Source organism: Arachis stenosperma, chromosome 2, assembly GCF_014773155.1.
Source record: "Arachis stenosperma cultivar V10309 chromosome 2, arast.V10309.gnm1.PFL2, whole genome shotgun sequence".
NCBI classification, from domain to species: domain Eukaryota; kingdom Viridiplantae; phylum Streptophyta; class Magnoliopsida; order Fabales; family Fabaceae; genus Arachis; species Arachis stenosperma.
In genome coordinates this window covers 119455187-119527275 of record NC_080378.1, presented here as the reverse complement: position 1 = coordinate 119527275, position 72089 = coordinate 119455187, and the positions used below count along the sequence as shown (strand labels likewise).

At 32.0% G+C, this 72089-nt stretch overlaps 7 protein-coding genes and 1 pseudogene across 9 annotated transcripts; 5 read left to right on the top strand and 3 right to left on the bottom strand.

The window, feature by feature from the left end:
* The window catches only part of LOC130961938 (uncharacterized), a 1216-nt pseudogene extending 628 nt beyond the window's left edge, over nt 1-588 (top strand).
* A 1336-nt stretch (nt 589-1924) lies between these two features.
* On the top strand, nt 1925-3541 carry LOC130963621 (aspartic proteinase nepenthesin-2-like). Its single transcript, XM_057889724.1, has one exon. The coding sequence runs from the start codon at nt 1925-1927 to the stop codon at nt 3386-3388; it is 1464 nt and encodes a 487-aa protein (XP_057745707.1). The 3' UTR covers nt 3389-3541.
* Nucleotides 3542-8200: 4659 nt separating this feature from the next.
* On the top strand, nt 8201-15710 carry LOC130960186 (protein TRANSPARENT TESTA 9-like). Of its 3 annotated transcripts, none has more exons than XM_057885510.1 (20): nt 8201-8430; nt 9300-9351; nt 9440-9516; nt 9607-9740; nt 10045-10141; nt 10322-10379; nt 10733-10841; nt 10923-11043; nt 11131-11320; nt 11915-12249; nt 12372-12460; nt 12553-12608; nt 13192-13254; nt 13424-13564; nt 13746-13851; nt 14162-14236; nt 14325-14374; nt 14698-14845; nt 14925-15091; nt 15145-15710. In XM_057885510.1, exons 1-20 carry the CDS (start codon nt 8378-8380, stop codon nt 15448-15450), a joined length of 2427 nt encoding a protein of 808 aa, XP_057741493.1. In that variant the 5' UTR covers nt 8201-8377; the 3' UTR covers nt 15451-15710. The 3 variants fall into 3 exon arrangements, with proteins under 3 accessions (XP_057741493.1, XP_057741494.1, XP_057741495.1); XM_057885511.1 differs by having other exon boundaries at nt 15172-15708; XM_057885512.1 differs by lacking the exons at nt 8201-8430; nt 9300-9351 and having other exon boundaries at nt 9469-9516; nt 9607-9952.
* Nucleotides 15711-22714: 7004 nt separating this feature from the next.
* On the top strand, nt 22715-27268 carry LOC130958786 (protein SMAX1-LIKE 3). Its single transcript, XM_057885242.1, has 3 exons — nt 22715-24118; nt 24928-25213; nt 25775-27268. The coding sequence occupies exons 1-3, from the start codon at nt 22914-22916 to the stop codon at nt 27008-27010; spliced, it is 2727 nt and encodes a 908-aa protein (XP_057741225.1). The 5' UTR covers nt 22715-22913; the 3' UTR covers nt 27011-27268.
* A 14305-nt stretch (nt 27269-41573) lies between these two features.
* LOC130959916 (uncharacterized) lies at nt 41574-42647 on the top strand. The gene is made up of 2 exons (XM_057885342.1): nt 41574-41937; nt 42255-42647. The coding sequence occupies exons 1-2, from the start codon at nt 41707-41709 to the stop codon at nt 42540-42542; spliced, it is 519 nt and encodes a 172-aa protein (XP_057741325.1). The 5' UTR covers nt 41574-41706; the 3' UTR covers nt 42543-42647.
* A 21971-nt stretch (nt 42648-64618) lies between these two features.
* On the bottom strand, nt 64619-65676 carry LOC130961545 (NDR1/HIN1-like protein 3). Its single transcript, XM_057887484.1, has one exon. It carries the CDS (start codon nt 65588-65590, stop codon nt 64823-64825), a length of 768 nt encoding a protein of 255 aa, XP_057743467.1. The 5' UTR covers nt 65591-65676; the 3' UTR covers nt 64619-64822.
* A 2499-nt stretch (nt 65677-68175) lies between these two features.
* On the bottom strand, nt 68176-69068 carry LOC130962146 (NDR1/HIN1-like protein 3). The gene has a single exon (XM_057888247.1). It carries the CDS (start codon nt 68909-68911, stop codon nt 68234-68236), a length of 678 nt encoding a protein of 225 aa, XP_057744230.1. The 5' UTR covers nt 68912-69068; the 3' UTR covers nt 68176-68233.
* Nucleotides 69069-70439: 1371 nt separating this feature from the next.
* LOC130963624 (NDR1/HIN1-like protein 10) lies at nt 70440-71352 on the bottom strand. The gene has a single exon (XM_057889727.1). It carries the CDS (start codon nt 71302-71304, stop codon nt 70606-70608), a length of 699 nt encoding a protein of 232 aa, XP_057745710.1. The 5' UTR covers nt 71305-71352; the 3' UTR covers nt 70440-70605.
* Nucleotides 71353-72089: the final 737 nt, after the last annotated feature.

The window sequence follows — 72089 nt, the reverse complement described above, 5'->3', positions numbered from 1 at the left end:
CAACCTTCCTAAAGATGGTGCAGAATGGGTTGACTTTTTTCGTAAGAGGACTGATGGTTGCTACTAGTGTTGATGATGCTAGAGCTCGAGCTGCTAGAATGTTAGAAGCGCTGGAGAAATCAATAAGTTCCCGTGTAAGTGCTGAAGCAACAAAGGTTGAGTAGAAGAATTTGTTGCTAAAGGAGCAAATTCAGGTCCTGACTAAGGAAAGGAATTCTTTCAAAAGTGCATTTAGAATCCAACATGAGCGATTTTCTGATTATGACAAAAAGAACCGAGAGTTGCAACAGTTGAAGCTGTTAGTATCTCAATACCAGGAACAGATGAGAACTCTTGAGGTGAACAACTATGCTTTGGCAATGCATTTGAAGCAAGCTCAACAGAGCAACCCCTTTCCAGGGCATTTCCCTCCTGATGTCTTCTAATTGCACAATGTAAATATTAGGAATGTGTAATAATAATATTAGGAATCTTTTCGTTGGGTCTAAAGTTCTGTCATTATTAGTTTTTGATGGGGAAGGTAGCAATTGCATTCCATATGCTGTCAATCAGACTTAGAATTTGATCTTGTAGGATTTTTCAATTAATTCAATTATCGCAATTTCATTAAAAAAATTTTAATAAACTTAACATTTGAGTTTAAATTGATTCGATTCATCCGTTCTTTATCGATACACCATTGTATGAAATGATATTGAACTTCGCTGTCAGTATTGAATTGAATATGTTTCTTTATACAAGTGTTTGATAATAATATGAATTTAATTTTAATCTGTAATTTTACGAACGTTCAATTATACAAATATAAATAGTAATTTAAATAAATAAATATAATTTTATAATTGTATAAAATATTTTATGTCGTGAGTACATCAAAATTAAACTCAACAATAATGGCCAGCATTTTATTTCGATAAAACTTAGATGTTTACCTTCAATCTATCAATTTATACATTAAGGCAAATTGCAAATGATAATCTGTTACTAATAATCTTTTTTCATAAAAAAAGAATGCAAGCCTTTTGGACAAATAATTATTGATGCCAAATCAAACCACCAAAGATACATCCAAACTACTTTCACATTTAGGCAAAAAGAAAAGCAACTGCCACATGTGAATATTTTATTTGATGCTTATATACCAATTGAGAGGAGAACATTAACTTTAGTCGTTAGCCATGCACAAGATAATTATATACTCACCAATAAATGGTATATATTGGACTATTGGTTTATGCATAAACTTACATTTATTTTCAATCCTATGGTTATGAACGTTAGTCAAATTAAACAAAGTTGAGTAGGTATATATCTACACACTGCTATATATGTCACCCTTAATTGGCAATTTAGCATTGATTCCTAAAACTACCGTTTGATGTGTGACACGCTTTGTAAAATTCTCTCCTTCTTCATCTGAATTATTATACGAGGAATGTTAGGACCAGCAACTTTTAAGATTTATAGCTATCAAATAGCTTTAATGAGACTTTTAATGGTGTGAGATTAGTGTGAGATTTTATCCAATGATTCACTTTTTTTTGCTGGTTACACTGGTCATAATTCGATAAAGTTGCTATTCCCTATACTTTTCCTTATTATATATATTACTGCTTAAGTGGACCATGATTATTCTCTTCTCAATCATAGCTACCCTTTTCTTAAGAATATAAGTATAATATTTAGACATATGGTAAAAGCTAATAAGATTATTAGTGTTAAGTAAATGTAAGAAAGCTAATTAATAAAATCCAACTTTATTATAGATATGCTTAAAGTATTGAATAATTGATATAGTTATGGAAGAATCTTCTTATTTTTACAACTTTTTTCGCTACACAACCTTCTTTTTTAATTTATAAATAAACAACCCTAGAAAACCCAAACTTTGTCATTGCCAATTTTTCCTTACACATTGTCCAAAATGGCTTTTTCTCCATACAAAATTCTCTCTCTCATTTCTATCATCTTCACCATCTTCACTTCAATGGTATCATCATTGATAACCGCACCAAACAATAACAACACCAGTACTATAACCATTCCTCTATCTCCATTATTATTCACAAACAACAAGCACAATAATAACAACCCCCCTAATTCTTCATTAGATCAATACCAATCCCTCAAACTCCATGCTTATGCTTCCATAACAAGAGCCCACCACCTCAAACACCATAAATCCAAAAAGGGCTCATCTCCCTCCATCATCAAAACCCAAGTTCACCCTAAAAGCTATGGAGGGTACTCCATAGACCTTAAATTTGGAACACCACCACAAACATTCTCTTTTGTTTTGGACACAGGAAGCAGCCTTGTATGGCTACCATGTTCATCTCATTACCTATGTTCCAAATGTAACATAGACACTAACAAGATTTCAACATTCATTCCCAAGAAATCCTCCACTTCCAAGCTCATAGGATGCAAAAGCCCTAAATGTGCATGGATTTTCGGGCCCAATGTAGAATGTCAAAATTGCCAAGAAAGAAAACAAAATAATTGCTCGCAGATTTGTCCAGCCTATACAGTTCAGTATGGACTGGGCACAACTGCAGGTTTTCTCCTCTCGGAGAATTTAAATCTCCCTAAAAAAATTGTACCTAATTTTCTTGTAGGATGTTCTGTTCTTTCCATGTACCAACCCGCTGGTATAGTCGGATTAGGACGTGGACCAGAGTCATTGCCACGTCAGATGGACCTCAAGAAATTTTCTTATTGTTTACTCTCTCACCGCTTCGACGACTCCCGAGAGGCCTCCGACCTCGTCTTGCATGGCGGTAGAACTGCCGGAAAAACCGCCGGCGTTAGTTACACGCCGTTCGACAAAAATCCGGCAGGGGAAAACACCGCATTTGCGACCTACTATTACATTCCAATCCGGAAGGTAATTGTTGGTGGGAAACATGTTAAGATTCCGGCGAATCTTCTAGAACCGGATTCCGCCGGAAACGGCGGTTCCATAGTGGATTCTGGTACCACGTTCACGTTCATGGACAAGCCAATTTTCGATGCGGTGGCACGTGAGTTCGAGAACCAAGTGAATCTCACAAGGAATAGGGTGGTTGAGAAGCGTTCAGGGCTGAGTCCATGTTTCACCGTCGCCGCCAACAACAAAACGACGTCGTTTCCGGCTCTAACATTGCAATTCAGAGGCGGCGCCAAGATGATTCTCCCGCCAGAAAATTATTTTTCTTTTGTTGGAGCAAAGTCTGACGTGGCGTGTTTTACAATTGTTTCCGATGAAGGATTTGCGGCGACACCGTCGGCGGCGCGTGGACCTGCGGTGATTTTGGGAAACTATCAGCAACAGAATTTCTACGTGGAATATGATTTGGAGAATGAGAAGTTTGGATTTCGGCGTCAAAATTGTAAACGCAGTGGTTAGTGATAGTATTAGTATTATATATTAGCGCCACCGTGTAATGTTAGAATGTGCGGCGGAGACAATGGCCGTGGGTGGCGGTTGTAGTTTTAACTATGAAGTGCATGGCTGTAGTAACATATATGCTACTCTTTTTAATTATTTGTCTATTTTTTATTAAAGCTTAATGATTTTATCATCTTAAGGTTATTAATAAGAAATATAATGTACTGCAATTTGGATAATATAATCTATCATTGGCACTCTTTTGTTCAAATAATTAGGGAAAAATTCAGGTACAGCGAAGTTAATTTTACGGAAACTTGATAATTAAAAATCGTTAAATAAAAATTTAGTCGATTTATTTAATTATTTTTAACTATTAATTTTATGTGAAATTACTTAAATATTTATCTAAAAAATTTAGATATGGAAGTAGTAAGAGTAATATACCATATGATAATTTTTGGTATTTTTTAAAGCTGTGGAAAGTACATAAATCGAGCGGTCCGATTTGTGTTTAAAAAATTAAAAAATTTTAGGTTACACAAATCGAACTGTTCAATTTATGTGCTTCAAATTTTTTAATTTTTTAACACAAATCGGATGGTCCGATTTTTGTACTTCTAACAAATCAGACGATTCAATTTCTACTTTTCTAATTAAACGGTTCTATATTTGAGTCCAACAGTTCACATTTCAAAAAAACACCGTTACGATCCCAATATCAAAAACAAAAAAGGGACAATATTTTCACCTTTTATGTAAGATAAAAAGAAAAGAAAAAGGGCGATGCATTATTATTTGAATCTTGTCAAAAGATAATGAGTGCCCATAACTCATATAATTTGAAATAGTGGTCGCTACTCATTTGGGTGTTAATCTTGATAATGATTTTTTTGGGGGTGGTTATGTGACCAATATTCTAAACATTAATATGGACATCTTTAGCATTGTGATGAGCTAAAGTGATTCTCATCGGAAAATATTTGTGGTGACGATCATCATGAATGTATGTTGTTTTGAGTGTTGTTATTTTCATACCATCATAATTCCGTCCATTTTTCAAAGAATGTAATTTTCATGACATATAAAAGAATTTTCCTGATATATAACACACACAAAAGGAGTGGCACACATCATAAGGTGATTATAGTGACCTATATATCCATGCAAAAAAGTGAAAAAGCTACAAATTGTTAATTGTTTCAGCTATTGACTTTTGAAATTTGATCCTTGGAGTGCTTTATTTGTTTTCTTCCGATAGAAGCAATTATATATGCATTCAATTGTCATTATATATATATTCCTTAGCCTCTCACTTCGTTCTTCCTTGCTTAAGAGATTTATGTTTTAAAAAATGATATGCTCTCCAAAAAGGGTCATTTTTTTTTCTTTCATGTTCTTTCGGAAAGTTTTCTTTCAATATGGGGACTACTTAATAAAGGGTTTTTGTTATCTTTGATTTATTCTTTGCTCCCTTCTTATGCACTATTTTCCATCTTGTTTTTTGTCCTCTCTTACACAAGAATGGCACTACTTATTTGTTGCATGCATGCATGTATATATAAATTAAAAAAGGTTATATATATGTTTAATACATTTATAATATCTTTATAAAAAAAATTTACTATCTGTAATAGAACTTCTGTTAGGAAAAGTTATAACTTTATTATCAATAAAAATTTTGTAATTGTAATGGTAATTTTTCCTAATAATATATATATACTCCAAAGACAAATGTGAGAAAAAGTATGAATGTAAAACCTAAAATTAAGATGAAAATTTAGATGCAATTGACTTTATATGAAGTTGATAATCAAAAGTCGTTCGACGAAAATTTAGTCAAATAAGTTAAATTATTTAACGGTTTTCAATTATTAACTTCACGTGAAGTAATTTAACTTGACTGCATCTGAATTTCTACAAAATTAAAGAATTATGTGAAGTCGACTGCATTTAAATTTTCACAAAATTAAAGGGCGTCGTGCGTGGCTTTCAATTGAATTGCATACCTCTACTCCACTAAAAAGATAGAGTAGTTAGTGTACGTAGCAGCCAATAGGGTTCGTTCATCTACTAAATAAACCATTTCTTTTATTTATTATATTAATGCATGCATATGGGATTTTAGATTGTTGAATTGCTTAAAGCACAAGTTATTGAACAGTGTTGATGGTCTCCTTTTTCTTATGCATAGTTCAATATAATTAGGCATTCTATAATTAATTAGTATAATGTCATACGGTTTTATTTCATGCTCTTCTCATATACGTGAACCCTAGCTAATAATGTTAATTCAAATACCATGCATGCAACTAGACAGTCTAATATGGTCATTGGTCAACCCATATGAATGATAAATTTATAACATAAGAGAGTAAATATTTAAATTAGATCTTAAAAAATTTTAAATTATATATTTTAGTTTTTAATAAATTTTTATTATTTTAAAATATTTTTGAGAATTACTTGTATCAAATGAAATAATTCTTTTATCGTTATTGAAGGAGATTCATTTAAACTCGTGAACTACTAAATAATTCAAATGAAATAATTCCTCGTACTTACTTAAATAAATTAGTGAATTAACTACTAGATTAACTCAAATTAATTTCTACTTTGCACATACATGCGTTTCCTATCAGTTAGCTGCTATAATAATATGCTATGATTGTTACAGCAACAATAAGGCCCCGATGGAAGGTAAGAATCATCAAGAGTGAATGATGATGGAGTAGTTTCTAATTCTTTCTTTGTCCAACAAAAAGGGGCAGAACGTTTACAATTTTGTCAACTTAACTACTAAATATCTTAACCGTTAATTATAGGGACAATATAAAAAAGGTTTAATTAGTTTTTCGTTTTCTATAATTTTATTAAATTTATAATTAAATATTTAAATTTTTTTAATTAAATTTTTATACATGTTTTTAGACCTTTAATGGCATATATTTTAAGAAAAACATTCTTTTAATTTTAATAATTTTTATATAAAAAAGATTAATTACAAAATTAAAAATAGTATAAGAATCAAATTGAAAAAAAGTATAAAAATCTAATTAAAAATATAATAAAATTATAAAAAATAACAGAATAAATAAATCTTAATAAAATTGTTAGTATAATTAGGATCAATGAGATCGATTAGCATTATTTAAGATATAACTTAATCAACTCAACTTCGTAAGCAAAAAGGGATACATACGCATATTTATACTAGTAGGGGATGGAGAACTTTCATAACTCAAGTAAAGTGAGACTAACTCATAACACAATATAATAATATATGCTAAACTATACTACTTTAATTAATGACACAAATATAAAAATATACGCTTCTATATTATTTTCCCTAGTTGGAGAGAGCTTCTACATTATTCTCACTAGATTGAAAAAGGCTCATCTTGTATTGGTGAAAGATTTTATTAGTGAGTACATTTGGTCTTGAAAAATGTGAAAAGGCATAACTCAACTTGATTCTTTTAACTATCTACACGTTATAATGGAAGTTAATATGATCTTCTTGCCATTTTTAACAAAGGAGTATATATTTTTGAAACCATCATGAATAGCTCGAAAATCATATTGCCAAAGATGTCCTAACAGTAAATGACATGCATCTATTGGAATGAAATCACACTACACTTTGTCTTTGTATTTGCTTCCTATAGAAAATTGGACACAACATCGCTTTGTTACTTTAACTTCATTTTCCTTTGTTAACCAATGTAACTTATAAGGATGAGGATGTAATTCGATTGGAAGCTTCAGTTTGTTTATTATATAATTTAAAATAATATTTTCACAACTTTCGCCATCTATGATGACCTTGCAAACCTTCTACTTAACAGTGCATCTTGTGTGAAAGAGTTGTAGCGTCGCTAACTCTCATCTTCTGTTACTCTTGCAGTATTCAAGTTTTGACGAACTACTAAAGCTTTTCCACAATCGGCTGAAACTTCTCCAATAGCATAGTCAACCTCACCTCGTCTTCTTGCTCCTGAAATAATACAAATTAATCTAATTTATCTTAATTATACTCTAACAAAAATAATAAATAATAACCTTAAATAAAAGTAATAAACAAATAATTCATCCTCCTTGCTTTTTTTTGTCTTTTTCAATTGGACCTAAAAAGGGCCCAGTCCATCATATTGGGTATTCAAGGGTTTTTTTGGGTCTTGATATTGGGTATTCAAGTTTGACCCTACACAAAGATATTCAAACAATTAACCAACCTTGGTTAATGAACACAAGGTTTCGCGACCAAAAAAAAAAAAAAAAAATGAACACAAGGTTTTGGATTAAGGTCAGATGCAATTTATCAGGCTTCGGCCCATATAAATACAAATATGTTAATGATACTATGCCTGATTTAATCATTTAACCTAAAATTAAAAAATAACAAATAAAAATAGAAACTTGAAGTAACTTAAATGTATTACAATAATAAATACTAAAAAAAACCAAAAAAAAGAAAGAAAACTTAAGGGTACTAAGAGAAAAAATATACAAGTAAAATAATAAAAATAAGTAGTAGAGTTGATAATTATATAATATTAAGTCACAAGTTCAACTATTTTAAGAAAAAAGTTATTTAAAATTAATAAATTAATAATTAAACATTACGCATTTAGATGCTGAACCCTTATATCATCCATCCTTTTTCTTCAGAAGACGCAGCTCAGCAGAGTTAGTTAATTAGAAACTTAGTTAGTTACAGCAATCAGGGTTTTAAAATCGAGACGTTGAAAGGTAGTTGAGTTAGTTGCTTCATCAAACTCCATATTTTAATACCAAACGGCCAAACTACTCTGCATTGCACCATTTTTTTTTTCGTTTTTTCTTTTTTCTTTTTTCTTTTTTACTTTCACTTTCATTTTTTTCCCTCTCTGCAATGCGAAGAAACGTCAACACTATTTCTTCCACTCTTTGCTCTTTCTTCGTCGTCACATTTTCGAAAACTGCATCGGTCTCAACGATCTCTTCGATCTCCTCGCTTTCTTCGCCATGATGCGCTCTTTCTGGCGATCTGTTGATCGCTTCTCCGTTCTACACTTCAGGTAAACAACTTCGAAATTTGCGACTTCTCGTTGTTTTTTATTTTTTTTTACTGCTTCTGACTTCGGTATGGTTCGATTTTGAGATTTTGACGAATTTTTCACGTGGTGAATTATAGTTGTTCGTGAATTCTGGTGTGGAAGTTGCATTTTGCTTTTTTTGGAGCTCGAACTTGTTGATTATAAATGATATTGTATGGATTTGGCTTTGTTTGGCTTCATTCTGAGATTTTGATGATCCTTTTAGTTAGCGCACTATTTGTTTGTGAGTTTTGATGTGGAAGTTGAGTTTATGAGGATTTTTATTTTATTTTATTTAAATCTGCGGAGCTCGAACTTATTTCTTATCGATGATATTGTTATGGATTTGCTAAGGTTCGTTTTGATATTTTGCTGATCCTTTAGTAGTGTAGTTGTGACTTGGTTGTTCACTTGTGCGTTTTAGAGTGAAAATTGAGTTTCTGTTGTGCATTACAGGGCTTTAGTTGTTTCCACTTTCCAGAGCTTGAACTTGTTTCTTATATATTACATTGTCCTGGATTTGCTTTGATAAGATTTGATATGAGATTCTGATGGTCTTCTTAGGTAGTGACTTGATTATTCATGAATTTGGTTGTATAAATTGAGTTTCTGTGGTGCTTTATGGGACTCTTGTTACCGGAATTAGAACTTGTTTTTATTAATGCTATTATACAGGATTAAAAAGTCTGTTTTGAGATTTTTGATGATCTTTCTTTTTGGTAGTGACCTGATCTTTTCGTGAAGTTTGCTGTGGAAATTAAGTTTCTGTAGTGCCTTATGAGGCTTTTGTTGTTTACGGAACTTTAACTTGTTTATTATAAATATTGCTGTTGATGATTTTCTGGTTACAGATCCGTAATTGATGAACTGAAGCAGATCAAAGTTGTGAACATGCGTAACAGGGTAACACAAGTCAATTTTATTCTCATTGTGGTATTTTGTTTTCATTGAACAAAAAGCATATTGTGATTATGCATACTGTTTTATGCAGGAATTAGTGCTGGATTTATTGCAGTCTGTTGTGGAGATAATTACTTATGGTGATAAACATGATCCATCCATTCTTGAGTAAGATCTTGTTGGGAAAATCTCGTTGCTTCTGATCTTGTTAGTATTATCTTGAAAATTTTGAATTTTGTATTTGATTAAATGGTTCAGATGTTTCATGGATCGCCAAGTGGTTGCGGAATTCGTTCGAATGCTTGATATCGGTGAAAATTCAAGAATTGAGGCACCGTTACTTCAGTATCTCAGCATAATGATTCAAAACATGGATAATGAACATGCAATTTGTAAGACTGTTAGTATTTCTTGATGTTTCAGGCTAAGGTCATTAGACTTTAGAGTTTTACCTATTGTTCATACATTGTTAGGCATGAAATAGTTGTTTGAGTTGAAAACTTTAATTTTTTAATTGAAGATCTTTAGACCCATCAATAGTGTGATGCACGAGATCTTATGCTATGCGGAAATGTTGTCAAATATGGCACACAGAATCCAGATGGTCTGTTGGTACTTTTATATTATCGACTCGTATGTCTTAGGCTTCATACTGGTACTTAATCGAATGTATTGTGCTGACTTTGCATCTTGCAGACTATTGTTTCAGCAATGGTTATATTAATAGCATCATTTTGCATCCGTATGAACTTGATGGGGGAGACTTGGCTCCATACTATGTGTCTTTTCTAAGGTTGTGTTGCAAGTTTTATGTTCTAAATTTTCTCTCCTCTTTCTTTTATTAGTGAATCACATAAGGGTGTAAATTTTCTGATTCTGATATTTTTTTTTTCACATGGTTTTATGTTTGTTGTTATCTTTTAATATTTATTCTAAAAGGAGAAACTAACTTTTGGTTCATTTCTTCATTCAGGGCCGTTAGTGGTAAAATAAACAGAGACACACTTTGCCTTCTTGTGAATGTACATGGGGTAGGTCAAAACTTGTAAATATGATGGTTTGTTGCTGTATATTGAGCTAAAATAATTGTCTTCTCACTTTTGAATAGGACAAGTGAATAATGAATTCATCCTTTGTTTTGTTGAATTTACTATGCTAGAGTAGTTTTGAATTACACACGTTTAGAAAGCTAATGTAATATCATTTTTGTTGAGAAAGATATCGGTTAAAAATATATGCAGTTCCTATCTTGTATTAGTTATTTGTTGAAACCAAAGCATGAGAAAGCAATCATTACCATAAATTCGTGGTGGAAGTGGAAAATTTGCTTGTTTTCTCTGGCAAAATTCAGCATGATCTTCTTTGATGCATTATTCAACTGCAGGATGCTGTAGTTTCCTTTCCCTTGTACACTGAGGCTCTAAGGTTTGCTCATCATGAGGAAAAGATGATTCAGACAGCAGTACGTACAATAGTTCTCAACATCTACAATGGTATACTGCTCTCGATCTGCTTCTAAGTCATAAGCATGCCTTAGTGCTATGTTTACAGTATTTTGGGTCTTGGTTTGACAGTTAGTGATGAGATGATCTATAAATTTATAATGACGCCACCAGTTTCAGACTACTTCTCTGTCATGGTTGGCAGATTACGAGAAATGTGTATTCTCTTAGATGCTTTTCTCCATGAAAAAGGGTATAATCATTTGTTAGATATTTTTCATTAATTTATATATGCTTGAGTGATTCCGATTTCTAATGATACTGCCCTTTATTCAAACAGGGATATGGACACTCAAAAAAGAAGAAATGGATTGATTCTTGAATCTGATAAAATTATTGATGAACTATACTACTTGAAAGACATTCTTAGTGTTGATGAGCCTCGATTGAATCAATTGGTTACTGAGAATCTCCTGAATGGGCTTGTGTTTCCTGTACTATTCTCATTACCAGCTTCAATGAATAATAATGTGAGATCTGAGAACTTCCTGCTAATTAGTTTACTCTAATTACTGTTTCCCTCTGGTGTGGTATATCATTGCTATATCAACTCTAGTGTTAAAAGTTGTTAATACTTGATATGAATTGACGATAATTGATAAAACAATTCTCTAACTTGTGAATGTTTGAATATATATCATGATATACTGGGAATTTCCCACTTGGTAATGGTATGCAGTATTGATTTTCTTAGAATCTGCTTGCATAGAGAGGATAAAAATAATGTCTTCAGATTAAGAACAGAATCCCTTCATACTCTTAAGGAGCTACTACTTTCAATATTGCAGTACTAAAATATAGTCACTCACTTTTTTAGTTTAGTTGAGAGAATTCTTTACAATCATAATCCTCCCCTCTCCCCCCACCACAAAAAAAAAAAAAAAGAAGCTTAGTTGTCTGGCTCTTTTAGTGTGTTCAAAGGTGAAGTGGACAAAGGACTTTGTAATAAAAGGGAAGGAAATCTGCCTGCTTCAGCTGATCTTGCTAGTTGCTATACTTGAATTTATATCCATGATTTATTTCCACATGATGCGCTGATTCAAACAATATGTTCTTTTACCCAGGGCTCAGATTTATCTGCTATCACTTCACTATATATCTTATCACGTCTTCTTCAAGTCGTTGGGGGAAGAAGCATGATTAACAACGTGGCTGGTGTTATCCTGTATCATTTTTTGAACTTAAATGCGAGAACTCTGAGCGAAGGGAACGCTTCTGATAGCTCTAATGAAGTTAAACCATTTTCTAAGTGCCTGAATGAAGTGGCAAAGATTATTTCTTATGCTCCTGAGTCAAAAGGAGATGGAAACATCAATGGGAACTATCTGGATTCTCTTTTGGAAGATTTCAGGACCAGAGTCAATATTAGTTGCTTGAATGGTGATATATGTCCCAAAAGGTTGTTTCTTTTTTCTTTTTTCAAAGTTGAAGGTGGAAGCATCCCCTGAGGCAGTTTGTTTATGCAACATCTAGTGCATCTTCTTGATAACTATAACTATAATGAAGTAACAACTCTTGCAGGCAAGGAATACTTGCATTTGTGTTTTCTGAGGATCAATGCCTACTGTTAGCTTCTACATTTCTCTTACTTATTCTGGCTGAAAGTAAAGGTAGTCTTATTTTATTTATGTATATACCCTAGAAGTTGTCTTTCACTAAGCGATTATGTTATTTGATGTTGCTTTTCATGCAAGTTTTGCAGATCTTGATAGTCTATTAGCTCCAATGATTCGGCTGTATCAGACTCAGGATGCGATGGTTAGTATAATTACATTGATTTGAATTTGATCAGGAGCACCCACAATCAAAATGGCGAATACTTATACTGTTTTGCATCTATTACAATAGTATATCCAGGATTCTCTATATTTGAAAGCTGAAGCCAAGGTTTTTCCTTTTTCCTTTTCCCCACTAAGGGTTTTTTTTTTTTCTGTGTGTTGTCGGTTTTTTTTTTTTTTTTTGGGGGGGGGGGGGGGGGGGGGCGCTGCAGTTGGCCGTTACATATATTGGTATATGTTGATGGACTTGGGTTAACATTTTTTATTGCTTTTAAAGGTAGCAAAATATTTCTTGGTAAATATATCTCTAGTTCAGGAACATGTAAGTACTTAAATCATTAATTAAGAAAATATGGTTAGTCGTTAGCACCAATTTGAATATGTCAACCAGTTATGTAGTTAATTGTTCCCAGACTGAAAATGTTTTTACTTGGTTTTTGTTTCATGTGATTTTCTTTCATCATTTAACGGAAACCTGCCGTGCATTGTACAAAATACATTATATAATTGATCAACTATCAACTATATGATATAGTTTTCATTCTTACCTCTATTCAATGCAGACAAATGAGACATCGACTTCAAAGTCCTTGGATGCAAGTATCTTCGGTGGATTTATGCCTGAGGTATATGTTTCCTTATTATGGTCAACAATTTAATCTGGTTATCCTTTGAGTTTTACTGTCATCGTCATCGTCATCGTCATCACCTTGAGTGTGCTTTTAGATTTGTCAAAGATGGTTCATAGCATTTAAAATGATAACAAACTTATCATGCCCTTTTTAAATTTGACAGATTTTAAATGCCTTGCTTAAGGTTTTAGCCTTCCAGGAATCCCACTCCACAGAGATGCTGTGGCATGCAGGGTGGTGCTTGCAAAAGCTTCTTAACTTTTGTAGAGAAGGACTTGATGATGATAATCTCCTCCTATTCAATGTAAGATTTCTAAACTGTTACTTCTGTTCACAGTATTGGTAGTAGATAACTAGATATATTTTTCCTATCAAAAGTATGTCCAAGTGAAATTGATGTTTTGCATCAAAGATGCATTCGCTTTGGAATTGCTGTATACATTTAAACTTTCTAAAGTTTTATAGTTTCTAGTTTCCATGAGCAGACTGCATATGATCACTCACATGTACATTTTCTGAAAGAACTTGATGGAGTTTGGTTTGATCATATTCCGGATATTGTAAGAAATGAATGGTCAAGCTGTACAAAAGGTATTTGTTACGCTTCTTACTGAGGTTGATCCTGATCCATCTTTGTTGGGTAATTTGTCTTTTGGATTAGTTCAATAATTCTAGTATATGTTTAACAAAACTGAAAAAGAGTGTATGCATATTTCCTAATTAAAAAAGGACAAAAGAAAGGTAAAATTCACATTGAACCAATGAAATTTTCATTTTTAGTAGAGTGCAATAGCATCACTTAATCTAGGTAACTAACCCTATTTATCCGGACTAGGCTTTTGTTGTTGTTTAATAACTAAAAATAAATCTAACGCACATCCTTCATACATATTGTATGCAGTTTTGGAGCAATCTTCCCAATATAAAGATCCAATATTTATGTTGGAACTTGTTCTTCCCCAACAATCCACCAATGGTATATTACTTCTTTATGTTCCCCTCGTTATATTGAATTGTCCTGAGCACTGATTTCATAATGTGTAAATGAATTGTTTTTTTCACAGGTCAAACATCTTCCTGTTTTGCATGGCAAAAGACAGTTGATGCAGTGAAGGTGTTCTAATTTATTCTTTTAAATTGTCTTTTATGGATGATTTCTCTTAAATTACCTAATGCTCAGAGATGGGTGTCTCTTTCCAATATGTTTTATTTTCCAAACCTTGCTCTTGAGTTTTGTCTTGTTTTTTTGAGAGTATCCTTTACTGCAAATGTTTATTTTCTTGTTTTCATGGCAGTTTATGAGCTTTCCTGTTTTATTAAATATCTTTTACTTAGTATTTGGGTTGGTGCTGTTAAATATGTAAATTTGTAATGCTTTTTATTGGTTGTTCTTTGAAAACTCTTGAATGGTAATTCTGATACCAATTATTTTTCTAGGCTTTTATTCTCCACTTTCAGCTGAAGACATTTATTTTCGAACGTGAGTTGGCAGAGAATCCATTGATTGCCATTTCTAGCAATGATTCTGGAGTAATCTGTTCTTCACATGTTTCTTCTGCTAGCTTTGGGTCTAATGTTTCTTTGGGTAGGCATCGTTCTGTTTCAACTTGTTTGTGCCTCTGGCGTCATGTCTCTTTTTCATTCTCTAATGCTGACTACTGCAGAATCTGGAATACCTTGTACAATTGCATTTTCAAATGCCGAAATTAGAGATGTATATGTAGTACCAATGGTGCATAAGAATACCGGAAAATTGCTTCTCACAGAGAAACACCCATTTCGAAGCCGGCATGGGGTAGTGATAGCAATTGCTCCATTGGCAGGGTTATGTGTAAGTCAATATCTTGATCAAGTCATCATGTTTTGATTTATTTGTTTTTTCAGTCATTTGCCTCTTTATCTGTTTCACAGCCAACAATAGATAAGGATCACCCCTCATGGTTGCATCTTCGAGTAAGAGAGTTCAACCCCAAGTTGTATGCAACTAAAGCCAAAGGAGATCATTTTAGCATGCCTGATCATTTTGTGGATGGGAGATGGACCCTTGGTTTCCCAGATGCAAAAGCTTGTAAGGATGCTCATTTAGCCATTCTTCGCGAAATTACCAAGCAGAGATCAGCTGTGGAGGCCACTCTTGCTCCATTACTTAATTATGATCTTGGATTAGCTGAAGAAAACAGAGAAAAATAAAGTTGTGATGATGAGTGATTGTAGGTTAGTTTACATTCCTCCCTTGTCTTATTACTTCTTTTTATAAATTTTCTTTATATTTTGGCTTTAAATGTATTAGTCTATAACTGCACATGTTATTAATGCACATAATTTTGTAGTGCTTAGTATGTCTTAGGTTCACAGACCAGTACATGTAAATCTGATTTCATATAGCGATGTCTTTGTTTTGAAAATGAAAACATGTTTGGTGTATATAAATTGAGTAAGTTAGCATAGAGTTTTAGAAATATGTCTCGGCAATCGAATTGAGAGTTATTGTTTAGGTATAAAACTTCTAAATCATTAGTCAAGAATGACATGATTAGAAAATGGCCTTTTGCCACGGTTTAATATAAGCTTTTCTAGAATATGTGAAGATGAAGTGAGTGGGGCCTCTCTTAGCAATTAGATCGGCGAAATCAATAATTACACAGGGGCTACTCTCTATGCAATTATGCATGATATTTCCCGTTCCCTAAAGTGTTTACTCTTTTAGAGATTTTTAAACTTTTCCTTGTGTTTGTGTGTGGTGAGGTACACAATTCATTTTGACAAAAATAATGAACTCGTATTGATGAAATTGCTGATAATTGCCAATTGGCGTTTATTGATTATTATGTCTTCAAAGCCAGATAAAATTAGGTTCTGAATTTATACCTTATAGCATACTAAACCACTAATATTTCACAAGAAAAATACTAAATGATATATATATATATATATATATATAACGACATCCTCTGCTTTTGAATGTTAATGAAATAGATGGTTTTGTTGAAGAATATTAATCCTACATTTGATGTAGGGAAAATTCATTTAAATTAATACTTAAGAACTCAACTAGCTAAAACTTTTCTAAAGATTCGAATTTAAAATTGTCCAACATTAAAATTACAGACAATACCGAATGTTTTGGGTATACAAGGCTGTCATATTGAACACTTTTAGATTCACCCACCACAAACCCATTATAAATATAGTACTAGTCTATACCCTGGCATGAAATGCCTAGATTTGCTTCTTCTTCTCTGCGGTTGTGCGCAGATAACACGAGGAAGAGTAATCATTTGTATTCCTAATGATGCTGGCCTTTTAAATTCTTAATGGAGCACAAGTTTGTTTAGTGCAGTGCAGATATATATGAAGCATAAAATAACGAGAAACCTTTTGGAGAAAAAGAGTGAGTGTATGGTACGTAATTCCCAACACCTTTACATTAACAAGGCTGTCATGTCAAAATTAGGGCAACTTTTTCCTCCCCATTCTAGCCTTTAAAGCTGCCCACCCTGCCCAATATATAATATAACTATTAACTAATCTTTTCCCCTTTTCCCTCTCTTCATTCCCTTGGATATTGCTTTCAGCCACATGGCCACGTAGAAGGCCAAAGATGCTTATTTGAAGGCTTAAAAGCATAAAAATGAGCGACCCTTTTGAGTAGATAATGCCATATTTTGCTTTTAATATTGCTTTATGGTATTAGAGCGCTTTACTTTAGCCAAAAGTTGATGATGAGAGTATATTAATTAAAATTGTTTAAGGAAAACTCAAATGAAATTGTGTTTCAAGAGGGGTCTTTGATGGTGAAAGCAGAGAAAAGCTAGTCCTATAGCTTTCGCTTTGCCTCAAATCTCATGGTTTTCCAAACACAAAGATTTAGCATCAATATTTATTAGGATGCCTTTTTTGCAAGACAATTATCCTTTCCATTAAAAAACAATTAACCAAATGAGAATACTAATTAGTATAAGGAAAAATTGAATCCTATAATAAAGTGTAATAGCAATATCTAAAATTAAGTTAAAAAAAAGGCATTTCTGTAAAAGAATAGAAGTAAACCGTTATTGGATTTGGTGGGGGAGAGAGAGAGAAGTTATGAGCTGTGTTTCAAACTCCTAAGTAAGTGTATATATTCCTCTCTCTCTCTCTTGGTTCAAACACTCCTTTTCTAGCTACCATAGCCGAGTGCTTTGCGTTCAAATAATTTGGTATCCTTTGTAAGTCTTTTTAGGCCAACAAAGTTACAAGAGACTTTTTGACTACAAGCCTTGGCTAGTTAGTAGTTACCTATCTACAGTAAAAATTCTTCTGCTGCATGCATCACTGATCAAGCTAATGTAGCTTATTATAACAGATTCATTTTGGATTTGGATTTGGATTTGGAACCTATTTAATTCTAATCACACACTCATTGTTGTGCTAGTCACGTGCAATGTAAATAGTGATTAGTGACCATGCACTAAGGGCTGCGTGCTAGCTGCAATAACAGGATATTCTCAGGCATTTATTATTTCTAGAATAATGAATTTCAACCCAGTTATATTTCCATCTGAGACATGTAATAGTAAGATTTTTCTGGGATAACAATACTTTTAATAAAAATGGAATTTCAAAATTATTATCAGTTTTTACAATTATTTACTTTGCAGAAACTGTTTTTTCTTAAACCAATAATAGGCAATTCATATGATGAGTAAGTTTATCTGATTTCCGTTGCCTTGAATTCAATTTTTCGTAATAAAAAAAGAAATTTATTTAAGGATAGAATTCAAACTTTAAATTCTAAACATTATAATTTTTCGAGTTGACTACCTTGATAATTAGGTTCAGATATATATGGTGACTGAAAAAAACTAGTGTATATATATAATTTTGTGCAAAGTTTATTTAATATTGCCGTCACTGATTTATCGATCCCCAAAAGTGACGTTATGTATTTTGGTCCTGTCAAAATATGTATCATGTGAAAATGCTGATGTATATGATGCTGCATTCATACCTTCTGAGTTTCCCATTAAGAAAAAAAAAAAAACAAAAAAGAAAAAGAATTTAGACGGTTTTGTTTCTTTTCTTCTCTTTCATGTAATGTTATTAGTGACTCAAATATATATTAACTCTTCACTGATGCACACACATTATTGATATTTGATACGTCATGGGACATTGTATAAAACAAATAAAAGGTAGAAGAGTTGGATAATTGAGGAGTGAAAGATAGATGTATATGTGTTGTGTTGTTTCGAAAAATATGCTCTCTACTAGGAGTATTTCTTTATGAAATTTCTATGATTTCTTTTTCGTGAACACCAAGATAAATAGATAGATAGAAGGGATCGAGAGCACTCGGTGGATGCTATATGTATTTTGCATGCCCTTCTCTACTTTCTATGCAAGAATTGAAAAAAATTAAGACCTCCGGAATTTAATTTAATTAATGGACACAACTATCTAAGAAATCTACATACTAATAAGCCCTCACAACTGTAAGTGGATCGTGAACATTTAAATATATTATAGACACGTTTTGAAAGTAAGATTAATTTTGGGGTATGATGATGATCATTCCTAAAAAAAGAAAAAATAATAAAATAAAAGACCGACTATTTGATACTGAGAAATTAAAGTATAAGCTAATTGAATATACAATAATATAATTTTACATACATATTAGTATTTGTGTGACTTCTTGCTTTAATTAGTAGTTTTCTTTTTCATGCATATGTTATTACTATGCATGCAAATAAATAAGGAGCAATTCACTGAATTGAGTTTTTTATATAATGTTGTATGTGGTCCTTATATTATTCCGAAATTGTGTATATATGTGCATAAGTCAATGTCTCCAATAATAAATAAATAATAAAATTTCTGTACATTAACGAAGTTCAGAAAATTGAAGTCAATCATGTCAGGATCATTATAGTATTAAGCTTGGATTGGATAGATATAGTTGTGAACTCGCCGCACGTGTAAAATTTTCTGGTTTTTATTTTTGTTTGATTATTGTTACTGATCCCAATTCAATATGACAATATGTCGATTTAAATAATTTAATACAATATTGGATGTATGAAATATGAATACACTTTTTGTCGCACTATTTATTTCAAAATTTAATTTATAAATATAAGTACATACATATACCACATTTTCACTTTTATTTTCCATTGAAAACTAACCCTAGGTAATATTTTATTTTGAATTTAACTATTGAGAATATGAATAAATAAATATTAAAACAACAAAAGAGAAAAATTAATTGGATCCAATGAATCTACCTACACAAATACCATTGACAGAGGAAAAAGAAATTCCCTTTATTATAACATTTGTGGTGCTTCTTGGCCATAGTCTAGCTAGTTCTGTATATATATTTTTCTCTCTGATCTCTCTCTATATATTCTTTTATAGTATTTGAAAATGATGAATTATCATGAGCCAAAAAAGAACATAACTTTTTGAAATAAATGGAGAGTGTGTCGAGGGGACACCCAACGAAAAGAGAATGCAAGGTCATAATAATAATAATAATAATAATAATAATAATAATAATATCATGTATGTATGTTCATATTTATATTTAGCTATATAGTACTTACAAAAATTAAACTTTAAATTTCATTTAGATAATTTAATGGAGTATCAATGCTAAATGCAACTAGTAATAATAACATAATGAAGTGTATGTATGTAACAAAAATCCTAATGTTGGTCTTAATCACCATGCAACATACATGACATGATCCATTATATATAGTTTAATTAGAATTTGGATATTTAATAAAATCCAAAGTAAAGAAGGGACCCAAACAAGAACACTTTATTCCCTTGCTTGTCTTTGGGTCCGGAAGGAAGAAAATAGTACACAGTTCCCGATTCCTTCACCAACATATAAGATTATAAGACCATAGAGAATTAGAGACCCCTCTCCTCTTTTCAGGTCCTCGGTTTTTGGCAGACTCCCATGAAAAAGATGTTTCCTTTCTTCTCTTTCTCTCTCTAATAGGAATATATGGTAGCTACAAGGAGCGCCATACTTTATTAACTTTAGGTTTTATTTTTACTATTATTATTATAGTTTATGAATATTTTCTCTTTAAGCTGTTTTGGATCCACTTCCACTTGTTGAGTAGTGCTTCATAATTAATTTGATTATTGTAATATAGTATTACTTATTAATTAGTGAAAAAATTGAAATCCTATAAAAAAAAAAAAGAGGGGGGGGGGGGGGAGAATACTAAATATAACATTTGAAAGATAGTTTTGTTGAAAAATAAATTACTAGCAATAAAAAGATAATTATTTGTTTGACATAAATTAAAGATTATTTTTCATTAAATTGTCGATTATACTTTATTATGAAATTATTTATCACATCCTTAACTGTAATACACAAGCTATTTTGTAAAAAAAAAAATACAGAAATTATTTAACAAAAGAAAAATGTTTGGTAACCAAAGAAAATTAGTCAAAAACAGCGATAACTTGCTTTATTTAGTATTCATTAATTATCATTAATTATTGTGACAATTAATTAATGCTAAATAAGATAAATTTTGGCTTTCTTTTGTCTCTCTAACATTATTGTTAACAAAAAATTCATAGATAAAAATATTATTGGAAATTTATCGATCAATTTATTGATGAACACAAATTCATAAGTAAAAAACAAAAAATTCGTCTATAAATTTGTTGGTAATGTATTTTTTAATTGGGTTAATTGATAATAAAGAGAAGTAATATTTTAAATATGTTGGACAAATTAAATATCCAATAATTGTCGTAAATTATTTTGTTAGTGATGAAGAGATCTTCAAAGACTATTTTATCACTTCATAAAAAGTTTGCATTCATATTGAGTTACACTCAACAATTATTATTATTATTGGTTTGAAGATTACTTAACACCTACCTAATGACCAAAAAAGAATAAAAAGATTATTTTCTTTTGGGTCAATGAAGAAGAGTAGATTACTTAATCGTTAGTGCACCTTGCATGACTTAACTTCCTTCCCACACATATGATGAAAATAAACAAATAAATATTTATTTGTTAACACTTAACACAACTATGCATAAAAGAGAAAGTGCCCCCACTTACACATACCAAAACTTTTTTACGAAATTTGGTGAATGAGTGTGCATGAAAGAGAAAGAAAGAAAGAAGAGTGAGTGAGTGAGCAAAGCTGAGTTTGCCTTTGATACTGATGCATATTAGTCTCTGCTTGTCAGCACATGCAATCCACTTTCTACAACAAGATCCACTTTGGACCCCCATTTTACCTCCCCAACAAGAAAAGCACATCCACACACCACTCTTCTCCTCAATTTTAGTGTTCCATTATTTCAATTTTTCTTTATTCACACCCTCATCACTTATTGAAAAATAACTTAAACAAATACTAAAAAAATATTATTTACATACTTAAATTAGTGTCACATTTTCGGATATATATATATATATATATATATATATATATATATATATATATATATATGTATATTGGATAACTTTGACTACAATATACTTTTATTTATCATACACATTATTTATTATTAAATAGTTTAATTACTCTATTGGTTCTTATAGTTTCGCAAAATTTTTAATTAGGTCGTTATTTTTTTTTTCCTTTTAATTGGGTCCTTACACTAATTTTTTTTATTAGGTTCCTCTTAGTAATAATTGGTTTAATTGTATAGGAACCCAACTAAAAAAAATTAGTGCAAAGACTCAAATAAAAGGAAAAAAAAAAGTAAGGACTCAATTGAAAAAAAATTTAGTGCAAGAACCAAATTAAAAAAAATATAGAGATCTAATTAAAAATTTTGTGAAACTATAGAGATTAACAAAATAATTAAACCTTATTAAATTTAAATTAATATTTTAATATTTATTTTTATAATATCTCTCAATTTAATAAATTAAATTTATCATAAAATTAGTCTCAGTTATTATATACAAGGTAAAATTTAAATTTTTTAATATTTATTTAAATAGGCGAATAATTTGACAATTTGATTAATCCAACTCAATGAGTTAATTTTTTAATATATAATAACTTAAATATGTAAATACTATCCTCTATAAATTTCACACCTCTTTTTTCATCTTCTCCTTTTCTCTTTCTCTCGTTGGTAGTTGTTATCTCTCTTTCTTAGTCTTTTAGACCAAACCATCATCTTTGTTCATTCATATATTCTAGAGACAAGGTACAAAACAAAAACAAGGCTTCTTCGTGGAAGGAATAATTATTGAATTATACTCATCCACCATTTATAATATTATTATTATTATAATTATTAGAGACTATATAGCCATAGGGATATATAGAGAAACCTCAAAAAAAAAAAAAAGACCTAGCTTCCGAAGTTCCCAACTATAGATATCGGATACCAACCAACACTTTCATTCTTCAATATAAAGTTCCCCATACTCCTACACTCTTCTTCCTTTTTCCTTATATATCTTCGTTTTCCCAATCAAAATTAACACCACCACCTCAAACTAAATAATAAACTCTTTACTATTACACTATTTTTCTTATCCATCACCAAATTCGAAACCACCATAGTTAGTTTGATCGATCTCTCTTGGTCTTAAGATCCTCCTTTTAGTTTATGAAAACGTTTTTCATTTCTAAATAGATAGATTCTTTTTGGAGATGAGAACAGGAAGTTGTTCTGTGCAACAAGGTCTAACCCCAGAAGCTGCAAGCATAGTGAAGCAGGCCGTGACGCTTGCAAAGCGTCGCGGCCATGCTCAAGTGACGCCACTTCACGTGGCGAACACTATGCTTTCAGATTCTAATGGTTTATTAAGAACAGCTTGTCTCCAGTCTCATTCGCACCCTCTTCAGTGCAAGGCGTTGGAGCTCTGCTTCAACGTTGCACTGAATAGGTTGCCGGCTTCAACCTCAAGCCCCATGTTGGGTAACCATCACCACCCCCACCACTCTCAGTGTCCTTCGATTTCAAACGCCATGGTAGCTGCTTTCAAGCGCGCACAAGCTCACCAGCGACGCGGATCCATTGAGAACCAACAACAACCGTTGTTGGCCGTGAAGATTGAGCTTGAACAACTCATAATCTCAATCTTGGATGACCCTAGTGTTAGTAGGGTTATGAAAGAAGCAGGGTTTTCTAGCACACAAGTCAAGAGCAATGTAGAACAAGCTGTTTCTTTAGAAATATGCTCTCAAAACAACAACACCAACAACAAGAATAACAACAAGTCAAAGGATCATAAAAGTGATGGAGATGACAACAACAACAACAACAACAACAAGGTAGTGTTGGATCCGGTAAGAGATGAAGATGTTTCAAGTGTGATAGATAATTTGGTGAGTCAAAGAAGAAGAACAACCGTGATTGTTGGTGAGTGTGTGAAAACTCTTGAAAGTGTAGTTAGAAGGGTGATGGAGAAGTTTGAGAAAGGACAAGTTAGTGAATCCCTTAGAGGTATCAAGTTTCTACCTCTTTCTCTTTCTTCCTTCTCAAATCTTTCAAGATTAGAGGTTGAACAAAAGATTGAAGAGCTTAATAGGAGTCTTGTTAATAACAATAACAATGATAGCAATAAAGGGTGTGTTTTGTATCTTGGAGATCTCAAATGGGTTTTTGATTATTATAGAGACCAAGGAATGAGTAGTAGGGTTTGTTATAGCCCTGTGGATCACATGATAATGGAGATTGCAAAGATGGTGAGTAATAATAATAATAATAATGGAAGGTTTTGGTTGATGGGTATTGCAACTTTCCAAGCTTATATGAGATGCAAAAATGGACATCCATCAATGGAGAATCTTTGGGGTCTTCACCCCATTACAGTCCCTGCTGGAAGCTTGAGTTTGAGCCTCATCACTGACAGGTAATAATGATGTTTGGTAAAGTTAGATATTATTAAGTTTTATCTTTTTCTTTTACATCGTTATAGTAGAAACTCAGTTGCAGTCAACTTTACGTAAAGTTGATACTTGAGAGTTGTTAAATGATTTGACTGATTTAACTAAATTTTTATTTAACGGTTTTCAAATATTAACTTCACACGTGAGTTTTAACCATATATTATATATATAGTTGTCTCTTTAAATAGAATTTTATAATTTGTATAATTTGGTTCAATAATCTTTTCCATTGTCCATCTCATTTTCCAAAATTAATCTTTTTAAAATAAAAAAAATGATAGATGTTGAGTACATGGTAGTTGGTACATATATAATATAAATATAAAAAAATTTCTTCTATATCTAAGTCTTTTTTCTCTCTACTTTTCAACTACTTTCTTTATTGTAGGAAAAAAACAATGGCAAAAAAAAAAAAAACTCTGGTTGAAAGTTTTTTCATTTCAATTTTCATGTCTAAAACTAGTATCATGTGTCAGTCATCATGCTGTTCCTATCTTATTTGATTAGAAATTTAGAATTTCCTAGAAAAGAATTTTTCCTTTTTTTTCTTTTTTTTTTTCTTCTCAAATTATAACATTATATTGTGACAATGTGTTTTTCTCTTTTGGATTGGTCAACTTTTTTTCCATTTTCGTTGTTACTATTCAAAATGACTTTAGGAAGTGGGAAAAATAAATGAAGGCACTACACTAATTTGATAACAATAATCTTATCATCATTATTATCTTCTTTCTTTCTTTCTTATTATTCTTCTCTTTTTTCCTCATCATAGTGGTCTACAAAATCAAGCAATAACAAACTCTAAAGCTGACAATAGAACTAGCTGGCTATTACTTGATCAAGAAGGAAGAGGAGGAGGAGTGAGGGGTGATATTAATAATGATCTTGGAACCTTCTTGGAACCTTCTTCTTCTTCAGCTAAGGTAGTTGAGAACGAAGTTCGAAGCTTGCAAAGTATGAATAGTACTTGTAACAGTGATTCTTCAAGTTCTCTCCTTCCTCCATGGCTTCAACAGTACAAGAATGAGAATAAAGGACTCTCCTCTTCTAATCATCAGGTCTTCATTTCATCACAACTCAAACTTCTAACTTCATCATCACATGAAAAAAAAAAACACACATTATAGCATTGATTTGATTTGATATTATATTATATTATATTATATTATATTATATATAAAATTTGGTGAAAACTCAGGTGCAGTTGACTTCACGTGAAATTGATACCTGAGAACTGTTAGATAATTTGACTAATTTAACTAAATTTTTATCTAACGGCTCTCAGATATCAACTTTACGTAAAGTCGACTTCACGTAAAGTCGATTGTACCTAAATTTTCACCATAACATTTAGCTTTTTTTTTTTAATTTTTAATATCACCTACCTAGCAATATTCTTATAAAGTAGTAACACAATTTAACCATTATAATATGGTAATTAACTTAAGTTAACTATTTTGTCTTTTACAATATTTTAGACCATGATGGTAAAAAGTAATTAAATAGGCTTATTACTTAGTATAAAATTTTCTTTAATTTGTATAACTTTTTAATTATAGTAAAAGTTTTGCACCTAATTATAACTTTTGATTTATATATGTATATATTTATTTTAACAGGATGTTCAAGTGGGAGAGGTTTCCAAAACTTGGAACAATGCAACTCAAAAACAACCCTACACTATTTGTGATCAAACTTTCACATTATCATCACCTTCTTCATCCAATACTTCTAGTATTTTTTCTTATGACCACCACCAAAATCCTAACAGTATCAATCATATTTGGAATCTAGAAAATGGTAGTAACCGCAATCACAGCCACAGCCAGAACCACAACCAGAATAATAATGAACCCGCTTTGCGAGTTTACATTAGCAACAAAGAAATTGTAGATCATAGTCCATTAACTATCTCACCATTATCAAATCCAAGTTCTTCAAACCCTAATTCCACTTCTTCAAGTGGTGTCATGGAAGCAATGGAGTATGTGAACAACAAATTCAAAGAGCTCAACTTGGAGAACCTAAAAACCCTTTGCAATGCTTTGGAGAACAAAGTTCCATGGCAGAAAGAGATACTACCCGAAATCGCGAGCACCATTTTGCAATGCCGTTCCGGAACAAGGCAAAGAAGGAAAGGAAATAACAACAACAACAATGTGATGATGAAAGAAGAAACATGGTTGTTCTTCCAAGGTGTTGATCTTGAAGCCAAAGAGAAGATAGCAATGGAATTGGCTAGGGTTGTTTTTGGTTCATCAAAGGAAAACTTCATCTCAATATCAATGAGTAGTTTTTCATCATCAAAAAGAGCTGATTCATCAATTGAGGACAACAATTCTTGCAGGAACAAGAGATCAAGGGAAGATCCAAGTTGTAGTTACATTGCGCGATTCGGGGAAGCAGTGTGTTCTAACCCTCATAGGGTTTTTCTTGTTGAGGACATTGAACAAGCTGATTATTTCTCTCAACTTGGTTTCAAGAGAGCAATGGAGAGAGGAAAGGTTGAAGATTCAAATGGTGAAGAGGTTTCACTTTGTGATGCTATCATCATTTTGAGTTGTGAGAGTTTTAGTTCAAGATCAAGGGCTTGTTCTCCATTGACAAGACAAAAATCTTGTGAAGGTTCTTCATCAAGAGAAGACAACACTAATCATAATAATAATAATGATTATGGTGATGGTGTTGCTACTTTGGAGGAGATAAGTCCTTGTGTTTCTTTGGATTTAGATTTGAATATTTCCATTGATGATGATGAATGCAATGATGATCATGATGATCATGGATCCGTGGATGAAATTGGACTTCTTGAATCTGTGGACGGAAAAGTTTTCTTCAAAATTCAGGATTTGTAATAATGATTACAAGATCAATGTCAAGATTAGTGTCTAATCTTTTTTTCTTTTTTTAATATTTACTCTTTTAGTTTGTAGGGTTTTTTTTTCTAATGCTTTTTATTCATCATGTCTATGTATTGATCTCAGGCATTTATTTCCTAGGGTTAGGATGAAAGAAATTGCATGTCCTTTTTTTTTCTGATAACTATGTAACTACATGTGTAAGTAAGTAAATTATCTTTGTAATAGAAAGGACTTAACATCCATTTATTTTTAGGTAGAAACTCAATTACAGTTGATTTCACATAAATTTTATATTTGAAAATCATTAGATGATTTGACTAATTTGACTAAATTTTTATCTAACGACTCTCACATATCAACTTCACTCTCACATATCAACTTCATGTGAAGTCGACTTTACCTGAGTTTTCGCCTTATTTTTATCTAGCATAAATTATTACACTTTTTCTTTTTCAATTTGGTGAAAGCTTGATGTGATTTAACATCCATTTATATCCCTATTTACCAAATTTGTGTTATATTTACAAAAAAATTAATTGTTATATTTCATAAAATACAAAGTTTGAATGAATTATATTATTACGTTAACATTAAAGGGGTTTAGTTTTTTTTTTTTTAAATATCAAATATTAAATTAAATATAACTGAATCTTAAAAGGGGTAATTAGTATGTATATTTATCTAATCTTTGTATTTTAAAATGTGATTCATTCTTGAAATAAGTTATGCCAAAAGTAGCATCTATAAAGTGGTATGGGCAGGACCTCTTGCTACTGTAGTAAATGGTAATTATCACTATGTATGATTGTTGATTACATTGCATTAAAAAAAGTTATGCCACGCACTAATAATGAACGCACAAGTATATAATATAAAAAATAAAAATGGGACAAAATAAGAAAAAATAAATTAAAGGCTGATATATCAGTAATTATTTTAAAATTTTCATAATATTTGTTATAAAAATGTATTAAAAATAAATATAGAAATTAACTTTGTTAATTATTAAACATTAGTCAATTTTTGTTGTAAAATTATTTTCGAAACACTTATTTTTTAAAAGATTTATATTTAAAATAGAAAATAGTTTCAAAATATTAGCTAATTAAACAAAATTATTGGCTCTCTAATTTGCAAAACAACCATTATTTATGTACATGGCATTACCTATGCATACATGCATAAACAATTATATTTGCACCACCATTTTAATCTCTTCTCTTTCTTTATTTTATATAATATATGTGTGCGTGTGTGTATTGCTGTTTCTGGGAATATAGTTATACAAAGGAGAAACACAAGCAGCAGCATGCATTCCAAGTTAGGGAAATGAATTAGAAGTCATCATTTCTTGCCTCAAATGAAAGTTGGTTGAATCAGAGAGTTCGCACTCAAACATAGCTGCCTCATTCATTAGAAAGCAGCACTAGTTTAATTTAACCATATTGTATGTGTATATATATAGATACAGATGTAGATGATATTAGTCGTTTATTAGTTATTATATGTTAAATTATACAAACATTTTATATAAAAATGTTATGCATATGTATATTAAAAAATAGGTATTAAATCTGTTATCATCATATATTTATATATGTGTAATATTTAATTTATTTTTTTAATATATATTTTATATTTTAATATATATTATATATGAATTATTTATTTCAGTAGTGTACGCACGCATCTTCAGCAGCAACTTAGTGTTTCTGAAATTAGGGTTGGAATTGGACTTTTACATATATGGAAGATAATGGCAGTTGGAACTGCTGTAATGATCCAAATCGCCACAAAAAACAAATCACTTAACGGTAACAACAAAAAATACCACAATATCTAAATATTATGGCAGATTTTTAAAACCGTCATAATATAAATACTATTTTTAACTCTTTTTTTGTAGTGGTAGTATTAATTTTTTTTTCTGTCGTTATAGACAGATTTTTTAATTAGTATTTAATTTCTCATTGGATTTACAATTTTTAAATTATAATATCTATATCTATAATCTATACTATTAATATATAATGTTTATTATATTAAAATATATATCCACAAATTGATGGACCTTAATTATATTGATCATAAACCCTATTTATATCATTACCTATTTTAGTTTTCCTACATTAATTGATCATAAACCCTATCTATTTTAAATGTAACATATTCGATCTGTTTGATTTTCTTTCTCTCAAACTTTTTCTTTAATTAAAAAAACCTTTTTTCCTTTCAAATTAACAAATTTCCATAGATACATAGATAGATAGATAGATGATTAATCGTTAAGATTTAATATTTGTCTCTGTATATCCTTTTTACTTATTCCAAATGTGTCCTGTAAACTGTCCTAGACCAAGCAAACTTTACCTGTGCTACAGCATACTCTTTTAAATTATTTTTAAATGTTCAATTAATTCTTTTAAGTGTAATTTTATATTGATATTAACAAATATCTCTTCCCTTCCGATTCTTTCCCTAGATTAATGCACATTATTTATTTCATTGGGAGATTCTAACACTAGAGCTGGTATTGTATATTCTTCATAAAGAAATGCATCACTGATTTTAGGTTGATTTACGCATAACTTTTGGTTAAGATTAGTACACTATATGTTTGTAGAGATATAATTATTATTTGTCTTTTTTTACTAATTTAAATATTTAACAATAGTAATATCATAATATAGTATCAAAATTTTTGTAATTAAAATGTCTAAAGTTTGATCTTTATTATTATCTCCTTGAAAAAAATAGCATAAAGTAAAGAAAAAAAGAAAAAAAAACTATACAAAAATTTAAGTAGACCTAAAAAGGTTTTTTGTTAAATTCGATTCTGGTTGAATATAATTCTAAAAGAAAAAATTATTGCAGCATAAAGCAAAAAAAAAAAAACGTTTATATAAAAATTTAAACAAATACAAAAGATATTTTTATTTAATTTAAAGGAACGTATTAAAAATATAATCATGTAAATTTTTTTTTTGTTGGTATTAATTTAAATTTTTAAAAGAAGTAATAACATAATACTATAAAATAATAATATATAGTGATATGTTGAATTACGATGGCAAAATAAATAATTTTTCTATAGCTGATATGTGAGAGAATATAGAAATGATCATATGAATTAATCTCATAATAGAATCCTATAGCATGTCAATAATATAAGTGAGTTTAAGAATTCATCATATTCTATATTATTGAGAAATATTTTGATTTTGATAAATATCATTGATTAAAGTTTGATCCATAGCGTAAGGCTCGTGCAAAGTAGAATTAACTTTTTTTTTTCAAAAAAAAAAATCAGAAGGAAAAAGCAAAATCTTCACTAACATATATCAAAAGAGCACTACTTTTTATGCTTTGTGTGATGCATTTTGCAAAAGAATAACTTTTTCTTTCTTTGATTTTCGCAAGCCCAACATTCTCATCTTCGGAAAGCAAGAAAAGGTTGCGGTACAAGGGTTCAAATTAATTAAAATATACATTATATAATAATAATAAAAATATTATTCATTAAATAATTAAATAATTAAGAAAAAGATAGATAAGCATCTCATCTTTAAACCTTAAAGATGTTGTTACTTTAGAATCGCTAAAAGATTGTTATCTTCACCACTTTAATCAAAACCCTTAGGCATAAGTATAGAATTTGTCGCTTATATGGCTTTTAAAAAGATAAGGTTTTCAAGAATTAATGTAATCAATGGTGAATAAAGGTGGGATTTTAATTATGAGAATGTCTATGGAGTTACCAATTTTATTAAACTATTTAATTAATAAAAAAATAAAATAAATAATTATATATTATTAAATGTAATTTTATATTATTAAAAATATTAATAATAACTAATTAATGACTATAAATTATAAAATTGATTGACCTTTAGCACAATTTAAATTAATCGACTGATTAATGCACTTATTCATTTAAGTAAATAATATTGTTAATTTATTGTCAATACACTACAATAAACATAGAAGATAGTAGTGATTAATTAACAGTTGTTTATTAAATTGCAGTAAATTGATAAGATAGCGGCCATTATGATATCGATTTGGGCTCTACTACAAAAAGAGCCATGATAGCAGCGATTTGCTTTCCAACAGCACCAAATCAAAACAAGAAGAGAGCTCTCTAAATGCCCCGTTACTCACTCGACCAGAAGTCCAGAATTCTGAAGTCTGAATCATTCCCCCTTATCCAGCCTTAGCGACCACCCACGCAGCACCACCATCGATCATTACTCTCCGGAGTCTCCATTAGAACCATAGAACCACCACCGTCTTCTTCTTCTTCTTCTTCCACCTTCGCCGAACAACCACCTAATAGGTAACATTTGTGAAACCGCTGAAATTTTGTTTTACAGCGGTTAAAAATCGCTGCAAATTCTTAAAAAAATCGCCGCTATTCAACGTATCTCTTGTAGTGATAATAAATCTTAAAATAAAACATTAATTTGCGACGGATAAGTATATCCTATTGAGTTGGAGAATATCGTCAAATAAAAATATTAATTAATCCTATTATATATTTATATGCTCTTCCAACTTTTATTACTTGGTTCCCTTTTTCACTTTTTTTGGCTATCTGTGAAAGAAGGAAGAAGCCTCCATCTTGGACTGTTTTTCTCTTTAATTTGTCTATGTTAATTTTTTTTCTTCAATTCAACTTTCTTCCCATTCACTTGCTTGATTAGTTGTCAATATGTTATTTGCTATATGGCATAAAGTATTGTCATACTATGCTTCGTATATATTAAAAGAAGAGCACACTATGTTTGTGTGGAAGCTGAATCATTTCAATAATACTTAGATATATATGAGATGAGCTTCAATATATGTACTATTCATGTACCACTTAGTGTATGACATGTGTGAGAATATATATATTCTCTTAAATTATCTATACATATCCTCCCATTTTTTAAATAATGTAAATTTGAAGAGATCCTAATAGATGTATTTGACTTTTATTAGAAATTAGAACAATAATTAAGAATTGATCAAGAAAGTACCACTAGCCACTTTATTTTAACCAATTAGGTTTTTTTTACGTGTTTTATATTATATAATATTTTTTTTACTGATTCGAATCCATAACTTTTTAAATAAATATGGAAAAATTATGTCATTTAAATTATAATTTATTAGCATAACTAATAAAATTCAATTTTTATTCGTTCAATGATCATTAAGACCTATATAAATAAATGCAAGATACACATTTTTAGATTTAATTCTCATATTTTTTTTCTTTTCTACATTTAAAATACTTAATTAGTCTTCCTAAAAATCAGTATATTTAAATTTAAAATAAAACACAATATAAATAAAAATAATAAATTTTAAACTATAAATTATATATTATAAATTTTAAATTATAAACTCTATATTTTTAGTCTAACATTCTACTTTTTAATAGTGTCTGGTTGAATAATAATAATAGTAGTAGTATATTGATGATATGAAACATTAATTAACAATACTATCATATCATTATTTTGAGAGATTTGGTGAGAGAGATTTTAGGAATGAAAATCAAATTTTAATTTGAGTTGGAGATTAATTCTCTAAGATTAATATAATTGATTTTTTAGATTTAAAAATTGATTAAAGATTAAACAGTTATTGACTAAACAACATTTCTCGATATTAATATAATACACTACAAGACACATACTCCTATTTATTAACTCTATATTATTGATACTGCTATGAGATATTTAGTGTTTACACACATGGTTTTAATTACATATTTACATTTATAAAAAAATATAATTATTAAAAATATAACTTTTTATGTATTTCTTTTTATCTGTTTAATTAAATTTAAAAAAAATAATATCATGTCAATAATGTAACACATTATTGAACACATTATTCAATATAAGTAAGAGTATGAAAAATATCCTAGATTAAAGGGAAGGTAATCAAGAATATGGTAAATGGAATCTGTTTTCCCTCAAAAGCAGGAAGACAAAGTTGGCACATGGTTGTATTATATATACTTAGATAACTCTAACAAGATAAAAAAATATACAGAATTAGAAGGAATAAATATGAAAAGTGGTTTCCCCTTTTACAACAAAGCTCTTTGCTTTTTTACACCCATTTGTGGCTGTTATTCAACCCTTGCTTCCACAGTTTACTTTAATACATGCATTTTTATTTTTTTTAGGACAATTTGGATGGTTCATATCATATCACTAACTATCATCACTTTTGCTTAAGAGTTAGAGAAAAATTATTTATTATTATTAATAACATAAATGGAAGCAAGCAAGTGCTAAGATATATATCTCTTAAAGTGACAAAGGATATTGATGGAAAGGTTGACATGTAGTTTGAAAAAATATTCCTAATTTGCTTCTTTTTTGCCACTAAGAAAAAAACTATATAGTTTAATTTTTTATGAAGTGGTTTTGAATTATTCTTTGTCAAATAATAACTAGGAAGAATCTAGTTATTATAATCAAAAGCTATTTATTGGAACATTTTTTATTTTTAATTACACGGAATATCGAATTTTTGTACTTATAATAATAGTTAAGAAAAATAATTTAAGACAATACAATACAAAATTAATTAAAGCTATACAATTCAAAGATTTTTTTTTTAACATCTTTTTCTAAAATATCATTGCTTGCTGTAAACTTCCCATAAGAAAAAGCATACGAATTAAAAAGAAAAAAAGCATGAAATTTGGAGAGGCATATAGAATATGTGAGCTTCCTTAAGGTTCTTCTTTTGCCGTTAATTAAGACAAAAATGATAAAACCTTTTAGGCTTCTGGCATTATTCATTGAGTATAGCTTTTACAATTATATGTGCCATATATTCTTTCTTTATTGCGGCCTTTTACTTTTCCTATAGACCCAATAATTTGGACTTGAACTATTTGTGATTGCAAATGAACCATAATTTCAACGAGAAGAAAAACAAGGGTAAAGAATAAAAATGGAATTTGCGTTTAAAATATGAATATTAGTATAAGAAATTAATTTATATTAGCCAATTTTTATTATAAAATTATTTTTAACTTTTATGTTTTTGAGAGTTTAAGATTAAAATTAGAATTTAAAATAAAAAATAAATTTAAAACGTAAGTTTTTTATATTGGTATTATTTAAATATATGACTGTGTAGAATAGGTTAAAAAAAACATAAAAAGAAATTGAGAAAAGCTCATCAAAGATTACATCAATCTTTTAAAAATATATCTCTATGTATCTTTTTAAAGTATTAATTGACCTTATCTCAGTTCATCCAATAGAGAAACAAAATCAAGGAAATTCGAAAGATATATATACACTTCTATAAGTGATCTTCTCTTTATTATTATTAATTGGTAACATTTGTTTGTTTGCCCTAACCATCACAATGCAATTAATATATATGTACATTGATTGAAATATAATTAATATATTGATATTGAATGTGTTTATATTTATATATATAAAGTTAGTTTAGGATAAGAGACACACTCATTATTATTAGGGCAAGCAAGACACTCTCCTATGTTTTTTTGGAGCCAATAACTCAATTCAATTGATTTTAATTTATTACTTTGGTTATCTTTTTTTTTTCTCTCCTTATGCTTTTAAGAGCCATCCTTGTGCTTCATCACTTTACTTTGGAAACTTTTTTTTTCTCTAACCACCATAAAATTTGATATATACCTAAATCACTTTTTGGAAGCCCTTATCATGTTACTTTCTCAAGATATGTCTTTCTAATTTGTTCAAATAATTGTGGCCGGTGCTCCTAAAAATTGCACATATCTATCTACCGCCACTTGTTCCTCATAAAGTTTTAAACATTTATTTTGACTTTAATTTGGTCTTACATTTTGTAAATGTAATTGTTCCGAACTGCTAATGGAGATTGGATTTAAAATGTTTCTGTCTATTCTTGAATAATATATATAGTTGAGGGAACATTATCTAATTATATAAAGAATTCTGATACCAAAATCAGTAGGTATATGAATAAAGAAGAATTAGAATTAAATTATTGTTTTGTTTAAAATTCGGTTTTTTAAATTTAATAGGGAGATGTTGATCGAATTTCTATCAAAATCTCAATTTAAGAAGGAGATACGACTTTTCTTTTAAAGAGTTCGATAAAATTATCGATTATAGATGTCGAATACTTTGCAATATAGTAATAAAAAAGAATAACTTTATTATTATTGTTGGCACAATCATACCACTTGAAATGAAATTGAGAAGGGAAATGTTTGAAACTAGAAAATAAATAGGAATTGGAAAATAAATGAACAAGCTAAGAATAGAAACTTAAAAGAAACTGACAAGAAAATTGGAAAATAAAATTAATAATAAAAAAATAAATTCCAAATTATATGTATTTACACTCTATTATTCTCCGTAGTGTCAATATTATTAATAATAGAGTGTAGTTTATTGCACTCTATTTTTATAGAGGTATTAGTAATTATTTTGCATGATGCAAAGTTACTCCTCCTATTAGAGGTGAGTAGTGGAACTGAATATTCATTTGAACTCAAATCGAACCAATTAAATTGGTTTGGGTCTAATCTTAATTAAATTAATAGTTTTTTTTTAATAATTGATTTCGATAATAATTTTGGAGTGCGAAATTCGAACTAACTCGTAGATCTGACTATGTATTAATTAAATAAAAAAATAAAAATTTAAAAAATATATATGTCTTTTAATGATTTTAAATTTTTTTTATTGTATTTTTGTATTTAACTTTTATTGTGTTTAGTGTTTAATATGTTTAGATTTTAATGTTTTTAGTATTTAATATGTTTTGATTTTAATGTGTTTAGTTTTAAATATATTTGATGTTTAACATGTTCAAATTATTTCTATTAATTTTACATATTTATTGTACTTACAGAATTTTTAAAATATAAATTTCATTTTTTTTATGAATTTTTATTTTATCGGATATCTAATTACCTGAACTGAACCAATTCGTTCTTAATCGATTTAGTTTGGTTTGAATGTATACACAAAAAAACATAAATCCAAACTAAATCGAACTAATTACAATTTAATTAATTCAATTCTAATTTCGCTTTAAATCCAAATCAATTCGATCTGTATTTACCTCTACCTCTTACTTGCAGTAGATCCGCATGTAAAGAATATTTAGCTTGCTCTCCAATTCCTCTCGGATTACAAGGTCAATGTATATGGGCCAAGTAGGATTATTGTCATCTTAGTTTGGATTTGTTATTTGGGTTATTTTCAAACTTGCTTCCTTTTGGAATGTAAATCCCTAACTTCAATTCGGATAAGAACAGTAATTATACATTTAGATAATTAATTTTACACTTTATACAATAATAAAAAAATGAATTCGGATAAGAACAATAATTATACATTTAGATAATTGTTTTACATTTTATACAATAATAAATAAATGAATTGATTTAAAATTAGAATAAACTCTCTTTCTTTTTCTTTAAGATTTATCTAAAGAGTATGATCCTAAGAGTATTTTGTTAAAATAGTGATGACATGAAAAATTTTGATTTTTCCAATATATATATATAATGTATAAAAACGAACAAATTAATTTATTTTATATTTTCTATCAAAATATCCTTAATAAGTGTCAATGTTAATCAGTAATTTTCCCCCCCTTGGCAAGATTAATAGCTAAATTTTTTCACACACGTACAAACAATTTGTTTTAGAAACAACTTTACGTAAAGTTGATAATTAAGAATTTATAGATAAAAATTTAATCAAATTAATCAAATTATTTAACCGTTTTTAATAATCAACTTTACATGAAGTTAATTGTACCTATATATATATATTATTCAGATTGTTTAGATAAGATTTTGAGGTATATATAAACTTCAAATATAATTAGGTAAATGGAAAAATATCTAACTAATAATGCAAGGAGTGCAAATAAATTGAGTTTTACTTATTTTGTTTTCTCAAAAAGAAAAGAATCAAATTAAAGCATGAAATGATTCCACGTGAAGTGAAGTGAAGAAGAGAATGCATCGAATACCAAGTTGTTTGTTTTTGTTTCGTTTTTCAACAAATTAAAAGGCAGAGAGAGAGAGAGAGAGATTAAGACCCTTTGAGACCCACCAAAAGAAATTAAAAGGGTTATTGGCATCTACAAAAGACAACAATTTAGGATTGCATGGAGACAAAGTTTCCACACATATTTGAAGAACCCTTTCGCAGACTTTAAGAAAGGGAAGATGATGAATATATCGTTCTTTTGCTTCATGTCATTTTCCAAACCCTCCATTTTATACCCTTTACTACTCTCACAATATGTTCTCCCGCTCCAACCTTTTTTTTTTCCTTTAAAAAAAAAAAGAAAAATCTTTGTGGCTGATTTCTACATGAAAGTAAGGAAAAGTCTCGGATCCAAAATTATCATACATCTACATATTTTAATTTGGATGTATATAGAAGAGAAATTTTTATATTAATGGCATTTATTTGTTTAAAGAAATTTTAATTTATTCTTGAAAATTATTCATAAAAATATATTATTTATATATTTGTTTAAAATTTTAAAATTTAATTTTTAATAGTAATTTATTTTCAAGAATTATTTATAGTCAAAATTTAAAATTTATATTTCTATCTCAAAAATTAGTGAGTAACAATTTTGGTTAATTATCAAAGATTAATTGATATTGGAGGTACTTTGAAAAGAATTTATTACCATGAATATGTATAACGAAGAAATACATCTTATAATTTTTTTTTTTGGAAATATAATAATTAAATGACAATGTAAATTATTCTATAAAAATTAAACTCTTTTTAAGAAAGAAAAAAATGGTTGAGCTTAGTATTATTCATTTCTTAAAGCCACACATTATCACATTAAAAATACAATAATAAAAAGGAGAATTATTAGTAATAGTTTTCAAATGGAATGAATCAAGATATATAAATAATATAGTGGTAAGAAGAATATATAGGAATAATTAGTAGTAATATTCTAGTACGTGGTGTATACACATAAAGATGACAAATCTAGAGGTAGGAATTAGGATAATGATTCTAAAATTTATTTACACTATTACAAATGCAATTATTTAAACAAATCAATAAGAAAAGAGATTAATTTATATATATACACTATCAATATAAAATGAATAATTTTTTAAAAAATATATATATCTTTATATCAACATTTAAGTATCAGATATATATATGTTACCACACAAATTCAAAATATATATATAGAAATTGGCATTACTAGGAGTAATATTGTTGATGTTTATCCTCAATTGGATATGCTTTTGATGAAGTTTATGATTATTTGAAAGTGATATATATGAAGATTGGAGGATCCAATGCAAGGTACTTTCATGTGCTGCTGTTTCAGATCTCTAAGTTATTTATTTGAGCCATGCATTCAGAAAGATAGAGGGAGGTACCACCACTAATTAATAATAATAACTATATATACTACAACCATGCATATACATATATATATTTTTTGCATTGCATGCATGCATGGGGAAGTGGTCTTTGATGGAGAAATTAAAGGAAGTGGTCAAAAGAGAATAACATGTGCTTCTAGCTTGTGGGGGTAGAATTGTAGAAAATTCAATAAATCAATCTTATATGAATAATATATGGAGATCTCCAAGGTCCCAATAATTCGGCTTTTTATGTTTGTTGTGTCATTTTCCTAAAGCGCATGTGTGTGCTAACAATGTGGAAAAAATAATAAAATTTTTATGAACAAATATAGGAAATTAATTTTTATTTTTACTTTTTTTTAAATATTTAAAATTTATGGTTTAAAATTCAGACTTTAGAATTATAAAAAGTTGGCCGATATTAATTAAAAAAATTTAACTTCCTAACTTATTGATCAAGAGTTTATGAGCAAGTTGAGTTTTTGCAGTTTAGATATGCAACGGAAATGTGTTGTAGTAACTAACGGAAGTAACTAAATTAACCTCTTTTAACAGACTACTATATTAACCACTAACTAATCCATTATAACTAACTCTCCATCTTTATAACAGTTGCCACTTAATTTAAACGACAAGTATGTATATCTTAGAATGTTTTTTAAAATTAACGTTCAACCAATTTTTTTTTTTTTTGAGTCTAAGATAGTAACATCATTTTTTTTTTGGTCTCGAGATAGTAACATCATTGAACATTATTTTTGGACGGCATCGAAAATTTATTTCTGCATGCATGAAGAGGTTGCTTGAGAATTAAGATAGCCTTTGGGTCTGATCTGAGAGGCCTTGAGTTTCGTTTGGGTCAATAAATAGGCCTTAAGTCCACAAGCTCCATGTTATGCACTCTTTACTAGTTTGGATAAAAAGAAACAGTGATAAGCCCATAAAGCCCACAGATAAATATCAAATGGGCTTGCTATCTAACATAACTTTTTCCTAGTTTTATTCGTCTTGGGCTCTTCTTTCGGCTCCCTCCTTTGATTATAGTAGTTTGCAATGACTAAGATGGAGGACTTCTTACATACTTACATACAATAATTTATTGGCCAGTATATTTTATATATATTCTATAAAAAAAATGGACAATCAAATCTATTTCTCAATTCAATAGAAGTCAAAAAAATAAATAGAGTCCAAAATAATGATAGATATATAAAAAGCGGTCCGATTACGCCTATTTCTAATTCTAAATGGATCAGAACAAAGCAGAAATCTATTATATATAAATATAGTATCTATTTAAATATGTTCGAATGACTCTTTTCTCATAATGAAAATGTATATAACCCTATTTTGGTCTGATCCAGTATAGAATGAACTTAGAATTATAGAATCGACTTAATCATCATGCGACAAATTTTTATTGAATTGAAAAATATGATAAAAAATATAAAAACAAAAAAAAAACTAATACGGAGCCTAAAAAAGGGATGGAGAACTGTTTAATCCATCTTATAGAAAAAAAAAATAAAAGACTTGCACTTAACCATATAAGCTTGTAGTTGAGGCTTAGTTCAAATGGTAAAACTTTGTGCCTCTTAATACATTGTGTCTTAGAATTGAAAATTATTCAATCTATCTAAAATAAAATAAAAATAAAAATACACCCCACAAAAGCTTAGGGAAATAATAGATTGGTCAATAGAATACCAACAAGAAGATAGAAGGTTGCAACTTGCAAGTAAACTTGATAATTATCATTCTCCCCTATAAGTTCCTTACTAAACCCTACTTTAATATTAAGTGTTGCAATCAGAATCTAGTATACTAAACTAGATTTTAAAACCAAACTCATTACTAAGCAAATCTAACTAATAGATTCTAGTATACCTATGTTTATGAGGACTATAATAGTTATATGAATATTATAAAAATTATAGTTATTTTTTATATTTTAATAATATTTTTTTAAAAAATTTGTTAAATAATAAAAAAATATTATTTTAATTTTAATAATATTTTTTAAAAATATAAACATCATAGTGTATATATATTTTTTCAGTTTAATGGTTTTTAAAATATTTTCAGTTATTAAAAAAAAAGGGGTAACATCATTGCAATAATAACACCCACATTTCCGAGAGAAAATTAAACATAAACATCGCTTTCCATCCAACTATCCATCTGCCACAATTAAAACCCCTTTAATTACCAGCATGACACCATGAATTATATATTTATATTATTACTAGAGTAAAGTTACTGATAATTACTTTTCAATAAAAATCAAAATTATATATAACTATTTAGTCTGAACTAACAGTAATAACGTTATTTAACATCAACATAATTAATTCATTATATATAGAACTTATTAAATCCTTAGTAGTATATATACATGTCTATATCATAATTCATAGTATATATAAACTCATTAAAACAATATTGAAATTTATTCCTATATTAACAACTTTAAAACTTAAAAAGTTATGAGAATTGACCATTTTATTCTAATTAAACTAATAAATATAAATATACTGTATGAATTTTCTATCAAGTGGAAGAATTATAGATGAAGTAAATTTATATATATTTATTATCATTGCATACACATTAATTATTTTTTTATCTTTTTCCAATTAAAAATTTCAGTTGTATATTTTTAATAAGGTAGAAACTCAAATGCGGATTTGAATCCTCTAAAGTTTGAATTTCACTTTAGAGAGTAAAGTATGATCTTCTACCCTTAAATAATTTCTTTTTCATATTTATTTTTAGTCCCACCTATGAAATCAATGGTGAGAGATCACACCTTACTCTCTAAAATAAAATTCAAACTTTAGAGGATTCAAATCCATATATGCAGTCGACTTCACGTGAAGTTGATACTTGAGAACCGTTAGATGATTTAACTGATTTGACAAAATTTCTATCTAACAGCACTCAAATATCAACTTCACGTAAAATCGACTTCATCTGAGTTTTCACCCGATAACAAATCCTACTTGTTCTTACATGAAAGTTGAACTAACCATAGAAGGCGCAAATTTAATTTCTCTTTCAATTCCTCAAGCTATTATAATTATGTTTTTGAAACGTTACCGAAACACATTTATTTGAATGTTTTGCCTAAAAAAAACACCATACCCCATTTCTCAATTAATTCTTTTTCTTTTCTTTTAACGAAAAGCAAACATACACCTTAAAACACAAACACCAAAACCAAAGTAGAATCAAACTTCAAACACCAACGTTGTTGCTTTCATCTTGCTTGACCACTATGATGGGCCTAAACAACTTAGGAACCGCCGTTACCGTTGTCATCGCCGTCACACTAACCGCCCTCATGGTAGAGATCCTCTACTTCTTGTGGCGTCGCCGCCGTAGCTACCGCCCCCGCTCCCGTGTGGAGCCGCAGGAGCATTCCCTCCCAACCTCATCACCACCTTCTTCATCATTCATTGCTGAGAGAGAACGCGAGCTTGAACTTGAATTTGAGCTCGAACAACAGGTAATAATTTATAGAAAAACTTTTAAGTAATAAATAATAATAACATTTTCATTATTTCTTCATTTTTTTCTATGTACTTAAATAATTATAATTATTTATCAATATAGAAAATTTGTGTTTTATTTAGTAATAATAGGCATGATTTTATTATGATTCTAAGTTATATGATATACAAACAACAACAAAAAAATCTTATTTTATTGGGTGGAGTCGACTACATGAATCAAACGAAACCATTATTTATAAAATAAATAAATAATATTATTAAATATAATTAGGATTATGTATATAGCATATTATTATTATTATTATTGTAGGTGATGAAGTACCAGTGTCACTATGGAATTTCAAGGGTGCTGTTCACAATAAAGGAAGAAGAAGAGAGAGAAGGCTTTGATTCTGAGAGTGGAGAATGCAGTGCCGTTAAAACGGTGTCGTTGAGTGAGGTGGTGGTGGTGGTAAACGACGATGGTAATGGTGACTTGTTAGTGAATGAAACGACACCGTTTTCAACACCTTGTGCTTCCCCTCCTTATTTCACACCACATTCTTCACCGTTTCATGATTATTATTATAATAATAATAATGTTGCCAACAATGGATGAATCAAAATTATTCAAGCTTGGTCAAGTAAATATTTTTTCCCTTTTCGTTTATTTGTTTACTATTATCTATTGATTTAGAATGTTAATTATTAGAATGTTTATTATGTAGCGGCAGTTTTGATTTCATAATAAATCTGTTAGAAACATTTTTATAAATTATATAATATATATGTATAGAGTTTTTTATGGAATATTTTATTCCATTTCCCATCATATATATATATAGACTTACACTTTAGATTAAAGATTTAAAATGAAATTATTTTTTTATTGAATAAATTGTAAATGGTTATATTTAGTTTTGAAAAGTATAAAATTATATATTATCTGAAATTAAAAATCTAATAGTATTTATTAGTATGAGACGATTCTTATTTTCTAAATTAATATTTAAGGTGTGTTATCTACTTAAATTTTACAATAAAAAAATTTATAAAGTGAAAACTCAAATGAAGTCGACTTCATGTAAAGTTGATATTTGAGAGCCGTTAGATAAAAATTTAGTCAAATCAATCAAATCATCTAACAGTTCTCAAGTATTAACTTCACGTAAAGTCGATTGCACCTAAGTTTCTAATAATTTATAAATAAATTTAATTTATAATTTTACATAACAACATATTTATTTATTTATGAATATTTTGACTCCATCTTTACACCCTCACCCAAAAATACTTAAAAAACCAACATTTCACTATCAAGATCATCGAGATGGCTTCAATCAGATTTTCACTTTTCAGATACTTGTAATATATAATTATATGCCAATAGAAAAGAGAGTTACATATATATGGATCCCACAATATGTGAGGTTGTGAATTGTGGCAGAGTGATGGGGTCACTGGAAAAGGAGAATCTCGTGAAAAAGTTTCAATCTACTATAATTAGAGTAACCGTGTTTTGAATTTACTGATTCTATTGTATTGTATTTCACTCTAATGTCTATCAAATAAAAATTTACTGCGTAAATAATATTGCGTGGTTTTTTTTATATAAAATTTAGGATAAAATATTATTTTTATCTTAATATTTTAAATTTATCTTTAATGTTTCAAACCTTATTTTAGTTTTAACAAATTTTAAATAGATTTAATATTGTCCACCATTAAATTTGAAGCGAACAATTAGTATATTGAAAAGACAGGTAATAACATTTGATTTTAATATGTAAGTGAAATCGATTCACCAATTATCACAAATGTAAATAATTTTCTTTTGATTTTGGAAGTTAATGTTTAATTACTAAAGTTTGTTTGGTTTGCATTTTTATTTTTTACTTTTATTTTTGGTGTTTTTCTGTTTTTTGAATTTTATAAAAGAAAAAGTAAAAACAAAATGTGAAAACAGAAAACAAATTTTTTTGTTTTCACTTTTTTCTTCTTAAAATCCAAAAACCAGAAGACAATGAAAATGAAAATGCAAACAAAAAACATCATTAAGATTTGGAATTTTGTAAAAAAAGAATATAAAAAAAATATTACAATAAATTTTTAATTATATTTGTCTAATATACAAGAATAAAAAGATATGACTTAAACTAATAATATTAACGTTTACATTACTTATTTTATTAATAATCTGTGTCAAATATAACTATAAAAAACATTAAATTTATTTAATTTAATTAAAATAAATATTTAAAATAGTAGAGACTAATTTAAAACGTAGTTTAAACATTGAAACCAAAATAATATTATATATTTTGCCCTAAAAAATATTACATTAGATACATTTTTGAAAAGAGGGATTTTACTGCCTTAACTTTATAATACTTAACTCGATTAGAGTCAAATGTTTAATGAAAAGCATAATTATTAAAAATCGATCTTGCAATCAAGACTTTAGATCATTGATTTAATCGATAGATTATTGGTCAAATGGATTAAATTAAAATTAATTAAATTAATATATAAAATATAATTTAATTATATGTATTATATTAAATTAGGTCGATTAAGAATCTAATTCATATTTTTCGATTAAATTGACTTATTTGATTTAGATTTGATATCAATATTAACTAATCCCTTTTAATTAACCAACTCTTAACCCCCAAAAAAAAATATAAAATTTTAAAAGAATTATATTTCAAAAACTAACTCTTAAGAATTTGAAATAATTATAAAATCCAAAATGGTATGGTTGGTTATGATTGTGAGAGTTAATGGTGACACATACACAGAGCACTGCACTACTGAACAGTGAACAGTGAACAGTGAACACATTTAGCTTCTCATTCAATTCGTTGATCTTTATTAAAAGTCCCGTTCTCTTTTCATTTTTTGTTCTTGTGTTTTCAAATGAGAATCCTTCTCTTCCTTCAACGAATACTTAATAATATTAATGCCATGGATGCAACGTTTTTCATATTCAAACTTCACCCTGAATAACACGCTTTGTTTTTATTAAATATATATATAATTCACTCCTCTTGATTGCTGTGACAGAATAAAGAAAAAAAATTATATACATTAAAAATTAGATATTAAGTAAATTATTTTATACAAAATACATATTAGATATAAAATATATATAATTCACCCCTCTTGATTGGTGCGACAAAAGAAAGAAAAATATATATATATATATATATATATATATATATATATATATATTGTTCATATCCTGGCCCAATGTTAAAGGTCCAGGTCCAACCAAAAGGCCTGATCCAATAGATTAAGCCTAGCAAAGCAGCGACCTCCACTCAAGAAGTCGGTGTCAACCACGACTTAGTATGAAGAAGTCGGTTATGAGATTAGCTGGCAGATAAACACTCATTCAAATGAGTAACCGCCCCGAAAATCTCTCTAACCACTTCATAAAGCCATATCTTAACCTCCCCAAGATAATGGGACGGTTAACACCCTAAAGATACGGCACTACACCAACGGTGGTTATTGGCTCACCACTATAAGTACACTGACACCAATCAGGTATTTCTAAGCCCAATACTCTCTAGACCTGCTCACACTCTTGCTAACTTAAGCATCGGAGTGTCTTTGCAGGTACCACCCCCCATTCCTTCACGCGCGCAAGTCGGACGGAGCCTCCCGAATTGCTGATCCATCCGGGTTTCTCCTCCTTCACACATTTGGGCCACTCAACGCCATCCGTTGCATTTATCTCCGGTTACCCACCGTAACATTGGCGCCGTTGCCGGGGACCCGAGAGATCATCCATCGATGGCGGATAGATCCCACGAGGAAGTACATGCGGAAACGGATTCCGAAGAAGAGAATCTGAACGCAGGTAACGACAATGTGGATGTGACCCTCCACCAGGAAGTTAATGATCAAAATAGAGAGGGCACCTCCGGAGTAAAAAACCCGAAGGCAAACCCCTCAGACGAGCGAGAATCGGGAAAAGGTGGACCATCACACGTAACTGAATTAATGGGGTTAGTCCACAGTCGCTTAGAACAATTGGAGCAAGAGCGGGAGAAGCAGAAAGAAACTGAAAGATACCTCAAAGAGGAGATGGAACGGCGAAAAGAGTTAGAAAGAAAACTCTTACAGCTAGAGTCCTCCCTCAAGGGTCACAACTCTCGCGACGACCAAGAAGATCAATTCCCGGGCGGGGAAGATCCATTCAGCGAGGACATAATGAGGGCAAAAGTTCCTAGAAACTTCAAAAGCCCTGATATGGACCTCTATGATGGGACCACAGATCCAAAACATCACCTAAGTAACTTTAAAAGTCGGATGTATCTAGCTGACGCCTCCGACGCTACGAGATGCAAGGCTTTCCCGACCACTTTATCAAAAGCGGCAATGAAGTGGTTCGATAGCCTCCCACCAAGATCAATCACCAGTTTTGAAGACCTCTCGAGGAAGTTTCTGATGAGGTTTTCAATTCAGAAAGATAAGGTAAAACATGCACCGAGCCTCCTGGGAGTAAAACAGGAGGTCGGAGAGTCTTTGCGAGCCTATATGGAAAGGTTCAATAAGGCATGTTTGGAGATCCAAGACCTGCCCACAGAGGCAGTCATAATGGGGCTAGTCAATGGGCTCAGAGAAGGCCCCTTCTCACAGTCCATATCTAAAAGGCACCCCGTTTCTCTAAGTGATGTACAAGAAAGGGCTGAAAAGTACATCAACATGGAAGAGAATGCAAAATTAAGAGACCTGAGCTGGCGACCTGGACACCTTCCCTCATCTAAGGAGAGGGAAAGGGAAGTCAAGAAGAAGGAAGAACTCGGTCTCGAAAGGCCCAGGAAATATCACTCTTATACTCCTCTAAAAACTTCTATAGTGGATGTATATAGAGAGATTTGCCACACCGAAAGGCTGCCACCCCCAAGACCTATTAAAAATAAAAAAGGGGGAAGCCGCGGCGATTATTGCGAGTACCATAAAATATATGGTCACTCCACCAACGACTGTTACGACCTTAAAAATGTGATAGAAAAGCTGGCCAGAGAAGGTCGGCTTGATAGATATCTCATGGAAAGGTCGGACACCCATGGAAAAAGAAAGCGAGATGATATGGATAGAAGGGATCCACCATCGCAGACTCCAGAGAGACATATTCATATGATCTCAGGAGGATTTGCGGGAGGGGGCCTCACTAAATCCTCTCGCAAAAGACATCTCAAAAGAGTCTACCAAGTCGAAGAAGAGACACCCGACTTCCCCACTATCTCATTCACAAAAGAAGATGGGCAAGGGATAATCCCCGGGCATGATGATCCCGTGGTGATAACTATGATCCTAGCCAATGCCCATCTCCACAGAACCCTAGTAGACCAAGGAAGCTCGGCGGACATCCTTTTCAAGCCCGCCTTCGACAAGCTAGGGTTAGATGAAAAAGAATTGAGAGCCTACCCCGACACCCTATACGGATTAGGGGATACGCCAATAAAACCGCTGGGATTCTTACCCCTTCACACCACTTTTGGAAAGGGGGAAAAATCAAGGACTCTGAGCATAGACTTTATAGTCATCGATGAAGGGTCAGCCTACAACGCCTTAATCGGCAGGACTACCCTTAATCGCCTTGGAGCAGTGGTATCTACTCCCCACCTTTGCATGAAATTCCCAACCCCAGGAGGAATAGCAACGGTGAAGGGAGACCAAAAATTGGCAAGAAAATGCTACAATGAAAGCCTAAACCTGAGAGGAAAGGGCAAAGAAGTCCACACCATAGAGCTCGGCGGCACAAGGGCCAGAGAAGAGCTGCGACCCCAACCGGGAGGAAGAACCGAGGAGATACAAGTCGGAGAGGAGGAAGGAAAAAACACCTACATAGGAGCCAACCTAGGGGAAACCCTAAAACAAAGGTTGGGTGAACTCCTGAGAGCTAATTCTGACCTCTTCGCATGGAAAGCCTCCGACATGCCCGGGATTGATCCCGAGCTCATGTCCCACAAGCTCTCGGTTTACCCAGGATCCCGACCTGTACAACAAAGAAGGCGCAAGCTCGGCCCGGAACGAGCCCTAATAGTGGAGGAACAAGTACAGGCCCTCTTGGAAGCCGGCTTCATCAGAGAGGTCAAATATCCAACATGGCTAGCCAATGTAGTGCTAGTCAAAAAACAGAATGGTAAATGGAGAATGTGCGTCGACTATACCGACTTGAATAAGGCATGTCCTAAAGACCCTTACCCCCTACCAAGTATTGACACCCTGGTGGATTCCAGCTCGGGGTATCAATACCTATCATTCATGGATGCATACTCGGGATATAACCAAATCCCGATGTATGAACCAGACCAGGAGAAAACATCTTTCATCACGCCAAGAGCCAATTATTGCTACGTGGTCATGCCATTCGGACTAAAGAATGCAGGAGCCACGTATCAAAGGCTGATGAATAAAGTGTTTTCCCCTCATCTAGGGAGCCTAATGGAAGTATATGTCGACGACATGTTAGTAAAAACCAAACAAGAAGCCGACCTCTTATCCGACCTCTCACAAGTCTTCAACACTATAAGGTCGCATGGGATGAGACTAAATCCCGCAAAATGCGCCTTCGCGGTGGAGGCAGGAAAATTTCTAGGGTTTATGCTAACACAAAGAGGGATTGAGGCCAATCCCGATAAATGCAGAGCCATCCTAGAAATGAAAAGCCCGACTTGTTTGAGAGAGGTTCAACAGCTCAATGGCCGACTTGCAGCCCTCTCCAGATTTTTGGCAGGCTCGGCACTAAAATCCCTTCCACTATTTTCCTTATTAAGGAAGGGATGCCAGTTCAAATGGACTTCGGAATGCGAGGAGGCGTTCCAAGAGTTCAAAAAGTTCTTAAGCCAACCTCCTATCTTAACCCGACCAATACCGGGGAAAGACCTCGTCCTATACCTATCCGTAGCAAACAGGGCTGTTTCATCAGCCCTGATCAGAGAAGACGAGGTCGGGCAACACCCGGTCTATTTCATCAGTAAGGTCCTACAAGGCCCTGAACTAAGGTACCACAAACTAGAAAAGTTTGCCTACTCCTTAGTGATAGCCTCTCGAAGGTTACGACCTTACTTTCAGGCTCATGCAATAAGAGTCTGCACAAACCAACCCATGAAGCAAATCCTCCAAAAGACGGATGTTTCAGGAAGAATGGTTCAGTGGGCGATAGAGCTCTCCGAGTTTGATTTGAGATATGAAACTCGGACAGCAATTAAAGCCCAATGCCTCGCCGACTTCGTTGCAGAATATGCAGGAGAACAAGAGGAAAAACCGACTACATGGGAACTCTATGTAGACGGATCCTCCAACAAAACAGGGAGCGGCGCAGGCATAATATTGGTAGATGAAAAAGGAACCCAGATAGAGGTCTCCTTAAAATTTGAATTTCCGACTTCAAACAATCAGGCAGAATATGAAGCCTTGATTGCCGGATTAAAGTTAGCAGAGAAAGTTGGTGCTACAAAGGTGACGATCTACAGCGACTCACAGGTGGTGACCTCCCAAATAAGCGGAGAATATCAGGCAAAGGACCCCAATATGAAAAGGTACTTAGAAAAAACCTTGGAACATCTTGGGCACTTTGCGGAAACCGAGGTCAAACATATAACTCGGGATATGAACAGCAGAGCAGACGCCCTATCCAAGCTAGCAAGCACCAAACCAGGGGGGAACAATAGAAGCCTGATTCAAGAAACCCTTCAAGAACCCTCGGTAGCAAAAACAGAAGATAAACAAGAGACCCTTGAGGTAGTCGGTTTAAACCTCGGATGGATGAATCCCTTAGTCGAATACCTGAAATTCGACATCCTCCCTAAAGAAGAAAAAGAAGCTAAAAAGATCCGAAGGGAAGCACAACACTATACTTTGGTGAGAAATGTCCTTTACAGAAGAGGGATATCAACGCCATTACTAAAGTGCGTACCGACCTCAAGAACCACCGAGGTGTTGGAGGAGGTACATAGTGGGATCTGCGGAAACCATCTAGGAGCAAGGTCACTCGCCAGGAAAGTAATCCGAGCAGAATTCTATTGGCCGACCTTGCAAAAAGATGCCACAGACTTTGTGAAAAAGTGCCAGCCATGTCAGATGCATGCAAATTTCCACGTAGCTCCACCAGAAGAGCTCATCAGTATCACTTCTCCCTGGCCCTTCGCAAAATGGGGAATGGATTTGTTAGGTCCTTTTCCCCAAGCACCAGGACAAGTTAAATACTTGATCGTGGGAATAGACTACTTCACAAAGTGGATAGAAGCAGAACCATTAGCCACTATCACCGCCCAAAGAAGTCGCAGATTCCTCTACAAAAACATCATCACAAGGTATGGGATACCTTATTCCATCACCACAGACAATGGTACTCAATTTACTGACAAACCCCGTTTTGACGGTTTATCTTGTATTGATTTTAAGAGATTTTATCACCTTTTACCCACATTTATTCAATGAAATAGCATGGTTTTATGATTGTCTCCTTATTTGTGCTTAGATATGAAAACATGCTTTTAGACCCTTAATTTGATGGTTTTAATCTCCCTTTGATTCCACTAGATGCCTTGATATGTTTGCTAGTGATTTCAGATTGAAAAGGCTAGGAATGGATCAAAGGAGTGAAAAGGAAAGCATGCAAAGTGGAGAAATCATGAAAAGTCAAGAAGTTGAACTCGCCCATGGACGCGCGCGCACCTGGCGCTTGCGCGCACTGCGAATTGCTCCATGACGCGTACGCTGCTGTGCGCGTACGCGTCGATGTTGGTTTATGATTTTTTAATGAAAACGTGGCCAACGAATTCTGAAGGGTTGTGGGGCCCAATCCTAACCAACTTTGGCGCCAAAGATGCTATTTAAAGCCAAGGATTGAAGAGCAAAGGGGGGATTCCCACTCATTAGTTCATACACACTCATTAGGATTAGTTAGAGTTAGTTTCTAGAGAGAGAAGCTCTCTCTTCTCTCTAGAATTAGGATTAGGATTAGGTTTAGTTCTTAGATCTAGATTTTATTCATTCTTCTACTTCTACTCTTCATTTCCTTGTTGCTACATTCATCTTCTTCTATTCTTTTGTTGTAATTTCCTTTATGTTGTTCTTAGATTTTGTTGTAGATCTAGAATTGCTCCTTCTACATTCTTTCAATTCAATAAATATAAATGTGTACTTCTTAATAAATGTGTTTCTTTTGCTTTTCTATTGTTGATCTCTTGTTTTTGTAGTTGTAGATTCCTTTAATCCTTGCATTTAATAATGTTTACTTTTATTGCACTTTATGTGTTTGATGAAATGTCTCTTTTAGTTTTAGTATAGATTTTGTTCCTCTTGGCCTAGGTAGAGTAATTAGTGACTCTTGAGTTATCTAATTCCTTTGTTGATTGATAATTGGAAGTTGCTAATTGATTTGAATGCCTCTAAAGCTAGTCATTCCTTTAGGAGTTAATTAGGACTTGAGGAATCAAATTGATTCATCCACTTGACTTTCCTCCATAGTTAGAGGTTAACTAAGTGGGAGCAATGGACAATTTGTTTCACAATTGAAGAGGATAACTAGGATAGGACTTCTAGTTCTTATCTTGCCAAGAGCTTGTTAGTTGTTAGTTTATTTCCTTTGCCATTTACATTTCTTGTCTATAATCTCAAAACCCAAAATAACTCACAACCATAACAAGACACTTTATTGTAATTCCTAGGAGAACGACCCGAGGTCCAATACTTCGGTTTATAAATTTAGGGGTTTGTACTAGTGACAAACAACTCTTTGTATGAAAGGATTATTGTTTGGTTTAGAACTATACTTTACAACGAGATTTCATTAGTGAAATTCTAAACCGTCAAAAATCCAATCGTCAAAATGGCGCCGTTGCCGGGGAATTGCAATGGTGTTGTGTTATTGGTTATTGTACATATGTGAATAGTGTGAATATCTTGCTTTTTGCTTTATTTGCTAGTTGTAGAATTTTATTTCTCTTGTTTTCCAATATCTTGTGATTTTTGTTTTCTCTTTCCATTATGAATTCTCATATTGGCTATGAGTGTAGTTACAACTATGTTGTAGGAAGTGGAGATTACAATGAAGAAATGTATCAAGGATGGGATAATCAAAGGTGGGAGGAACCATATGCTTATGATCAATCCTCATGGCAACAACCCCCACCAATGCACTATGAAGAAGAGCCATTCCATGATGCACACCAATCCAATGGCTATGGTGAATCTCCTTGTGACTTTCAAGAACCACCATATGCCTATGAGTCATATCCTCAACATGAGCCTCAACCACTCTCAAGCCTATTTTCACCAAACACCTCCATACCATGATTCATATCCTACACCAACCACCTTTTGAACCATATGAGCCATACAAGAAGCAATTCCAAGATTATACTCCCAAGAACCACCTCAATACACACCACCACCTTACCAAGAAGAACCACCTTCCTATAATGAACCCTTTCTCCAAGACAATGAACCCTCTTATCCACTTCAATCTTCAATGATGAAATCCTAGCCTTATACTTCAAGGGCAAGGAGAAATGCAAAGGGAGACACTAGAATTTATGGCTACTTTGACCAAGGTAGTAAGCAATTTAGTCTCCAATATTTGAGTACTCAAGGCACTCCCATGGTTACATGTGGAGAATCAATTGAAAAGCATAGCATGAAGGAGAGATTGGAAACTCCGGTGGAGAATGAGGAATCTACTTTGTTAGAACAATTGGAGAATGAGGAATGCTACTTTTGTGTTAGAACAATTGGAGGAACCTATGGCCATTGAAGAAGAGGAAGAAGTGGTTGAAGACTTAGGAGATGCGGAACCCCCTTGGGAACTTAGAATTGAAGAAAACCCCTCCAAGAAGATGAATTTGATGTTGAGGAGGAAAGTGCACAATCTCCAAAACAATTTTTGAATGAAGACTTGGAAGGAATGAAGCAAGAATGAGTTCCTTGGTGATGAAGATCATGCATCCAATCTTCTTGGTGAGAATCCTTTGAATTGAAGAACCTTCTCCAATGAATTTGAAAGTGATATGGAGGTAGATTTCTCTCAACCTCCCATTTATGACTTGAGTGATGGAGAAGAGTTAGAGGAAGTTGATGAACAAAGGATTGGGAATGAAGAAGTTATGAAGAGGTGGAGATTGACAAAGAAGCAAACAAGGGAGTGGAGTTTACTAGCACATTGGAAATACCTCTCCCCAAGCACCACCATCCACTCTCTCATTCAAGGGGTAAATTCCTTATGCTCAAGCTTTTATTTCCCTTGAATTGGTTTGCTTGAGACGGATGGTCAACTAAGATATATTTGTGGCTTTAAGAGTAAAAAGGAAATGGTTAGTGGTTTGAAATATCATTCTAGGTTCATCATGGTTGCATACTCAAAGCTTAATTGTAAGAGTTGGTGTAGAACTAGATTGCTTAGGTCTAGAAGGATGTTTGGTCACTTTGTTGAGAATTCACCTTGCTCACCACCCACATGGATTAATGATGATCAACTTCAAGACTGGTGTGAAAACAAAGTGTGGGACCCCGGATCACAAGAAGAGGATCAACTTTGGGAGCCCCAAGCTTGTGAAGAACTCCATCAACACTTGGCTCAATCCATAAGAAATCTTGGGGCACAATGGAGAACCAAGCATTGGTGGGAGTTCCAAGATGAATACAAGCACAAGCCACCTTGATGAGGAGCTCCCCATAAGTCCAACTTAAGGACAATAAACAAAAGTGCTAGGTGGGAGACAACCCACCATGGTAAAATCCTTTCATTTTCTCTTTTGTACATATTGCTAGAACTAGTTTAATTTCATGTTTAGATTAGTTGGTTGAGTTTAATTAGTATTTTATCATATTAAATAAGGTTTTAGGGTGTTTTGGTAGATGCTTGGAGATTTAGAATGCTTAGATTGGTGCAAAAACATAGCAAAAATTTTTGAAAAACAGAGCACCATCCACGCGTACGCGCACTTCACGCGTACGCGTGCATCAAGCATTTTCGACCACCCACGCGCGCGCGCCATGCGTGCGTACGCGTGGATTGAGAAGTTCCACATTCCATACATTTTCCAGAGAGTTATGCCTACGCCACGCCAACGTTGTGCCTTTGGCACAACCCCACTTGCGCGCATGCGCACATGACGCGTACGTGCCACTCTCGAAATAAACCATCCGCGCGGGCGCGGCATGCGCGCGTACGCGTGGATTTCCTTCCTTCACCACATTTCTTTCTTCTCCTCTTTCTATTTCTTGATATTGACTTTGTTTACTATGCATTTCTTCCCCTTATGCCTAAATGCTAATTTAGCATTAATGTTTTAGATAATCTTTGTTGGATCCTATGATTGAGGTTATATTTTGCTACTTGGTCTTGAGTTTTCTGCTTATCTTTTGAGAATACCAAGTGATGAGAATTGCCTTCGAGCTTGTAACTCTTCTTGAATTACATGATTTGGCCACCATGTGATTTGAGCCTTATTTGTGATTAGGCAACCTCTTGATGGATGATGTTGTGCATTTACCTTAATACATTGTATTTATGATTAGATGCATCCATATGTGTTTGGCTTGAATGCTTTCATGCTTCTTTATGCTTGTTTTACCTTACAAGTTCACTTAAAACATCTCAAGCATACTAGAATGAGTAAAGTACATGCTTCTTTGTGACATAACTTTATGCTAAGTGTGTTCTAAACCGCGCAATTTAGAATTCACACACTTATTTGTCATTAATGTCACACTAATTCATTCACTCAATTCTAGTGATTTACCTCATTCCAACAATTAGCTTCCTTGCTTTTGTATTACCTTACCTTATGGTGTTATATTTTTGTTTTTCATGATGAATACACCACGAGCAATAACGGAAGCAAGACTAAAGAACACGTAGCAATCCGGAGAGTCATCGTACCCCCTTGCTCATCTTTGAGTGCACCGAGGACGGTGCAAACTTTTAAGTGTGGGGAGGTCGTCCGACCGTTCGACGATTTCGGGTGACAAGTTTCTAATCCCAACACTTTTGCATTTCATTCTAGGATTTTAGGATTTTTACTTGCATTCTCTTAATTTTTGCATATGTATACACAATAAGCTTAGTCAAAATAATGAAAATTTTCAAGATTTCTATCTATAGGGCACCTTAATTGATTTGAGTGAAAATTTTTCATAGAACTTGCTTGAAATATATATATATTGTGGATCATATTTTTGAGCTAAGAACACAAGCAAGTGAGATTTGAGCCTAATGGTGTGGTTACATCTTATAACCACTTAATTTTCCTTCTTGTGTGCATTATTCTCTTTCTATGAATGTAATCTTTGATTTGTTTGATCCTTTATGTCCATTATTTTGTGTATACATGCATTTATATGATTGAGGCCATCATTTCATTAGCTCACTTATCCAAATAGCCAACCCTTTTATATTCCTTTGTTAGCCAATTTGAGCCTACGATTAACCCATTTGTTCTTAATTTTAGCACATTACAAGCCTTAAAGCGAAAAACAATAAATGTCCTTATTTGGATCTTTGATTAGCTTAGGCAAGTGTGTGTGAGTATCATTCAAGTGTGGGAATCTTGGGATATTGGGTGAATAAAAGGGTGTATTTTGTATTTTGTTGAAAATATTGAGAATTTGGTACATACTCATGTATTGATCAAATATAAAACCTTATGCATTGAAATTCTTGTATATAGAAAAAAAAAAGAGAAAAACAAAAGAAAAAGAAAAAAAATAATATGGAAAAGAAAAAAAATATATAGAAAAAGAAAGAAAGAGAAGAAAAAAAAAGAAAGGAATAAAAAGGGGACAAAATGCCCCAAATCAAAGTATAGTCCAATAAAATCAATGCATAGGTGTTGTGAAATTAAAAAGGAATACATGAGTATGTGAAAGAGTGAAAAATGGGTAGTTAGGTTGGAATTTAATTGTATAGGATGTCATAGGTTAGGTGAGAAGTTTAGGCTTATCAAAGATTCAAATTTCAAACTCACTTAACCAAATATGCATCCTACCTTGACCCTAGCCCCATTACAACCTAAAGAAAAGACCTCATGATACTTGTATGCATGCATGAAATATATGTCGATTGTTAGAAGAAAAACAAATCTTAGAAAGCATGATTAGGGAAGAATTGAGTGAATCAACCCTAAACACTTGAGCGAATAGAGTGCAAATACATCCGGTGAGGGTTTGATGCTCAATTACATGTCTCCACCAATGATCATCTCCTTTCATGCAAGTTTGTAAAAATATTTAATAGCTCAATTCAATTGTGGTTTGGCATGGTTGTTAATACCTTTTGCCCTTGTGCTTATATATGCTTCTTGGGAATTAATTTATTTTGACCAAGCAATTGCATTCATCTAGATAGTTGCATATAGGTAGATTGCATTTAGTTAGTTTCCATTAAATAAATGCCATACCCTTACTTCATTCTTGGTTTAAGCATGAGGACATGCTTGGTTTAAGTGTGGGGAGGTTGACAAACCCCGTTTTGACGGTTTATCTTGTATTGATTTTAAGAGATTTTATCACCTTTTACCCACATTTATTCAATGAAATAGCATGGTTTTATGATTGTCTCCTTATTTGTGCTTAGATATGAAAACATGCTTTTAGACCCTTAATTTGATGGTTTTAATCTCCCTTTGATTCCACTAGATGCCTTGATATGTTTGCTAGTGATTTCAGATTGAAAAGGCTAGGAATGGATCAAAGGAGTGAAAAGGAAAGCATGCAAAGTGGAGAAATCATGAAAAGTCAAAGAAGTTGAACTCGCCCATGGACGCGCGCGCGCACCTGGCGCTTGCGCGCACCTGCGAATTGCTCCATGACGCGTACGCGTGCTGTGCGCGTACGCGTCGATGTTGGTTTATGATTTTTTAATGAAAACGTGGCCAACGAATTCTGAAGGGTTGTGGGGCCCAATCCTAACCAACTTTGGTGCCAAAGATGCTATTTAAAGCCAAGGATTGAAGAGCAAAGGGGGGATTCCCACTCATTAGTTCATACACACTCATTAGGATTAGTTAGAGTTAGTTTCTAGAGAGAGAAGCTCTCTCTTCTCTCTAGAATTAGGATTAGGATTAGGTTTAGTTCTTAGATCTAGATTTTATTCATTCTTCTACTTCTACTCTTCATTTCCTTGTTGCTACATTCATCTTCTTCTATTCTTTTGTTGTAATTTCCTTTATGTTGTTCTTAGATTTTGTTGTAGATCTAGAATTGCTCCTTCTACATTCTTTCAATTCAATAAAAGGTACTTCTTAATAAATGTGTTTCTTTTGCTTTTCTATTGTTGATCTCTTGTTTTTGTAGTTGTAGATTCCTTTAATCCTTGCATTTAATAATGTTTACTTTTATTGCACTTTATGTGTTTGATGAAATGTCTCTTTTAGTTTTAGTATAGATTTTGTTCCTCTTGGCCTAGGTAGAGTAATTAGTGACTCTTGAGTTATCTAATTCCTTTGTTGATTGATAATTGGAAGTTGCTAATTGATTTGAATGCCTCTAAAGCTAGTCATTCCTTTAGGAGTTAATTAGGACTTGAGGAATCAAATTGATTCATCCACTTGACTTTCCTCCATAGTTAGAGGTTAACTAAGTGGGAGCAATGGACAATTTGTTATCACAATTGAAGAGGATAACTAGGATAGGACTTCTAGTTCTTATATCTTGCCAAGAGCTTTGTTAGTTGTTAGTTTATTTCCTTTGCCATTTACATTTCTTGTCTATAATCTCAAAACCCCAAAATAACTCACAACCAATAACAAGACACTTTATTGTAATTCCTAGGGAGAACGACCCGAGGTCCAATACTTCGGTTTATAAATTTAGGGGTTTGTACTAGTGACAAACAACTCTTTGTATGAAAGGATTATTGTTTGGTTTAGAACTATACTTTACAACGAGATTTCATTAGTGAAATTCTAAACCGTCAAAAATCCAATCGTCATTTACCGACGCTACCTTCAGAAGTCTAGTAGCCAGTCTGAAAATCAAGCATCAATTCACCTCGGTTGAACACCCACAAGCCAATGGGCAAGCCTAGGCAGCTAACAAGGTCATACTGGCAGGACTCAAGAAGAGACTCCAGGAAGCAAAGGGAGCTTGGGCAGAAGAGCTCCCTCAAGTGTTATGGGCTTATAGGACAACTCCCCAATCTGCCACGGGAGAAACACCCTTCCGACTCGTCTATGGCGTGGAAGCCATGATTCCAATAGAAATCAATGAGCAAAGCCCAAGGGTAATTCTCCATGACGAGGTCGGAAACATACAGGGGCACAAAGAGGAGCTCGACCTGCTCCCCGAAGTCCGAGAAGATGCCCAAATAAAAGAAGCGGCATTAAAACAAAGGATGACTGCCAGGTACAATAAGAAAGTCATTCGAAGAACATTTGCCCTAGACCACTTGGTCCTAATCAGAAACGACATTGGAGTCAACAAATCAGGGGAAGGAAAGCTCGCCGCAAATTGGAAAGGGCCATACAAAATCAAGGAAGTGTTAGGGAAAGGTTATTATAAAATAACCGACCTGAATAGCACTGAGCTACCAAGGTCGTGGCATGCTTGTAATTTAAAAAGGTACTATAGTTAAAAGCGAACTCTACTCCCTGATGTACTCTTTTCCCAACTTCATGATTTTTTCCCAAAAGGGTTTTTTCTGGAGAAGGGTTTTTAACGAGGCATCATAGTAGAGACTAAGGGAACAGACTATCAAAACCCTTAGTAGCGAAAGAAGGTACCCCAATCAATAAAGATCTTTTTCATTTATAATCTCTTACAATATCCTCCTTTATTTTTCTAAGTCTTTCTACGAAACGCGCCGACTTAAGCTCGACAAAACGTGAAAATCCCATGAATCGACCTAGATGGTCGTCAGGATAAAACGACGAGGTACAAGTCGGTGTAAAGAGGTTATATGAGTCGATCGTAAAAACTCGGGAACCAACCCGACTCATAAGTCGGAACGAGACCCCGAGTATGAAAACTTGGAAACACTTCGATCCATAGATCGGAGTGTAAAACCAAGTACCCGAGTATGAAAACTTGGAAACACTTCGATCCATAGATCGGAGTGTAAAACCAAGTAGAAGAAAAACGCATCGCAAAAATAACCTAAGTCATGAGAACTCGCTAAAACAAAAGTCGAGTATGAGGAATAACAAAAAGAGATAGGAAAACCTAAGGAGAAGTTTCAAGGACGCCTCGAAAGTCCCCAACGAAAACAAACATCCAAAAGAAAGGTTTTCAAGAAAAAGCTAAGGGGAATTCAGGAAAATCAGAAAAGCATACACGCAAAAGGTAACTTAAAACCCTTATCCAAAAAAGGGGCATTCACCTTTGTTTAAAAAGCCCTTATCCAAAAAAAGGCACCGAGCAGAATATTTTGTTTACGGCCTTAAAAGGCCAAAAATTGTTCACACAAACCAACAACAATAAACGAGTTTAAAAAAGGGGGGACCCACAGGCCGGGCCCCCATGTAGCCATAAAAAAATAAAAAGTCATTTCTTCAAAAGAGTAGAGGAATCACCACCGCCAGACTCAGGAGGAGCGCCACCAGAACCAGGAGAGGGAGCTGAAAAGGAAGTCGGATGAACGGCTGAAGAACTCGGAGCACTTGTAGAATGAGGAGGAGACTCAATAATCCTCTGCCCCCGAGTCTTTAAATCTGACTCGGAGACAACCTCGGGGGCAGGAGGATAAACGATGGCGCCATCAATAACCACCTTGTCAGGATGTAAAGGAGAAAGGTCCAAGTCGGGAGCGATAACTCTGACTTGTTCCAAGAAAATTCTCCAAGACTCCTCAGCACCATCGGCAATAGAGTCCTCCAACTCGGCGTATGCGTTCCGAGAATTCAGCAAGTCCTTCCTCACGGCCACAATATCCTGAAATAAACTGTGATAGCTGTCTTGTGCCGTTTTCCTCAAATTCGCCTCCAAAGTACACTGAGCCCGCAGCTTACCCTCCTCCTCCTTAAGGTGATCCCTCTCCTTTTTCAATTTATCTCTCTCCTCCTTCAACTCCTTCTCATGTTTTTCATAAAGAAGAAGCCTCCCCTCCAACTCCTCAACCTTCGAGGATGCCCCCAAAGAGCTGAGGGGAGTCTTCTCAAAAATGTCCAAAAGTTTGCCACAAACACCCGCTGTCCTAAAGCTCTCCTCGGCCATGGTGGTAAGGTGGTTCCGAACAGAAACATCATCCATACTTATAAAAGGATAGATGTTCTTTCGGACGAATGCCAGAGCATCCGCCTTAACCCCACCATCAAAAGAAGAAGGGCCAGACTCTGAAGTCTTGCGCTTCTTCTTCTCTGGCTCGGAGAGAATTTGGGCAGAAGGGGGTGGTCGAGACAAACTTGAGGAAGAAATGACAATAGGTTAAAAAAACAACCAACAGTCATAAGTCGGTAATGATCAAGTCGGTAATGTTCAAAGTCGGTAGAAACAACTCGGAAATCAGGAATGCATGCGCTACCTAATTGAGTTTGAACAAAGGTCGGCGTTCCTTGAAGGATTTTCCTAGTATCCAAGTATGGGGACCTCCCCCACGCTTCTCGGAAAAACCCCACAATGGCCGCTTCCACCTCGTCCAGGTCATCTGGACCATACTTTTCACAAGGGGAGGCCGGCAACCAATAAAGGGGAAAGCGAGGGGAGGAAAGCTCATCCAGAAAAAAGGGGTGGTGACCCTCTACGGCTTGAACTTTGAAAAAGTAGTTTTTGAAATCATGAAAAGACTCGTCGAAAAGGGTGAAAATCCTCCGACCTTGTATGGCTCGGAAGGATACCCACTGTTGTTTGTTGTTTAGCCCACTAAAGGGCTTGGTCATATGGAAAAGAAAGAAGAAAATCCTCAAAGAGGTCGGAAAGTCCAGAGCGTGGCTAATAAACTGGTAGATCTTCAAAAAACCCCAAGAATTGGGGTGAAGTTGAGTAGGGGCAACTCTACAGTGGTGCAAAACAGATATTTCGAAATCTGAGAAAGGAAGAAAAACACCCAAACGGGTGATCATACACTCATACATGAAGAAAAAATGAGGGGCTGCCTCATTAACTCTCCCAAAACAGACTCGGTCTTCAGGACCCGGGGTGATCAGTTCATATTTTGGCTCGTCCTCCTCTGAAGTACAAAGCCGGTGATGAGTACGAAGATGAGTGATAAACTCAGCATCGACCAGGGGTTCCTCCCCAAGGACAGTGTCATCAACCCACAAAGAAAGAACATCTACGGAAGCCATTTTTTATATAAAGAAAAGTGGCAGAAACCTACAAAAAGAAAAAAGAAAAAGAAAAATAAAAAAACACGGCCCCTAAAGAGGAGAGATACGAAGTCAGAATCTACAGGTCGACCTATCCACTCACAAAACAAAACATGCCAATGTAAAGCATGGCATGGAAAAAACAAAACTAACCTTTATCCGAAGAAAGGAAGGTTGGGAAGAACGGAAAGCTTCGAACACAAGAATGCAGCACGAGCAAAGCAAGAAAAAGTTTGAAAGATTGCAGAAACGAAAAAACGAAAGAGAGGGAAAGTATTTATAAATAGGATAAGGGGCATAATGGTAAAAACGAGGCAGTCATTAACGAGATTGCACCGTTACCAAAGCCCTCAATCCCTAAACGCTTCCCCAACGGACACGACGCTTGAATTGACGTAACTGTCAGAAACAAAAGGTCGCGAGAATCACGTCGGTTTCAAGACCCGTGAAGGTCGGCCACGAACCCGAGTTAAATACTTGAACCCAAGCCTTAAAAGGATCTTGGGCTCAAGTAGGGGCACTGTTCATACCCTGGCCCAATGTTAAAGGTCCAGGTCCAACCAAAAGGCCTGATCCAATAGATTAAGCCTAGCAAAGCACCGACCTCCACTCAAGAAGTCGGTGTCAACCACGACTTAGTATGAAGAAGTCGGTTATGAGATTAGCTGGCAGATAAACACTCATTCAAATGAGTAACCGCCCCGAAAATCTCTCTAACCACTTCATAAAGCCATATCTTAACCTCCCCAAGATAATGGGACGGTTAACACCCTAAAGATACGGCACTACACCAACGGTGGTTATTGGCTCACCACTATAAGTACACTGACACCAATCAGGTATTTCTAAGCCCAATACTCTCTAGACCTGCTCACACTCTTGCTAACTTAAGCATCGGAGTGTCTTTGCAGGTACCACCCCCCATTCCTTCACGCGTGCAAGTCGGACGGAGCCTCCCGAATTGCTGATCCATCCGGGTTTCTCCTCCTTCACACATTTAGGCCACTCAACGCCATCCGTTGCATTTATCTCCGGTTACCCACCGTAACATATATATATATATATATATATATATACATAAAATTATACATTAAGTTAATTATTTTATATATTTATATATATATACACATAAAATTATACATTAAGTTAATTATTTTATACAAAATATATATTAGATATAAAATATAAATAAAAGTTTTTTTTAAAATATATATATAAATATACATAAATATATACTGCTTAATTTTAATGTATATAATTTTTTAATTTAGTATCGATTGATTTAGTATCGATATTATTACTCTCAAAGAAAACTACTTAATTTCGTACATTCTTTTATATAAGATAGTAGTTAGTAATGTCATATTATCATAAAATTTCATTTTTATTTTGAGTAATCCAATAATAAGAATTAAATTCTAAAGTTCTAATATTGAATTAAAAAAATTATTTTTTAAAAAATTTAAAATTTAAATTATTAGATGGAGACATACACAACATTTTATATCTCATATCTAATACATATAAATCCCCGGTTAAATTCATGCAGCACTTTACCATAACATGGATTCTTTTTTTTTTTGGTAATACATAAGATGGATTTCTTATTTTTTATTTTTGGGCACGGTTTTCTTGGTCAAGCATTGTGATATGAGAGAATTTTTTTTATTGGATCAAGCACTGTGGTTTAAGAAGGAATTTATTTCTATTAAGCCCTTTGGTTTTTGTCAGTGGCCTCATTCAAGAATTAGTATGTTAATGAATCAAGGAATGGATCATTACATGACAAAAAAAAATGGAAATGGATCATTAGCAATTGTAGATTTCAAAATAAATAAATAATTGTTATTTGCCAAATCTAAAATGATGGTTCATACATTGAGGCTAATCAATAATGTTGTTGATATTGTCGGTTACCTTTCAAGGAATTACCTATATGGTTTTGTACTATATTTTGTTATTTAAAATTTTTTTTGAAAAAAATCCAAAACAGCCCTGACAATAACTTCAAAAGACAATGAGGTTTTGACAAAAAAAAATACCAATTCGGCCCCTGAACTTTATTTTTATGGGATGGATTAGTCCCTGTGCCAAAAAAAATCAATGTTGTTTTTTTTTGTACATGGGCTGATCAATTCTAAAAAAAATATCAAGAACCGAGTTGAGTGTTTTTTTTTTTTTTCTTGAGGGTCTCGTTGTTCTTTCGAGATAATTGTTAGGGTCGGGTGGGGTATTCACTCTTTAATTTTAAAAAATAATATGATGGTCTTATTGTGTTTTACAAAGTAGTAGTTGTTGTTTAATCAAAATTGAGCTAACACTATCATATTTTATGTGCTTTTTTAAGTGTAAATTTGTGGGTTTTTTTCCATTAGGGTAGAATCTAAGTTCCTGGGACTGTAAAATTAATTCAAGTCGCACATATGCTATTAATTTAACTCTTTGATAATTGCACAAAAAACCCTTCTAATAATTTTTCTTATATTTGTTAAAGGATTCAATGGCTATTGTCACAAAGTCACTATCAACTTTGCCAGCAATTTTCATTCCATTAACCTTCTTACACTGACATTGACCAAAATATTCCATCAAACTTATTTAAATATTGCCTAACGAGTCAACTACAACAATATAAGACATTCCATAGATCATTATCACCAATTTTAATTATTTATTTTAAAGGGTATTGTTGACAAGTACTTTTAAAACAATTAATAAAGATGTTACAAATAATTCTTTTTAATAGGAATTGCAAATTAAAAACAGAAATGCCTATACATGTTCATAGAATCTCATGTTCAATAGTTTCTCTTAAGTGACTCAAAGGTAGAAGTAGAACCAAGCAAAGTGCCATCTCAAATTCATTCAACACATTATTAATACTTAAAAAAAAAAATAAAAAATCCCTTTAAATTTAAAGAGTCGTTTCTAAATCACTCAATAGTTTACTTTTGCGAAGATGACCCACCATGAATTCTCCAAAAAGCTAATTGAAGAACCTAACATTGAATTAACCTTTGAAATGTAATTTGATAAGCATTTTTAATATATTAATTTAATCCATCAAGTTATTTCACATTATTATTTAGTACACAAAAATCAAACTATAATTTCAAAGAATTAATTAGACTTTAATATAATAATAAAATAAGAAAAAGCTCATGAAACATTTTCTATGAAAGAAAAAAAAGTTGCCAAACTACAGGCTTTACTCGAGACACAAAAAAAGCAAGTCAAACAAAAAAAAGAAATTAAATTAAAAAAAGTATGAAAAAAAATAAAACAAAAATTCAACAAGAATATGACCAATTGACTTACAGCACCTCTAATCAAACTTCTAAATAGTATATATTCCAATTCTTATTTATCAACAAGAAGACAAGATAATATGCCATGAAATATTGAAATCAGATCATGTAACACACAATGAAAATAATACTAAAATATGTGAAATCGTTAATAAAAGTTCCTCTCTAACTCTAGCATAACTCTCCAATCAAATATTCAAATTGAACTAATGTATCAACATAATAAAATTATTATATAAAAAAACAAAAATAAAAAGGAATAAAAACCTGAATAAAAAAAAAAGTGATAACAATAATAAAATTATTCGGGTCGGGTCTAAAATAATTCTCTAATGATGAAACCACAACCACCGGTAACCCCAGTCGCACGCGGTATCTTGAAACGCGCCGCCGTGCTCCGCCGTAAAAGTTCCATTCTTCGATCTCGTCATCAACGGAACCTTCAACACACAAATAGCCTTGGGTTTCACCTTCCCAGTTTTCATAAACCAAAACTTAAACCTCACTTTCATGAACACCTTCAAATCAATGCCATAAACACCAGATCCTCGTTCTTCCTCCACCTTGGATCCTTTATCCGATCCCAAAACCACCTCATTCTCACCCTTCAGAGTCGTCGCAACCACCGTCGTGTTCTTCGTTCCCTGAAAAAACGGTTGCATAGTGACGTTGCCGAAGCCAACGTCATGGTAGAATCCACGCGCCTCGATGTAGTCGTAGTAGATTCCCACGCGCTTGTTAGGGTTTCGGATCGTGAAGTTTAGCATGAAGTTATAGTGGAGCGTGTTGTTGTTGGTGGCGGCGGCGTCGGAGGAGAAATTGAACTGAGTGAGGACGGCGTTGCTGACGTGGAACTTGACGAGATTTGGCCGTACGATGAAGTAGAGAAGAACGGCTACGATGATGAGAAGGATGAGAAGTGTGGTTAAGATCTTGCAGATGAGGCCGAAGATGCAGTCGAAAATGCAGCCGCAGCAGCAGCGGAAGATTCCGCAGCAGCAGCAGCAGTTGCTGCCGCCGCCATCGCCACGGTAGTGACGTTTGTGTTGCGGCGGAGGTATGGAAGGGCCGTAATATGCGCCGTTCAGTTGTGACATTATTGAAAGTTGAAACTGAAAGTGAAACGAAAACGAAACGAAACGACGCGTCGTTTTGAAATTTGGTAAAGTGAAAAATGAGAAAGTGTGAGTGAGTGAGCGAGGGTTCAAAAAAAATTGAATGAATATATAGTAAAGTGGAAGTGTGGATAGAGAGAGAGAGAGAGAGAGAGAGAGAGAGAGAGAGAGAGAGAGAGGGGTGAGAACGTGTAGCGTGCGGGGAGTGGAAATCTGAAAGGCGCGTTACATTTTTTTTAACTGATAAGGAAAATCTATTGAATTGAAACCGATCTTTACTAAGGTTAGAGGGTTCGGATTTGGAAGGCAAAGGAAAAGTTAGTAAAGTCACATAAATAAATTATGGTTATCGTTATCCTAAGTAATCAATAATTTTTTTTGAATAATATAAATAATTATTAATTAAATTAAATATATTATATTTTTAAATTTTTTATTTAAATTTTAATATTAGAATAATTATCTATATATCTAATGAAATAAACATTTAACATATTTATTTTTCACATTATTTAATATTTTCATTATATACCTATACTTTTTTATAAATTATTTCATCAAACATTTCAACTTTTCAAGTATATCATGATTTTAGCTGTTTTAATTGAAATACTGGGAACTATAATATACTTCAAATGTTTTTTTTATGTCATATATTTGGTACAAAATTAAAGTTCGAACAAATCGTGTTATTATTCGTGATATTATCATTTAAATCGACATATAATATTTTGTGATATTATTATTTGGGACTTAGGATTTTGATTTGGTAAAAAAATAAAAATGAGAATTTTCGAAGAGAAAAAAGGAGTTTGAATGACATTACTAACACTTAAATTAGTCATAATCAATTTTGTCCATGCCTCAATTTTTCGTAGTTAGAAATAATTATTTACTTTTGACATATTATTATATCATATTATATGTAGTCGGATTATGTGACACTAGCTATTCGCATAATATTAATATGTTATTATTGAAAATTAAAATATGTCAGAGATAAATTTTAATGATAGAGTAAAAATTTAGAATCTAAATTAAGACATTTAAGAATTTATAAACCAATTGAAAACTAATTAATACTAAGTATTAATAAATACATTAGAATATAGTTTTTTCTGTAATACTAGAGAAATAATATTTAAAGTTATCTTATATAACATAACATCTATAATTTATATATATAATATTTATAATTATATATTTATTATATTTAAAATTATATAATTATTCTAGTGATAATTAATTAATACTAAGCAAAATAACTTTTGATTGTTTGGGCTAGTTTTTTATTGTCTTGTAAATATTATTGTTATTTTTTACCATTGTTAAATAATTTTTTTATCATCTATTCCAATATCAAATTACACCATATTAGACAGGATTTTTCGTAGTTAAGTTTGACTCGATTTTAAAGGAAGAGTTAATTAATATATTTAGTAATTAGTATTGACACTTTTCTTATTTAGGGTTATTTAAATTAAATTTTTTATTAGGAATAAATTTATAAGGAAAAAAATTAACATTATTTAGATATTACAAAGAATTACAATTTTTTTTTACGGATCTAAAAAGAAAAGGTATAGTGAGCCGTCTGAAAATTTAACATTCAGGTCCATTATAGTTTAGTGACCATTGAACCTGTTAATGGATAACCCGCTATACTCTTTCAAAATCAATAATGGGTCAATAGAGAGGTTCAACTTGACAGTCCAACTACTTAACCCGAAGCTAAGTTGAAGGGTCATTCTTAGAAAAAAAAAAAAGGTTACAAGATTGCAAATTTAAATCTTCTAAAATAAAAAAAAATGATAATGTGATTTAGTAAAGAGTTAATTATCATTAATTTTGTAACTTCAATAAAATATATGTCTCGTTTTCTTAGATTAAGAGTGATTTAACGGGAATGATCCTCTCCAGTGAGGAAAAAAATTAAATGGTGTCTAGTGTTTAATCCTACCATTTATTGTTCTCTCTGTTATTTAATTTTGGTCTCACTTATAGAATTAAAAGTGAGAGATCATATTTTATTCTCTCAAGTGTTCAAAAAAATAGAAAGGATCATTTCTGTAATTTAACTCTTTATTTTACCAATTTACTAACTTCTTTAGTTTAGAGGATCTTAATTCCAAAATTATTCTCTCTACACATTTTTCTCAAGTCAATGTTATTATTTTAAAAAAAAAAGAACTGCAAAATATAAATAAGAAGTATATGTAAATATCGATTATGTTATGTATACATTAAAATTAATCATTAAAATTAATCATAAATATAAAATATATATTAAAATATAAATATATATTAAAAATAAATTAAATTAAACATATATTTATACACAAATATATTGATCACTAATTTTAATGATTGATTTTAGTGTACCACTAATATTTTTTGTAAAAATACATACTCATATATCCTTTCAGCAAGTCATGGCAAAAATGAAGTTTACCTACAATACTTAATCAATAATCAAAACATAAATTAATATAGTAATGTAGTAATGTACCATATCCACAAGAAAACTATAGGCAAATTATGAACCAATAAAAAATGATAATGTTCATATAAAAGTTACAACCTTAAACATCAAAAGAAGAAATAGAAACGAATCATGTAAAATTCTCAGAAATCAACGTCACACTTTGCAGGCTTAAACACCATCATTTTCCCATTCTTATTATTATAATTGAAAGGAACCTTAATCCCACACTTAGCCCTAGATTTATTAATCAAATTATTACCTATATAATCACCAATTCTAAACCTTATCAAAAAATAAATCTTCACATCAATTCCAAAAATACCCCTCTTATTGTCCCCTTCAAAATCATCAACATCAAGCGCCACAAGCTTGTTCCCGGAGAAGACAACGCTCATGGGAACCCTTTCCTTTGTGTAAAGAAGGTAAGAGAACCATGGCGCCGTCAAGGGCGTGGCGGCGGCAAACTCTGTCTCTTGATAGAGCGCGTGGCCACGCGCTTCGTCGAAGTAGATGGAAAGCTTGTGGTTGGGGTTGTGGACGGTGAAGTTGAGTACGAGGTTGTAGTTTAACACGGTGGTGTTGTTAAGGTAGTTGAATGTGGTGAGGTTGGCTTGGGTGACGTGGAAGGTGAAGGAGCGTGGTTGGAGGAGGATGTAGAGTACGAGGATTATGAGGAGTACGAGGATGATGATGGTGATTAGGAGGTACCATATGAGGCTGAAGCAGCACCAACAGCATCTTGTGGTGCGGTTGTGCCCGTGGCGGCGATGGTTTGCGGCGGTTGTCAATTGAGCTTCTTCTTTATTGTTATCCGCCATTACGTAAATCAGAGTTTAATTTTGATCCAAAAAGAGTTTATTCTTAACTAAAAGCGAGGAAATTAATGAGATGTTGTGAAGAGACAAGAGAGATGAGTCTAAAATGTTTGATTTATTGATTGAAATTTTAGTGAGAAATAAGGGAGATGATGATGAACAGCTTCAAGTCAACTATATGTCAAGTGGGGATAATGCTTGGGAAGGAGGATAAACAAGTGAACAACATGGTTTTTTTTTTTTTTTAATAAAAAATAGAGGAATTCGAATTCGTAACCTTTTCGTTTAGTTTAGTATAAAAAAATTATGTTATTTGAGTTATAATTCATTGATTAACAACATAAAACTTGAATTAAGAAATTAGGAGATCATTATTATTTTTATGTGAATGCTAAAACAAGAGATATTGTATTTTTTATAGTTTGTTAATTTTATTTATTTTGAATATTATTGTTTTAAGAGATATAATAATTTATTTTAATATAAAAAACTTTGAAACTTCTATAAGTATAATATTAAAAGTTAGTTATTAAATTAAATACTATGTATTTGTGTGTATATTTTATTCGATTGATTGATTTAATCGTAAAAATTTTGATTGTTATTCTGATTACATAAATGTTCGACCCTTTTTATTTTGTTTATTTATTTTTAATTTTAAAAAATATTTAAAGACCAACAGAATTTATTTTTTTGTCATTGCTTGTAGTAATTAATTTAATTCTTTTAATATAATAATTTAATAATATACTTTTAATTTATACATTTAAATTTTAATAATTAATTATTGATAAAAAATATTAAATTTTATTGATTTTTTAATATTTTTTAATTAAAAATATTATAATTCAAATTGATTAAATAATTAACAATTTTACCCATTTAAACAAATATAATAGATTTGAATTCTGAATTGTAATTTTTAAATAAAATTTTAATTTGTGACGGTTTAATTTTTGACTCGTCAAATACCTTTAAAAAATTGAGAAATATACGGACAAAAAAGAAAGAGTTGAGGAAAGAAAAAGGTTACAAAGTGACGAATTCACACCCATACATATCATGTTAATCATTAATAGAAAACTAAGCCAGAGATTAAAAGTCAAACTTCATATGCTACAGCTAGCTGATCTTATCATATATTTAAATTCCATCTAGGATATGCTCATATTTTTTTATTTTACTACATGGAAATTGAACAAATATAAGCTATACACGTATATGAGTAAAGAAAAAAAAGCCCCAGAAGGAATCCAATGAATCAAGAAGTAATGATAAATAAAACAACACATACCAAGTTGAATTGTTCGAATTATCATTTCAAACTCACTCATTTATTTAGATAAATGTTGGATATTCAAATTTTATTATATGTATATAACAATTTATTAATTAGTAATATATAAATCTTTAAATAAAACTTAAATTTATAATAAATTAAGTATTAATTTATCACACTAAAAAATACCGTAGATAATTAAATAAAAAAATAAAACAACACAATTTTATACTCTAATTTTTTGATCAGATAGATTAAACAACTCTCAATCTTAAGTATTACACATACATACACACTCCTCACACATTTATTATATATTTTTTGTTCGATTACAACTAATAAAACTTAAATTCAAAACCTCTAAATAAATAAATAAAAAAACCTATATCATTTGAACTTTACTCCATTGGCGTATATTCTAAACCCACTTGACATTAACATTGCACTTCTTGGGCTCAAATCTAGCACCCACCACTTTCCCATTAGAACCACTCAAAGGAACCTTAATCCCACACTTAACCGTAGCTTTTGAGTTAATAAACTTAATATTATTAAATATAAACCCGTCAAGCCCAAACCTTATGTCAAAATGCAACTTCACATAAATATCAAAATCCCCATCTCTCTTGTCTTGGTCAAACTTAGAGCGTTGACTTTGATCAAGAACCAAAACTTTTGTCCCCTTGAACACACCACTCATCCTATCCGTGTGCTTAGAATCTTGTCTGAAAGAATTCAGCCATGTGATGACATCAATTGTGGAGAATCTAGAACCTTGGTAGAACACATTGCCCTCAACTTTGTCATAGTAGATTGCAAGCTTTTTGTTTGGGTTATGTGAAGTGAAATTTAGTACAAGTTTGTAATGTAACAATGTACTAGTGTAGTTGAATTGTGTGAGATTTGCTTGTGTGACAGAGAGTTTGAAGGGTCTTGGTTGAACTATGATAAGGGATATGATGAATAAAAGAACAATTAGGGTTATGATTGAGAGTAGAATCTTCCAAAAGATGTTGAAAATGCGGCAACAACAATTTCTTCTTCTACGGTTATTATTTGGAGGAATTGAAGGGCCATAGTATGAGCCATTCAATTGGGATTGCTTATTTTCAGCCATATGTATGTGCAAGAATAATATATGAAGATTTATTTGATAAGAAAATGTTATGAGTATATATGTTATGTACTTATGTATATATATATATATATATATATATATATATATATATATATATAGGATAGGATGAAGGAGTGTTGAAAATTCTATGAAATCAATTTATGGATAATGTTATGTACTTTGCTTGTTAATGTGATTTATGCTTACTTGCCTAATTCAATTTCGTCATGGAATTGAAGATCATGTAGCAACTTGGAATTGTACCAAAAGAAAAAAATAAATAGGTTAGAAGCATGTTGGGGTTGACCAGTTTGGTGGAAATTCAATTATGGTTGCCCCCAAACGACTATGTGTGGAAATAATATTATGAAAAGGGAAGGCTACGAATGTTATTCATTTAATCTGCCGCTAAATGGCGTTTTTGTTGTAGTGTATGGATTAGTTGATGAGATTTCTTATTTATTTATGAATTTAATTTTCTTCAAATATAAATTTAAAATTGTTTTGCATTATAAGTTAGAACTTACACTCTATTTATTTATCTTTTGCATTGCTTGGCTGTAAGTCTCTGTAACAAGGCTCAAAACCTTTCTTTCTTCCCATTAGAGTCCCTTTACATTATGTCAATTGTCAAGCAGCTTTTCTTCACAATTCAATGTGCTGAGTATTGTTTATTTTTGGGTATTATGTGCTGTGTTTTCTTTTTTTTCTTTGATTGGACCGAGACCTAAGTGGTTTGAGTAAATGAAATAAAACTAGATATTTAATAATAGTCCAATTCGATC

Excerpts from the sequence above, each read along its gene's own strand:
- LOC130963621 (XM_057889724.1), top strand. The coding sequence starts at position 1,925 with ATGGCTTTTTCTCCATACAAAATTCTCTCTCTCATTTCTATCATCTTC.
- LOC130960186 (XM_057885510.1), top strand. The coding sequence starts at position 8,378 with ATGATGCGCTCTTTCTGGCGATCTGTTGATCGCTTCTCCGTTCTACAC. Across the intron at positions 13,255-13,423 it reads TCGGTGGATTTATGCCTGAG|ATTTTAAATGCCTTGCTTAA; the intron begins GTATATGTTTCC and ends TAAATTTGACAG. Across the intron at positions 15,092-15,144 it reads CTCCATTGGCAGGGTTATGT|TCATTTGCCTCTTTATCTGT; the intron begins GTAAGTCAATAT and ends TTGTTTTTTCAG.
- LOC130958786 (XM_057885242.1), top strand. The coding sequence starts at position 22,914 with ATGAGAACAGGAAGTTGTTCTGTGCAACAAGGTCTAACCCCAGAAGCT. Across the intron at positions 24,119-24,927 it reads TTGAGCCTCATCACTGACAG|TGGTCTACAAAATCAAGCAA; the intron begins GTAATAATGATG and ends TCCTCATCATAG. Across the intron at positions 25,214-25,774 it reads TCTCCTCTTCTAATCATCAG|GATGTTCAAGTGGGAGAGGT; the intron begins GTCTTCATTTCA and ends TTATTTTAACAG.
- LOC130959916 (XM_057885342.1), top strand. The coding sequence starts at position 41,707 with ATGATGGGCCTAAACAACTTAGGAACCGCCGTTACCGTTGTCATCGCC. Across the intron at positions 41,938-42,254 it reads AATTTGAGCTCGAACAACAG|GTGATGAAGTACCAGTGTCA; the intron begins GTAATAATTTAT and ends TTATTATTGTAG.
- LOC130961545 (XM_057887484.1), bottom strand. The coding sequence starts at position 65,590 with ATGTCACAACTGAACGGCGCATATTACGGCCCTTCCATACCTCCGCCG.
- LOC130962146 (XM_057888247.1), bottom strand. The coding sequence starts at position 68,911 with ATGGCGGATAACAATAAAGAAGAAGCTCAATTGACAACCGCCGCAAAC.
- LOC130963624 (XM_057889727.1), bottom strand. The coding sequence starts at position 71,304 with ATGGCTGAAAATAAGCAATCCCAATTGAATGGCTCATACTATGGCCCT.